Source organism: Scyliorhinus canicula, chromosome 11, assembly GCF_902713615.1.
Source record: "Scyliorhinus canicula chromosome 11, sScyCan1.1, whole genome shotgun sequence".
NCBI classification, from domain to species: Eukaryota; Metazoa; Chordata; class Chondrichthyes; order Carcharhiniformes; family Scyliorhinidae; genus Scyliorhinus; species Scyliorhinus canicula.
In genome coordinates, this window is record NC_052156.1 from 136,532,998 (window position 1) to 136,605,086 (window position 72,089).

General features: G+C 44.8%; 1 protein-coding gene across 1 annotated transcript; it reads right to left on the reverse strand.

Annotated features, from left to right (window-relative positions):
• Window positions 1–11,992: 11,992 nt before the first annotated feature.
• On the reverse strand, window positions 11,993–46,559 carry LOC119973400 (traB domain-containing protein-like). The gene is made up of 9 exons (XM_038811447.1): window positions 46,424–46,559; window positions 37,547–37,589; window positions 36,018–36,181; window positions 31,412–31,552; window positions 28,216–28,326; window positions 26,085–26,233; window positions 24,019–24,197; window positions 17,417–17,505; window positions 11,993–13,468 (listed from the first exon to the last, which is right to left on the reverse strand). The coding sequence occupies exons 1-9, from the start codon at window positions 46,424–46,426 to the stop codon at window positions 13,334–13,336; spliced, it is 1,014 nt and encodes a 337-aa protein (XP_038667375.1). The 5' UTR covers window positions 46,427–46,559; the 3' UTR covers window positions 11,993–13,333.
• Window positions 46,560–72,089: the final 25,530 nt, after the last annotated feature.

Sequence of the window (72,089 nt, forward strand, 5' to 3'; positions counted from 1 at the left end):
GTAGGGGAAGATGGCTCAAAGCGTCCGCATTCGAAATGTGGGCGCCCAGCCTATGTTGAAACGTACACTCGTAGGCTGTTAACAATAAAACCCAAGATTGGACTCTAGCTAAAGTTATGGGAGGAATGGCCTTATACTTCCTAATAACACCTTTAGGGATTTGTGGTTAGTAACGACCATGAAATGTCGTCCACAAACATATTAGTAGAACTTCTTTTTTTTAAAATAGAATTTACAGTGCAGAAGGAGGCCATTCAGCCCATCGAGTCTGCATCAGCCCCTGGAATGAGCACCCTACCCCAGCCCACACCTCCACCCCATCCCCATAACCCAGTAACCCCACCCAACACCAAGGGCAATTTTGGACACGAAGGGCAATTTAGCATGGCCAATCCACCTAACCTACACATCTATGGACTGTGGGAGGCAACCGGAGCACCCAGAGGAAAGCCACGGGGAGAACATGCAGATTCCGCACAGACAGTGACCCAAGCCGGGAATCGAACCTGGGACCCTGGAGCTGTGAAGCAATTGTGCTAACCACCGTGCTACTGTGCTGCCCTCCAAATGTTACGACCAGTCCCTCCTTTTCAGTTTGGGAATAAGCTTATTCAGCACTGGTCAAAGTTCTCGAGGCATAGGCGAAAGGCCATTTGGCCCCGCCTTCCATTTTATTGGCGAAGACCGCCTCTATTCTGTAAGGGGAACCGTCGCAGGTAAGGATCATCTCCTTTGATGGGTCAAAATGGATCAAGAGACTGGATGAGCGTAAAGCTAATTCAGCCTGCTGAAAGGTTTCTTTCTGATGCTCTTTCCATTGTCACCTGTGGTTCTTTTTGAGTAGTGTGTGTAAGGGTGTCAACAACGTGGAAAGATTAGGAATAAATCTGCCAATATAATTTACCACTTCTAAAAATTCAATTCCAACCTATTTTGGGGGGCCGGGTGCATCTTTTATCATTTTGATCTTCTCCATAAGATGCAGCCCTTTGGCGGTTATACTGAATCCTCATAGAATTATCGTAGAATCCCTATAGTGCCAATCGGCAATCGTGCTTGCACCGACCCTCCAAAAGAGTACCCCACCCAGACCCCGCCCTATTCCCAGAACCCCACCTTATCTTTTTTTTGGACACTAAAGGGCAATTTATCATGGCCAGTTCACCTGACCTGCACATCTTTGGACTGTGGGAGGAAAGAGGAACACCCGGACGAAACCCCTGCAGACACAGCCAACCCAAAGTTAGAATTGGACCTGGGTCCCTGGCACTATGAGGCAGCTGCGCTAACCACCGTGCTACCGTAATGCCCCAGTATGTCACTTATTGATCTTGGAATGTACACCTTTCTCTTTTCAGCCTTACTCCGGCCTATTTGAATCTTTTTAAGATTTCTTCAAGATTTGCTAGTTGCCCCTCTTCAGATGTTCCTGTAATCAGTACATAGTTTAGATAGATGACCACCTTGGGTAAGTCTTGTAGTAAACTTTCCATCATAGGTTGGAATATTGCACAGGCAGATGAGACTCAGAAGGGTAACCGGGTACACTGGTATAAGCCTTTTTGGTGTGTTTGGTAATAAATCCCTTGGAAGTTTCATCTAACTCTGATTGTTGGTATGCATGGCTCAGATTAATTTTGATGTAATTTAAACCTCCTGTCAATTTGGTGTATAAATCTCCAATTCTTGGTCTGGGGTACTGGTCCAATCTGGCTGCCTGATTCATAGTTTGCTTGTAGCCCTTGTATATTCTGATTGTTTCATCTATTTTCACCACGGGCACGATTGGAACCGACCGTCCCAAAAACTGCTCAGATTTGATGCTACCTAATACTTATAATCGCTTGAACTCAGTCATAACGTTTTCATTTAAGGCATAGGGATGGGTCAGGATCTGAACAACTTGGGCCTGGCCTCCAGATCCACATAAATCTTTGCTTTGTATCTTGCCAAATTTATTTCGGAAAATCTCCTGATATTTCTTTAAGACTCCATGAAGGCCTCCATCATTAATCTGAAAGATCGCCAGCCAATTTAATTTAATTGGGCGAAGCCAATCCCAACCCATCAGACTTGACCCCGGCCCCCCACTACTATTAGGGGTAGTTGAGCTGACTGGTCTCGGTAGCTTACAGACGTTGTGGTTATTCCTAGAATTCTTAAAGCTTTCCCAGTATATGTGGCTCACCTGCTTGACATCTTCTTAACTTCAGGGACTGGATCCCATCTTGCAGATAATGATACGCTTGCTCATCAACAACAGTCCCCATGTCCACCTCCATTCCAAGTGGTTGACCATTTACTATCACCACAATCGTAATTGTGGATGTCCTGCCCACTTTGATATTGTTTAAATTGTATAACTCTGATTCATTTTCAGGGTTATCCTCAACATTGTGTATTGAAGTCAGAGTTTTTTTTTACTGGCCCTCTGTAGGCTTAGTCCAGCCTTGCATTTCTTTCTAATGTGTCCCCTTCTGTCACAGGCATAACATGTAGCTTCCCTGAATTTACACCTCTCCTGGGGATGATCTCCTCCACACTGATAGCATTCTTCGTAGACCCTGAACTGCGTACCAAATTCCCTACGTCTCTGCACTCTCTTTTGCTCCGAGTCTATTTGCCCCATGGTTTCTGCGCCATCGCCTCTGGCGCCATGACTGCCGACGGCTTCCTGCCAAACCTGGTGGACTTCACCTGTTTGTACCCTCTGCAATGCGATAATTCCCCTTTTGGGGCTATTGATGGCCTGGCCGACCTCGAGTGCCGTCTTTAAGGTAATCGGTGCCTCTGTGAACACATTTTTTTATATGGCCGTGTCATTAATACCACAGGCCAGCCTATCTCCCATTGAGTATGGACCTAAACTCGCTTTGATTGATCATTTGTTTCAGGTACGCAACTAACACTGCAACAGTCCCCCTGGGGCCCTTGTCGTCAAGTTGAATTTGTAACACTGCATTATTATTGAGGGCTTTGGGTGGTAATGACTCATAACTAACTCCACCAGCTCCTCGAATGTTTTGGATTGGGGCATCTGGTGAAGTCATACTCCTGATCAGATTGTAAGTGGGAGCCCCGCAGGCTGTTAGTAGGGATATCCGTTGGAGCTTATTTGGTTTGCTAATGGACATATTAAACTGTCAGCCACCAAGTTTGGCCGCCAATGCAATTTCAAATGGTATTTCCCAATGTACACTTTCCCTGACTTAGAGAAATTCCTGGCCCCATTCAGACAAAAGGCAACACCTGCACATGTGCAAAACGTTCGCATTTGCAGATGTACAAAAATATGTCTTTAACTTCGGAGAAACTGTGCAGGATAGCATTTCCATTATGTTCTGCTGGGTGTTTCCAGCAGAATTAATTCAAAGTTGAACAAACCAATGTTCAAGGTTCGATTCCCGGCTTGGCACACTGTCTGTGCGGAGTTTGCACTTTCTCCCCGTGTCTGCGTGGGTTTCCTCCGGATGCTCCGGTTTCCTCCCACAGTCCAAAAGATGTGCAGGTTAGGTGGAATGGTCATGATAAATTGCCCCTTGGTGTCCAAAAAAAAAGTTAGATGGGGTTACTGGGTTATGGGGATACGGTGGGCTTAGGTAGGGTGTTCTTTCCAAGGGCCGGTTTAGACTCAATCATCTTAGTCGCAGGAATTTCCTCCTTCTGAATGGCCTCCTTCTGCACTCTAAATTCTATCATTCTATGATTCTATGAAAAAGTGGTGACATGTCAATCCCAGTTACATTCAGCACAAATCGAGTTTCCGTTATCCCTTGTGCTAGTTTCAAAACATTGTGCTGGAATCCAGTCCCACCCACAAAACTCAGCACCTCCCCCCCACCACCATGGAGTTTTAAAACATTCTTTCACAAGATATGGGCGTCGTTTGCTCATCCTTTGACCTGCTTTTATGGCCACAGTATTTATATGGCTGGTTAATAGTAACCCCCAGGATGTTGATAGCGGGTGATTCAACAATGGCAATGCCATTGAATATTGAAGGCAGGATATTTGGATCCTCTCTTGTTGGAGATGGTCATTGCCTGGCACTCCTGTGGCGTGAATGTTACTTGCCACTCATCAGCCCAAGAGTGAATAATGCCCAAGTCCTGCCGAATATCGGCCCGGACTTATTCAATATCTGAGAAGTCTCAAATGGTTTAGAATATGGTGTAATCATCAGTGAACATCCCCACTATTGACTTTATGATGGGTTGGTAGGTTTTCGATGAAGCAACTGAAGATGGTTGAGCCTAGGACACTACTTTGAGAAATTCCTGCGACTAAGATGATTGACCTCCAACAACAAAACCCATCTTCCCTTCTGCCAGGTATAACTCCAACCAGTGGCGTGCAGAGGTCTGGTGATGCCCGGGGCAAATTTTGATTGTATGCCCCAAAGCCCCACGTAAATATTTCATTAAATATCACCAAAAAACCTATAGAAAACGTAGTTGCACCCGTTCTAGAGCTATTCACTGACCTCTTTATCTTTAGAACATAGAACGATACAGCGCAGTACAGGCCCTTCGGCCCTCGATGTTGCACCGACATGGAAAAAAACTAAAGGCCATCTAACCTACACTATGCCCTCATCCAATAAACTTTTAAATGCCCTCAATGTTGGCGAGTTCACTACTGTTGCAGGTAGGGCATTCCACGGCCTCACCACTCTTTGCGTAAAAAACCCACCTCTGACTTCTGTCCTATATCTATTACCCCTCAATTTAAGGCTATGTCCCCTCGTGCTAGCCACCTCCATCCGCGGGAGAAGGCTCTCGCTGTCCACCCTATCTAACCCTCTGATCATTTTGTATGCCTCAATTAAGTCACCTCTTAACCTTCTTCTCTCTAACGAAAACAACCTCAAGTCCATCAGCCTTTCCTCATAAGATTTTCCCTCCATACCAGGCAACATCCTGGTAAATCTCCTCTGTACCCGTTCCAAAGCTTCCATGTCCTTCCTATAATGAGGCGACCAGAACTGTGCGCAATACTCCAAATGCGGCCGTACTAGAGTTTTGTACAACTGCAACATGACCTCATGGCTCCGGAACTCAATCCCTCTACCAATAAAGGCCAACACACCATAGGCCTTCTTCACAACCCTATCAACCTGGGTGGCAACTTTCAGGGATCTATGTACATGGACACCGAGAGCCCTTTGCTCATCCACACTACCAAGAATTTTACCATTAGCCAAATATTCTGCATTCCTGTTATTCTTTCCAAAGTGAATCACCTCACACTTCTCCACATTAAACTCCATTTGCCACCTCTCAGCCCAGCTCTGCAGCTTATCTATGTCCCTCTGTAACCTGCAACATCCTTCCGCACTGTCTACAACTCCACTGACTTTAGTGTCGTCTGCAAATTTACTCACCCATCCTTCTGCGCCCTCCTCTAGGTCACTTATAAAAATGACAAACAGCAACGGCCCCAGAACAGATCCTTGTGGTACGCCACTCGTAACTGAACTCCATTCTGAACATTTCCCATCAATTACCACTCTCTGTCTTCTTTCAACTAGCCAACTTCTGATCCACATCTCCAAATCACCCTCAATCCCCAGCCTCTGTATTTTCTGCAATAGCCGACCGTGGGGAACCTTATCAAACGCTTTACTGAAATCCAATACACCACATCAACTGCTCTACCCTCGTCGACCTGTTCAGTCACCTTCTCAAAGAACTCGATAAGGTTTGTGAGGCATGACCTACCCTTCACAAAACCATGCTGACCATCCCTAATCATATTATTCCTATCTAGATGATTGATAAATTGTATCTTTTATAATCCTCTCCAAGACTTTACCCACCACAGACGTTAAGCTCACTGGCCTATAGTTACCGGGGTTATCTCTACTCCCCTTCTTGAACAAAGGGACCACATTTGCTATCCTCCAGTCCTCTGGCACTATTCCTGTAGCCAATGATGACCTAAAAATCAAAGCCAAAGGCTCAGCAATCTCTTCCCTGGCTTCCCAGAGAATCCTAGGATAAATCCCATCAGGCCCCGGGGACTTATCTATTTTCACCTTGTCCAGAATTGCCAACACTTCTTCCCTACGCACCTCAATGCCATCTATTCTAATAGCCTGGGTCTCAGCATTCTCTTCCACAATATTATCTTTTTCCTGAGTGAATACTGACGAAAAGTATTCATTTAGTATCTCGCTTATCTCCTCAGCCTCCACACACAACTTCCCACCACTGTCCTTGACTGGCCCTACTCTTACCCTAGTCATTCTTTTATTCCTGACATACCTATAGAAAGCTTTTGGGTTTTCCTTGATCCTACCTGCCAAAGACTTCTCATGTCCCCTCCTTGCTCGTCTTAGCTCTCTCTTTAGATCCTTCCTCGCTTCCTTGTAACTATCAAGCGCCCCAACTGAAACTTCACGCCTCATCTTCACATAGGCCTCCTTCTTCCTCTTAACAAGAGATTCCACTTCTTTGGTAAACTACGGTTCCCTCGCTCGACCCCTTCCTCCCTGCCTGACTGGTACGTACTTATCAAGAACATGCAATAGCTGTTCCTTGAACAAGCTCCACATATCCAGTGTGCCCAACCCTTGCAGCCTACTTCTCCAACCTACACATCCTAAGTCATGTCTAATGGCATCATAATTGCCCTTCCCCCAGCTATAACTCTTGCCCTGCGGGGTATACTTATCCCTTTCCATCACTAACGTAAAGGTCACCGAATTGTGGTCACTGTTTCCAAAGTGCTCACCTACCTCCAGATCTAACACCTGGCCTGGTTCATTACCCAAAACCAAATCCAATGTGGCCTCGCCTCTTGTTGGCCTGTCAACATATTGTGTCAGGAAACCCTCCTGCACACATTGTACAAAGAACGACCCATCTAATGTACTCGAACGATATCATTTCCAGTCAATATTTGGAAAGTTAAAGTCTCCCATAACAACTACCCTGTTACTTTCGCTCTTTTCCAGAATCATCTTCGCCATCCTTTCCTCTACATCCCTAGAACTATTAGGTGGCCTATAGAAAACGCCCAACAGGGTGACCTCTCCTTTCCTGTTTCTAACCTCAGCCCATATTACCTCGGAAGAAGAGTCCCCATCTAGCATCCTTTCCGCCACTGTAATACTGTCCTTGACAAGCAGCGCCACACCTCCCCCTCTTTTGCCCCCTTCTCTGACCTTACTAAAACACCTAAACCCCGGAACCTGCAACAACCATTCCTGTCACTGCTCTATCCATGTCTCTGAAATGGCCACAACATCGAAGTCCCAGGTACCAACCCATGCTGCCAGTTCCCCTACCTTATTTCGTATACTCCTGGCATTGAAGTAGACACACTTCAAACCACCTACCTGAACACTGGCACCCTCCTGCGAAGTCAAATCTGTGCTCCTGACCTCTATACTCTCAATCTCCCGTACCCCAAAACTACAATCCAGGTTCCCATGCCCCTGCTGAATTAGTTTAAACCCCCCCAAAGAGCACTAACAAATCTCCCCCCAGGATATTGGTGCCCCTCAGGTTCAGATGTAGACCATCCTGTCTATAGAGGTCCCACCTTCCCCAGAAAGAGCCCCAGTTATCCAGAAATCTGAATCCCTCCCGCCTGCATCATCCCTGTAGCCACGTGTTTAATTGCTCTCTCTCCCTATTCCTCATCTCACTATCACGTGGCACGAGCAACAACCCAGAGATAACAACTCTGTTTGTTCTCGCTCTGAGCTTCCATCCTAGCTCCCTAAAGGCCTGCCTGACATGCTTGTCCCCTTTCCTACCTATGTCGTTAGTGCCAATGTGGACTACGACTTGGGGCTGCTCCCCCTCCCCCTTAAGGACCCGGAAAACACGATCCGAGACATCACGTACCCTTGCACCTGGGAGGCAACATACCAAACGTGAGTCTCTCTCGCTCCCACAAAATCTCCTATCTGTGCCCCTGACTATTGAGTCCCCAATTACTAATGTTCTACTCCTTTCCCCCCTTCCCTTCTGAGCAACAGGGACAGACTCCGTGCCAGAGGCCCGTACCCCATGGCTTAGGGTCCCTGCACAGACTGCTTCTTCCCAGTCCCTCTTACAGTTACCCATCTATCTCCAGTCTTTGGTGTAACTACTTCCCTGAAGCTCCTATCTATGACCCCCTCTGCCTCCCGAATGATCCGAAGTTCATCCAGTTCAAGCTCCAGGTCCCTAACATGGTTTTTGAGGAGCTGGAGTTGGGTGCACTTCCCACAGATGAAATCAGCAGGGACACTGACGGCGTCCCTCACCTCAAACATTCTGCAGGAGAAGCATTGTACTGCCTTCCCTGACATCACCTCTAGATTAAAAAAAAACAAGAAGAAAAAGAAACGAAGAGCTTACCTGATATTCCCTCAAACCCTGTTCCCGGTGAAAGGTAAGCAAATTTAAAGGCACTCACTCACCTTCACGACAGGCCCCAAGCTGCCTCTAGGTCATCTCTAAGGTATAGGACGGCTGCCTGAGGTTAAATTGCGCTGTAAGAGTTAGTCAATTTCCCCTTAGCGCTGGGATCCTAGGGATATTGTTCTCTTCTTCAGTCATTTTGCTTTGCAGCAATGGGTGAGATGTTATGTCTCGAAAGTTGTGCCTCCCTCCTCTGCAACCCCCATGGAGAAGGATAAGAGCAGCAACGTCATGGAAATACTGTTATGAACCTTGTGGAAACAAACTACAAACAACCCAACTAAGACCAATATACAAAACTTCACTTTTATATTAGCAATCACACCAAAATCAACGTAAATTAAACATGAATTAACAGGAAAATTGCAATAATATGACCGATAAATTACACATAGCAGATACAAAGACATATCTCACACATTTCTCAGTCAGCCCATTCAGCACGTATCACATTCATTTCAGCCACAATATCCTTCAAAACGTTGAACTTCTTCAAATCAAATTCCATCTTCATTTCTCTAAAGCTTTAGTACCAAGTCTCATCAAACAACGGCATTACTTCACCCAATTTCCACAAATATAATTTTCACAGTCGACACATTTCCAGATCCCTTCTTCTTCACAAAACCCTGGTCATGTGGGGCCTGTTTGTGCACTATGCCAGTGCATAAAGGGTCCCCAAATCCAGATATAAAGCTCTGTTCAAGATCCGAGCTCCAGCAGCTTGCAGTCAAGTAGAACATAGAACATAGACCAGTACAGCACAGAACAGGCCCTTCAGCCCTCGATGTTGTGCCGAGCAATGATCACCCTACTCAAACCCACGTATCCACCCTATACCCGTAACCCAACAGCCCCCCCCCCCCCTTAACCTTACTTTTTTAGGACACTACGGGCAATTTAGCATGGCCAATCCACCTAACCCGCACATCTTTGGACTGTGGGAGGAAACCGGAGCACCCGGAGGAAACCCACGCACACACGGGGAGGACGTGCAGACTCCGCACAGACAGTGACCCAGCCGGGAACCGAACCTGGGACCCTGGAGCTGTGAAGCATTTATGCTAACCGCCATGCTACCGTGCTGCCCCTGTCTCTGAGAATCTCCCATTTATAGGACCCTGGGCTTTAAGTATAAAGAGTAAGAGGGCAAAAGTTAAGAGGCCATGATGAATCTTCATAAAATACTGGTTCTGTCCCAAATGGGTGCCCCTGGCCCAAATGTCAAATTCTGGGCACGACAGTTTAGTAAATTGACAACTATAGAGAGGGTGCAGAGAAGAGTTTAAAAATGGATCAAAAGATAAAGATAAAGAATAAATAAAACTCACCCATGGTGGCATTGATTGCCGTTGATTCGGGAGATTTCGCGCCCTTTTTGTTCACCAGGCGCGCAGGCGCGCTCTGGCCGACCGCGGTGCGCAGGCGCGCTCCGGCCAACCGCTGTGCGCAGGTGCGCTCCGGCCGACCGCGGTGCGCAGGCGCGTTCCGGCCGCCCGCAGTGCGCAGGCGCGCTCCGGCCGACCGCGGTGCGCAGGCACGCTCCGGCCGCCCGCGGTGCGCAGGCGCGCTCCGGCCGCCCGCGGTGCGCAGGCGCGCTCTGGCCGACCGCGGTGCGTGCTCCGTTCTCTTCACGCTGCTGCCCCCATCCAATCGATGCCCGGGGCCAGAGCACCGTCGGCCCCCCCCCTCTGCACGCCACTGACTCCAACCGATGTTGAGTTTTCCCACTGAATCCCATTGACATTGTTTTCTCCGGGCTCCTTTATGCTACACACAGTCAAATGTGGCATTCACATCAAGGGCAGTCACTCTCACCTCAACTCTTGAGTTCAGTTCCTTTGCCCATGTTTGGACTAAGGCTTAATGAGGTCAGGAGCTGAGTAGCTCTGGTAGAGACAAAACTGAGCATCAGTGAGAACGTTATTGCTGAGTAAGTGCCACTTGTTAGCACTCTTGACAACTTCCATCACTTTGCTGATGATCAAAAGTAGACTGATGGGGCTGCAATTGGCTGCGTTGGATTTGTCTTGCTTTTTGTTGACAACACTGGTAATGTGGCCCATTAAGGGAGTGGTGGCGTGTTACTGGAGGGTCATGTGAAATAATAAATCTTTCATCCGTTAATCCATCTGGAGGCCGTCCGTCCATCGGGATATTAGACTGGTGACAAGGATCAAGTGAGCGCCTTCCTGCTGCTACGGACATTGGGAGAGAAGATCTTGTCTGAAAACTAGTCCTTCAAAGGAAACTCGTTCCATAGTCCGTGAGTGGCAATGCCCCTTTTTTGGCAAATTAGAACCATTCGAACCCATGCGGAGCAATGCATGCTATGTGTAAAACGCCTCTGTTACTTTGTAAAGGTAAATGAAATTGGGGGGTGAAGCAGCAACTTACTGCATTTATATAAATTTTAGTTTTGGCTTCAGATTCGTCTTTTCACTGTTTGCTGGGAAAGTCAGATTATCTACCTAATATTTCATTTGGGAGTCAATATAGTCCCACTTCGCATCAATACAATTATAATGTAACATCATCAAAGTCTAAAATTGTTTAATTACTGCTGGTTGTTATGGGCAGACCTAACTGCTAATTTGCACGCGGCAAAGTGTCAGAAACGGCAATGAAATAAATGACTGGCAAATCTGTTTTTGGTGATGTTGGCTGAGTGGGCGAATGCTAACCCGAGCACCAGGAAACTGTTTTTGACAGATAACACCTCACGTCAAACCTCCAAAAAAGTAGCATTTCCTCCACGCTCCACTGTAATGTCAGCCTAGATTGTGTCCTCAAATTCTCCGCAGGAATGATGCTTGAATCCACGAAGAGGTGAAAATGCTGAAATTCAGTAAAACTGTCATTTCACTCTTTGAACTCACAGATTTCCCTTCCATTGAAATTTGCAATATTACCGTTATATTCTGTAATCTGCAACAGTAACATAGCAATACGCTGTAACACTAAAATGCACAACTTGAATTAGCTAAAGAGCTTAAAACATATACAATTTGTGTACCAATATCTAAATACATACGATGTTAAAAATCCCATTGATGTTAAATGTGAGAGTACCACAAATCCCAGAAGAGAAACTTGGAATTCCAGTTCTGAACTGTTTATTTTGCAATTTAGTATGATGAGGAATGAAATGAAAACCAGTGAGGAAAGTGATGGAACCATCAATTCAGCAAAAACGTGTAGTTGGATCTGAACAGAGGCTTTAATACACTTACAACAGAGCCAGCCTATTCGTCATTGAACTTCAGATGAACCGCAGGCTGGCTCTAAGGCACTGATCTTTATACATCGGTCCCAGGGGGAGGAGTCCTGAGCGGAGCCAAGGGAGGAGCCCAGTACAAACTCTCGCGTACTCCCAGAGTGAGTCCCCCTGGTGGTCGGATAGTGCAACTGCACTTACAATGGTGGATAGTGAACATATATACACGGAGTTATATTGGCAACTATATACAGCATTGATCTTACAACGGGTAGATAACGAACATATATACATGGAGTGATATTGGCAACTATATATAGTGTGAATCACATTCACCACAGAAAGCTCCAGTCTTGTAATCATTCAAATAAAAAACATTTATTAAACTGTAAAACACACAAGAAAGGCAACAATACAGAAGAAAAATTACACTTAACTACAGTAATAGTTGCACACACAATATAATTATTAAAACCGATTTCCAAATCCATCTACTTTCCTAAACTCTGAGAATATATTTCCCACAATAACATCCCATAGATTTTGACAACATGATTCAAATCCAGCATTAATTGCCACACACGACTTGCAGCTTTATTTTGGAAAATTTCCTTCTGATTTAGAGTGGCCCACCTCAGATTCAAAAGAGCAGACTTCAGGTAACAACTTGTTTTGGGTGAGTTCAGCTGTGTGCAGCTGTGATCTTGGTCACCAGTCAGCTATTCTTCTCCAGTACAGGACTAATCGTGCCACTAATTTACTGTTTATTCCTTTAGATGTTGTCTTATCTAAATAATTTGACTTCGAAGTCCCTCTTTTAACATGTACGTGCCACATCCATTCTATTTCTCCCTTTTACCTTCTGCAATTCTATGCCCTTTTGTTCTCCACTTCACTTAGGTAAATAACTGTTCACCCGATTACTCAGCTAACCTGCATATCAAAAACCCTTAGAGTGCAGCAGAATCTTAATCGATTTCCCTTCATCTAAGTCTTTCGTCTTCATTTTATCCCAGCTACTTGACAATGGCAAGAGGTGAATGCAAACCACAAACTGATTGTTCATCTTTCCATCCTTTCTTGTGAGGAGCCTTAAATTGTTGCTTTGTAACTCAATTCCCCCTCCCAACAATAACATTAGGTTTAAGATTAGGAGCTAAATTCTGCATGCATACTTTCCCTTCACCATAGGTAAAGAATGATTGAAGATCATCATACCATGAATTGGTCCAAACATTCCTTAATGTTATGATAAATCCCCCTCCAAAAACTTATCAAAGATACCTACATTGAGTAAAATAATTTTTTTAAAGTATTTATTTCGATCCACTTCAAGATTGGCAACATTTTATAAAAATCTACATTAAACCATAAAGCAGAGTAAGAAGAAATATTGCACAACAGATAATCATCTAGGAATTAAAGTTACAGATAATCACTAGTTTATATCTAATATTTGGGAAAGTAACATTTTTTTCTTCAATGCATTCACATTTCCATGTATTTTCAGTTTCTACTTATTGCCCCAGTGGCATATTATATTCTGACAACAGAGGAAAGTCATATTCCAATTTAGCATTTGAAACTAGTGATCGATCAGCAATTAGCATTCATACTGAGAGTTATTGCATCAAAAAAACTCTGATCAGTCTCATGATTCATATGGTTATACATTTGCAATGAACTTTGTTGAAATAAATCAATCATCCACACTTAGTAAAATAACCAAATCAATGTTTGTGCAATTTTGTAATAGAAGAAGATCTTCAGGCCATAAGAGATAGCAATAAAGGAAATCTGGAAAACTCTTGTAGACAGAGAAGGATTTGGTAACCTGTAAATGAAAAGAGCAATTAATTAGACAACATTGAGAATGGTAGAGATGTGAGACTGGAGTTTGTATTTTTAAGTCTGAGGCAAACTGACGAAAGCTTCTGCTTTGGGTCAATTGGTGATCTGAGGAAAATTAATCTAAGAACTGTGGTAGCTTTGCAAAGTTAATTTGTTGCTCAAGTTTCCATTTCATCTAAATTGCATATCGCAAAATGTAAAATATTCTGTGAACCAATGCAATTAGGTAGTGCTTTAGGACGTAATTGAAAAAAAATATTCATTGATGTGTTGAAAAGTGATAACCTGGTGACATTTTTGGCCAACTTTTGCAGTTGTAACAATGATGAAACTGTCCATGTTCACCGTCATTACAATTTTCAAACTGCAACATCTTCCAGCATCCGGAATGTACAGTAAAACCAGAAATGCAGAGGTCAGTATCAGTGGCTTCCTGCTCCTCCACATGTATAATAAGGGACAAAGAAATGGCTGAGCAATTGAATACATACTTTGGTTCTGTCTTCACAAAAGAGGACACAAATCAGATGCCAGAAATGCCGGAGAATGAAAGGTTTAGTGAGAGGGAAGAACTGAGGGAGATCAATACTAGTAGCGAAATGATGCTGGGAAAATAGATGGGATTGAAGGCAGATAAATTCCCAGGGCCTGATAATCTGCATCCCAGAGAGTTTAAGGAGGTGGCTCTGGAAATAATGGATGCATTGGTGGTTATCTTCCGCGATTCTGTAGACTCTGGGGCAGTCCCTGCAGATTGGAGGGTAGCTAATGTCACTCCAATATTCTCCTGCAGCAAGATGGTGCCAGAGCGTGGCGGCTCTCTGCGAGCTCTCCCGAACAGATCCTCTTTTCACTTAATTTATACTAGTTATAATTCGGTTTTTATGTGTACCTTGTGTTGCCCTATTATGTATTTCTTGGCAGAGTAGGCTCAAAGGGCCAAAATGCCTCCTACTGCTCCTATCTTCTATGTATCTATGTATTACCCCACTGGTAAATTAACTTAAAGAAGAAAGCCATATTCCATTTTAGCACTTTAGAGGGATAAACCAGTATCTAGAATCATGGAATCATAAAATTTACAGTGCAGCCAATCGGCTTATCGAGTCTGCATCGGCCCTTGGAAAGAGCACACGACCTAAGCTCACACCTACACCCTATCCCCACACCTCCACCCTATCCGTAACCCCACCTAACTTTTTTTGACGCTAAGGGCAATTTAGCATAACCAATAAGGGCCTCACGGTAGCATGGTGGTTAGCATCAATGCTTCACAGCTCCAGGTTCCCAGGTTTGATTCCCGGCTGGGTCACTGTCTGTGTGGAGTCTGCACGTCCTCCCCGTGTGTGCGTGGGTTTCCTCCGGGTGCTCCGGTTTCCTCCCACAGTCCAAAGATGTGCGGGTTAGGTGGATTGGCCATGCTAAATTGCCCGTAGTGTAAGGTTAATGGGGGGATTGTTGGGTTACGGGTATACGGGTTACGTGGGTTTATGTAGGGTGATCATTGCTCGGCACAACATCGAGGGCCGAAGGGCCTGTTCTGTGCTGTACTGTTCTATTCTTCTATCTACAATCCACCTAACCTGTACATCTTTGGACTGTGGGAGGAAACCAGAGCACCCGGAGGAATCCTACACAGACACGGGAAGAACGTGCAGACTCCGCACAGACAGTGACCCAAGCTAACTACTGTGCTACCGTCCAGCCCGTAGCTTTCATATAGACAGCCATTGCATCAAAAAGCTTGCACCTGTCCCATGATACACAAGGTCCTATTTCTGTATTAAACTATGTTTCCTTTTACTCCAGTTTCTCTATGGCAGTTCAGGTGACAGAAGCAGGAACTGCTGGGAACAGTCCCCAGCAATTGGGAAGATCAGGAATTAGTTAGAGTGTGGGGGAACTTGGAGTGCAGCAGCAAGGAGGGAAGGAGGAAAGGTTTGAGGGAGTGTGAGGGAGTGAAAGAGATCATGGGGAGAAATTGTCCACAGGAGCAATCAAGCAAAGAGATATTAGATTGTAGTGGAAGATTGCATAGGAAGCAATCGCTGTGCGACAGATTGGATTGCGGTGAAGGAAAATCAGATCTCGGGAGGGAGAGATTGTTGGGAATAGAGATGGCGACAGATTTACTTGAGGACCCACAGTAAACACTCCTTCTCTTCCTTGTCCACAGGCAGTGCTGTAAAAGCACTTACCGAGTGGATATAACTGCTCCTGTCAAACTTTAACTGCCAGAGTTTCTTGGGAAAAATGGCCTGCAGTTGTTAAGTCAAAATGGCTCCCAAAATCTTAGGAACTGACTTCCATTAACATATTAATCATTGATCCACTTCTCCAGCGTAGATTACTCAGACATCCCAAAGCTCATTGTGTTTAACTGAGATGTAAACATATTCTTGACATGTCTACTAATTTTTTCACCAATCTAACAGTATATCCCGACCCTCCTTGACGTGACTCATTCCTGGCTGTTTTGTTTGGAGCGGACAACATGGGGTAGGGGAAGTGCACTTCAAATTTCCTCAAATAGCAATGAGAAATCGATTGCATAGTTTCCTACAATTATATCCTTTTTTTAAACTTATAAATGACAAAACAAAATGAAAACCAAACTTCCTGACAAGAATTCATGAACCTCATCCATTAAATATCACAGGCGTGTCAGATGGCTGAGCCATTCTGTGACCCAAGCTTCATTGACTGGTGAACTGCAGGCACCGAACTAAGGAAAGTGGCTGATTTGTAAGGTGAGCCAGTTGGCAGGTTGGGCTTGGGAAAATGCAGAGGGAAGAAATTCCAGGGTTGGGGGCCTCCAATAGTCAGTTTTGGACTTTCTGTACCGCCTGGACTAACCAAAAATAAGACTGAAAGCTTCCTGAGCTGTTACTTTGAGCATTCTTTAGTGGTCCCTTTAAGGCTATTTAATGCCTTAATGAAAACAACATGCTGGGAGGCACGGATCGCGTATTTGTACCTAAAAAATACATTTGAGGCTCCTACAACTTTTGCTTATTAAACAATCGCTCAACTGGTTGAGGTGAACCGACTGCTAGGCCTTTCGCAGATGTGGCTAAAAATTGCATCAGGCATGCCTCAGGCATTAATAAAGCAGCTGAGGTGCTTCCTCAAGCCCCCTTCGGCCTCCTCCCACCCCACCCCCAGAGCCACCTGTTCTTTTAGGTGAGACATATTTGGCCTTCTTTAAATATCGGCCTCTACAGGTTACACAACATAACATCTCAATTGTTATATTGGGGAGGTGGTGGTGTAGTGGTATTTTTTGCTGGACTAGTAATCTAGAGACCCAGAGTCACGCTCAGGGGACCCAGGTTCAAATCCCACGACGTCAGATGATGACATTTGAATTTAATAAAAATCTGGAGTTAAAAGTCTAATGATGGCCATGAAACCATTGTCGAGTGTCGTAAAAACCCATCTGGTTTACTAATGACCTTTAGGGAAGGAAATCTGTCGTCCTTACCTGGTCTGGCTGACATTTGACTCCAGACCCACAGCAATGTGGTTGACTCTTAAATGCCCTCAGGGGTTGGCAATAAATGCTGGCACAGCCAGCCACACCCACATCCCATGAACAAAAATAAGCAGTCTTATTTGTCTCAGAGTGCACAATGTCATAGGTGAACTATATTACGTATAATGTAGCTGGCCGAACATCACATATCATTATCATATTTAATTATCATTAACATATGTAAAACCAGGGGGAAATCAACTTGCAAAGTTTAGATGCTCTTCTTTACAATTGCTGCAAAGCACAAACCTGAAAGTAGATTTCCCACTGAACTTCATAACCCATGGGAAGAAGAGAAGAAGCTAATTTGCATATAAAATAAAGCAAACTTAAAGTATAAAACTTCAGTGAACGAAAATACAAAATACATTACTTCATCAATTCTTGGGTATTTACTTGCTTGTTCCAGTTCTTTGTTATCCCAGGCACATGGCCAATTCCAACCACTCCTACCACAACTGATGGGATAACTTTCTGAGGATCAGCTGTTGACATAAATGATAAGTCAGTTCTTAAATAATTGTCCCATTGGACAGCTGTATTTTAAATATATAAATTTTGGCCAAATTACTTCAAAGAACGGAAAAGTATTGTTCTCAGAACCTTATGCTAAAAATAACTATTTTGATGCGGCCATGTCAATGGTTTATCAGAGAAAAACGCAAATTTCCTGCTGTGAAAAATTAAAATAGCTGGTGCTGGATTTAGTTTACCAATAGGCCACTAAGTTGCTAAAGTAACACAGGTAGTGGCAATATTCAAAGTAAATGATGCCTAGGACTTGGAGTACTATGGTGGGAGTACTAAAGGGCAGCAATGGATTTGATTGGGAGACAGGATGTGGGAAGTGGGATGTGGAATCCCCCTCCCCGATGTCCAACCTACCCCATGATATCTGACCCCACCTCCTGATGTCCAATCCACCCACACAATGTCTGACTCCAACCTCCCTGATGTCCAATCCAACCGTGATTTACAACCCATCCCCGATGTTCAACCCAATCCCCTAATGTCTAACTCACACCCCCAGTATCCAACCCACACCCCGATGTCCAGCCCCAACCTCCTGATATCCGACACAACCCTCGATGTCTGACCACAACCCTCTGATGTCCAATCCACCCCCAATGTTCAGCCCCAATCCCCCTGATGTCCAATCCAATGCCCGATGTCCAAGCCAACCCCCCCCCCCATGTCTAACCCACCTCCCGATGTCTAACCCACCTCCCGATGTTCAACCCAGCCTGCCGATGTCCAACCCACCTCCCAATGTTCAACCCAGCCTGCCGATGTCCAACCCACCTCCTGATGTCCAACCCAACACCCCACCCCCCCGTTGTCTAACCAAGCCCCCGTTGCCTCACCCACAACCTGATGGCTGAACCGCCACACCCCACATCCCATTCACTTACCTGAGACAGTTAAACACTGGCCTGTTATTTTCAATGGAACATATATTTATTTATTTTTATAAACTTAAAGTGTTCTGTTCATTTTTGTCCAATTAAGGGGCAATTTGGCGTGGCCAATCCCACCTAACCTGCACATCTTTGGGTGGTGGGGTGAGATCTACACAGATACAGGGAGAATGTGCAAACTTCACACATGCTGTAAAAAAAAAGGTGATGTGTCCTCTTTTGCTCTGCTCCTTTAACACTTCGACGCTGGATCTAGGGACCCACTGAGCTGCTTGAATCACACCCGACCTGAGTCAGGAAGGTGAGGCAAGACATGTGCTTCAGAACATTATTGCAGGTAAGTTTGTACGGAACAGCAATCTGTTGCTGATTGCCACTCCAAGGTACTTATGGAAATTATAACTGTTGTACTGCGCAGCAGTGTTCAATCACAATGATGATTTATTTAACTATATACGCAGAACACTACAATAACTACACAGCTCTTATTCCCCTGACTCCCCTGATGATTCCCCTTGAGAAGATTTTGGTTCTAACACAACCGTCTTGGCAAGTGAGATACTGGTATCTGGGATTGGTCCTCCCGCCCATTTGCGGGGATGACAGTTTCTCCCCTTCTCAAATGATCAACACATTTTCTAGCTTCACAGCCCTGTGGGTCTACAGGATACTGACCGTGTTCATGACAACAACTCTCCCAGCTAATCATTCTGGCCCTCTGAAAAGTTCTGCACGTGCAATAAACCTTCTGTTTGAAATGTTTGTCCTTGGCTCTATCATGGTGGCCTTTCTGTGAGACTTGTTTAACCTCCACTCTTCTCGACAAATTTGGAAACATGAGGTCAACCGGATGCTGAGACGTGGTCCTTTAAAAATTCAGCCAGGGTGACGCCAGTGGCGGTCTGCGGGTTTGAACTGTATGAGACCAAGATGTCTGCCAAACAAAGCCAATGAACTTGATTTTTCATTGATGTTTTTGAACGTTTGGACCACTCTTTCAACCTACCTGTTTGATGCGGAGTGGTAAGGGGCAGTCCTTACCTGCTGGATCCCATTGGAGTTAACAAAGAGTTGAAACTCTTTGGCTATGAAGGTGGTACCGTTGTCTGAGACAATCACCTTGAGCAGCCTGTGAATGGTAAAGATTTGGCTCAGTTTGTCCACAGTGGCCACCACAGTGGTTGAACATGTAGGCTGAACATCCAGCCACTTTGACTGGGTGTCTACCACATTTAAAACCATTATACTCAAAAGGGACCCACAAAGTCAATGTGGAGCCTCATCCACGGATGCCCCGGCCACTTTCAAGAGTGCAAACTTGCTGCAGGCAGTAGGTTGTGTTGAGTCTGACACTGTTCGCAATGGTTGACCATACGATCGATCTCCTTGTCAATTGCTGGACACCAAACATAATTCCTGGCAAGCACTTTCATCTTGGATTGACCAGGATGACTGCTCTGCAGTTCTTGAAGAAGAGACTGCCACCCCGGGGGTGGCACCATCACTCTGCCAACACCTCAGGAGAACCCTGTCCTCACATGTGATTTCACTGTTGCATATAGAGCTTAATCTGTTCTCACTTCTCAAAATGCTAGCCTGTGAGAACCATCCTCTTAACCCTTGTCAACACAGGGTATCTTCGGTCCATGTCTTACTGCGGCCGGATGAAATAGGTAGAGTAGCAAGAAACGTTACAGTCAGGACGATCTCCTGCGGAGTGGAAGGCTCTGAAATTGTTTGCAGTAATGGAAGCCTTCTCAAAGCATCCACAATTGATGTCTGGGTCCCGGTCTATGCTGATAGGTTTACGCATATGTAGCCAAGAGTATTGCCCACTTTTGTAACAGGCTTAAGCTATTGGTCGGAAGGGCTTACCTTCACGAAAAATGTCAAGTAACGGTTTATGGCCCAAGACGATGATGAAGTGCTGGCCAGAAATATAATGATTAAATTTTTTCATCGCATAAATGATCATCTGGCTTTCTTTGCCAATCTGGGAATATTTCCTCTCAGCATCTGACATTGTTCTGGGTGTGAAGGTGATAGGCCTTTCCACACTATCTTCCATTTTGTGCGAGAGTACCGCACTGATGCCATACGGTGATGCATCACAAGTGACTATGATGGGTTTATCCAGGATGAAACGGACAAGCAAGGCTGACGACTGCAGGCTGTGATCTAATAGAAAGACTTCCTCTGGGAATCTTCCTACTTCAAGCATTGGTGCTTCTTCAACAGTTGATTATGAGTGCCAAAATGTGGACAGGTTGGGTAAAAAACGGCCGTAATAATTGACCACCTAACAGAGACTTCAACTTTGATCTGTTCCTTGGTTCAGGAGCCCTTTTATTGCCTTTATCTTATTCTCAAGTGGGTGCAATCCCTTTGCATCAACTCTGAAACCTAAACACATGACCTCATCAGGCTGAAACTCACTTTAGCCCGAATACCGGCTTCTTTAAATCTCTTGACGACTTCTTCCAAATTTGCTCTCAGTTCCTCTGGTGTTACTATCACTAGGACATCATCCAGTGCACAGCAACCTGCGGAATTCCCAGCAAAAGGCTCTCCATTGTGCGTTGGAATACAGCACGAGCCAATAAAATACTGACGGGCAACCTCATACATTGGAACAAACCTTTGTGGGTATTTATAGTAGCAAACTTTCTTGCCTCATCTTCCAGGTCCAGCTGCTATTAAACAAGGCTTAAATCCACCAGAATGTGGCGACTAGGGCCTTTTCACAGTAACTTCATTCCAGTATTAATTTAAGCCTACTTGTGACAATAAAGATTATTCTTATTTTTCAAAATCCAATTTGGCGTATTTGAGGCCCCTTGGCAGCTTAGCATATAAATCTTTTATCCTGGGGATAGGATATTTATCTACTTGAGCTTCCCTGTTGCCATTTTGTAACCATTGCATATTCGTGCTGTGCGGTTTGGGACGATGGCTGCTGTCAATTCTGAAAACTGTACTGAAGTAATTACCCCTCGGTCTTCCAAACACTTCAACTCCACCTCTACTTTGTGGTCTGGAGCATAAGGTGCAAAACAGTTTTGGTTTTGTTTCTGGGTGTACACATATCTTTCCTTTCACCCCTTTGATGCATCCTAACTCTCTCTGGAAGAACTCTCGCATTTCTGTACCAGCTCCTGGAAAACCCCATTGGTGATACTGAATATTTCTAACCAATTCAATGTAATTTCCTTCAGTCAATCCCACTGGATGAGGCTTGGCCTTTGTCCCTTTGTAACGATTAAAGGCAACTGGGCTGACTGCTGTTGGTATAATGCTGGGATGGATGCTGTCCCCAATATGCCCAGTGCCTCCGCAGCATAGGTGGCTAAGGTGGCTGATGTCCTGCTGAGATTCACAGACTGCAGCCCTCCCTGCAGATATCTAAATGTTTGCTCACCCACTACTGTGGCAGCCCCTACCCCCACCGCCGACCCCCCCCCTCCCCCCATATTGACCTCCATTTTAAGCAGTTGGCCATTGACAACAATGACAATCTCGGTGGGGGGTGTTTTACTTAACCTCACCATGTTAGGCTTGTATACTTCTGATTTTTCTTCAGGGTCTTCCTCACCGACGTTTGTTTTGGGAACTCGGAGTAGACTGTCTGACTTGTCTATGAAACACATGAATTCCTTACACTTGAATCTGTCTTGGGAATTCTTTCCTCTACAATGGTAACAGACCTCGGATTTTTGTGACTGCTGGTCCCTTTTCAGCTTCCCTGGCCCTGCTGCTCCCTCACTCCAAGAATTTCAAGCGGCCGCCATACAGAAAATCAACAGTATGTTATGGGCCAGGGTTTAGAAAGCTCCTAAGTATATCATGGGGTTCACCTGACCTACAACTGTTTATAGATTTTGGTTATGAGGAGCACAGGAGCCTGTCTTTCAGGTATTATTCAACAGAGGCCTTAAACACTTTTAATCAAAAACAAAGTTTATTCTATGAATTTAGTTAACATTTTTATAAACACACACAGTAAGCATTTTATCAACTACAAACATAAATAACCCACACAGCTACAGTACTCTATATATAACCCTTAATAACTTCCCTTAACTGTTTCAACAACAGCATCCAATAAACCAAAAAACATTTTACCAAAACAGTAGGTAACTGTAATGATTGGTTTTCATCCTTGGAATGATTCTTTAAAATTGAAAATAAAGAGAGAGGCCAAAATACTTCTCTTTCTGATCCTACAGCAGCCAAATGTGAAAACAAAAGTAAAACTCACAGAGCCACAGCAGCTTCCAACTCAAAAATGAAAGTAAAAACCCAGAGCCACAGCCTAGCTCCACCCACAGAGTGATATCACTGAAGACATGTGATAAGATAAATCATTTCTTAAAGGGACACTCCCATGATAAGTACAAGAGACAAATATCCAAACAGAACAAATTCCATTGCAAAAAATGGGTGTGATGGGCAAAGTGAACTCAGGGGTTCTTTGCAATGCAATATAAAGGAGAGAAAAGCTATTATTTGATGCCTGCATATGGCCCTTACTTTCACATCTGCCCTTTGAAGCAACGTTATTAAAATATAATTGTCCTCAGAATGCTGCTCTCTTTGAGGTTGTGCCATGTTTCCCAGATTTTCCACTGGAGCTGTACCCATGGTGAGGCACAGATTATCCAAGAAAGGACATGGGCTTGTATTTTCCACTCCACTTTGATTGGGTGGATTCAGTGCTTGGGCAATGCCAGGACAGTGCCCGTGCAGTGCTCAGGCAGTGCGGGGTGGGGGGGGGGGGGGGGGGGGGGGCGGGGGGGGTGCTGGGTGGTAGTTCCAGGGTTAACTGATTTTGTCACTGTACGCTGGGAGGGCCTTTAAGAATGGCACCCTGATCTTCAAGTTTCTAAGTTGCTGACGGAGCGAGCAAATCAGAGGCTATGTGTCAAAGGAAAAAGCCACCATTGGTGATTTTCCTGCTCGACATTGCTTTTGCTGATATATGGGATCATTTTCTTGTCTGATCATGATCTTGTCTGAATGGTGGTGGGGGGGGCTTGCTGAATTAATTGTCCTTCAGTTTCCAGTACCTTCTGCACAACCAGATATTCATCCCAAACCATTTTTTATAATTTATGTGGCTGTTTAATCATTTGCGAGGTGTACAATAATTAACATCATACACATGCCTTGCTTGGACAGGTTTCTGACTCTATTTAAACCCCATTGAATAATCAGCACATTTCAGTTGAGTTCCAGTGAAATTGGTCACTATCTGTGAGGAGTCTGCACGTTTTTCCCGTGTCTGCATGGGTTTCCTCCGGGTGCTCCAGTTTCCTCCCACAAGTCCCAACAGACGTGCTTGTTAGGTGAATTGGACATTTTGAATCCTCCCTCAGTGTACCCGAACAGGCGCCAGAATGTGGCGACTCGGGGATTTCCACAGTAACTTAATTGCAGTGTTAATGTTAGCCTACTTGTGACAATAATAAAGATTATTATCATTCAAAGGGGGAGGCTTTTTTGCTAGTAATCCAGTAATTTAATCTTCAATTTCACAGAGATCGAGCCTTATGGAACAACCAGAACAGTTCATATACTTACATTGGAAAATCTTAGGCAGTACTATAGGTTTTGCTGCTTGCTTCAGTGACTGAGTTAGATAGGCATCACGTTCTGATATAAAAACATGATAGAACTCAGGGTATTCCTCCAATGCCATTTTGATTATCTCCAGCCCATTCTCCTTCCCCGCCTCCTTCAACTGCTTCACAATCATTTTGCTAAAATACAAAAACACTTACAATTAAAACAGATATTTGAGTGAAAGATACTGTCAAAAAAAATCACCAAATATTCTTGAACAATCACTGAGAAAAGGTGTATCATTCATATTGTGAAGCAATGTGTCCCAGCCGGAAGATAGGCAGGGAATATATATATATATCTACATTAACCTGGCTAGTCCAATAAAATTATTATTTGATTTTTTTCAAATGGTCCAAGGCTTTATCCTGACTAATCAAGACTTATACCAAAGTAACTTCCAACCTTCAGACAAACAGCAGAGACTCATTTGGTGAGATCTTCTGGGCTGTTTACAATGGCGCAATCGTCCAGTCCCACTGATGAGACAATCCCACTGAGGGTTTCCTGGCGGTGTAGGATAGATTCAATGGGAAATTCCACTGACAGCAGTGGAACCAGAAGATCCCACTGCCAGGCAACGGTGGGCCACCTCCCGCCACCTAGAGACATGCTACGGGGAGCCCAGAGAATCTCACTTGTTAGCTCTAAAAATGCACTAATGTTGCCGTGTGGAACTGAATCCAGACTGTCCACCATTTTAGCATCTAACAGGCAGCAACAGAAAGAGCTCTGTCCAGGTCTGGCCTTCATCTACACTGCATACTACTGGGACATTGGAACTTCTGTATCTGTACCTTTAAGACCAATAAGTCTGTGTGTTCATTCTCGCATTGTGGAAGTCCTCACTTTTGGAAAGGCAGATCACTCTGCTACTCAGACCCCTTTTGCTAAATCAATTTTTGTCATGTTCCTGCTATGACAAATAATTAATGAAATTTTTTATTTTTAAACCAATTTGTCCTATAAATTTTGAATTGGTCAGGTGGCACGTTATTAAAAAGCAATTCTACGCAGATTCTGACACAGTGGGCCAAATGGTTTCCTTCTGCGCTGTAACAATTTGGTGATTGAAATAAAAACACATCCTTCCTGATCTTTTCATTCCGAATTAATTACGGGAATGAGCGACTGTGGCATTATCCTTCTCATCATGGACATTGTGTGATTCTGCTGCTGAATAATTGAAGTTTATCCATGTGGAAGGTGCTTTCTCCACAATTAAATTAATTGTTCACTCTGAGAGACAAAGTTCATACATGAATAACAGAAGCATTGGAAACTCACCAGTACCCCAAACTAACTCCAGCAAGGAGTGAACACCTTCTGCTGGATGGGAAGGGATCAGGAGGGAGGAAATTTGCAACTTTTCAAATATCTTGAAATCAATAAAAGGAGAAATCGGGTAAAGCAATTAACTGTTAAATCCAAATGCCAAGGTAGCAAAAAATAAAAGCAAATTACGGCGGATGCTGGAATCTGAAACCAAAAAGAAAATGCTGGAAAATCTCAGCAGGTCTGGCAGCATCTGGACGGAGTCTGGGACTCGAAATGTTAGCTCTTTTCTCTCCCGACAGATGCCGCCAGACCTGCTGAGATTTTCCAGCATTTTCTCTTTGGGTGGTAAGATAGTAAATTCAGTCATTTATCTTTCATCATTACTGGATCAAACGCCTGCAGTATCCTATCGAATAGCGTCACAGGAGCAGACATATCCCAGCAATTTAAGAAAGGGTCCAATGCTATTTTCTCAGGGCAATCAGGAATGGGTAATAAATGCAGTCTCTCCAGTGTTACTCAATTCCTGACTGCAAATTCAAAAACAAAAATGTGATTTTCTTTCAGGTTGATGCAGAGCACTGACATTACTACTGTGAGCTCAAAGCTATCTGTTGGGTAACAATATACTACCACTCGTGCTTTTTCAATGTGACAGCGAAGTGAAATCACTGTCCAGCAACAAGGTGTGAATAATGTCATTGAGGATACAACCAATATTTAATGAAACAGAGCTTTATTCATACCCATGTGGAAAAGGCTGGGATTTGATGTAAACAAGACCGATAAATGCCTTCATCAGGTCCCAGAAGGAAAGTGTGGCAGCACATCTTCTCAGAGTGACAAGAATAGGCTGGTCTCCAAGGTAAATATTACAAAATGGTATTTTCTGAGCCTAGAAGAGAATATTTCAAACATAAAACAGCTGCAGAGTGGTATCTATTAGTTATAATTGCGTATAAAATATTTATAAAGGACGTGATTCTCCAATACCCCAGCCACATGTTTCTCAGTGGCATGCCATTCTATCTTCCCGCTGCTTGGCAATGGGATTTCCCATTGAAACCACCCCACGCCGCCGGCAAGGGTCTGCTGCCAGCGGGAAAAGAGAATTTCAGCCTATATATATATATATAAAAAAACTAGACATAGATTGGTTACAATAAAGATTGTTTAGATTTTTGATTTTTCAAGTTTCCTAGTTATCGTCAAAGACTGTTACAGTGCATTGTTGTTAAGTGTGTAATGAATTTGTCATAAGTTTTGATTCTGTTTCAGGAACACATACAAAATAAAATATGCTGCAACACAAAAGTAAATTTTCTTACAATATGAGAACAGCTAAATTTAATAATGTCAGTGCAAGTAAACAGGGGAGAGTAGTTATTTGTAAATATTAATATTAATTTGTGCCACTGCCTAAAGCCTCACTCCTCTACTAAAATCTGTTAATGAAAATGGGCACTGAGGAGTCGGACGACATTGGTCAGCTAACATAATTAATATGGGAATCCAAGGATGAAATCCCTTGCTTGCATTTGCATGTCTTTAGATCGGTAATCAGATCATAAACAGTTTTGTGATAACACTGAGACAGGGATGTCAAAAAAGCGACAGAGGAGTTGAATTTTCAGAAGAGGCAAGAAGTTGTTTGCTGGGACCAAAGGCGGGACCCTACCATGATCATACCCCCATCGTAGACCAGCTTGAGGACTCTGAGTGGCAATTAATGTCAGGGTCAATTATGAGGCCATCACCGGGTGGCTGTCCAATTGAGGACAGTAGTCTGCCTCCTGTAGCTGCCGTCCAATCAGAGAGCCAGTAGCTTGGCAGCCACGACCTCACCACCAAGATAAGTTTGTTCAAGTACACTGGTAGACCAGGCTGACACGTTCCAGTCAACAGGAGGGGAATCCCGAACAGGTGCCGGAGTGTGGGGATTTTCACGCAACTTCATTAATGCTAATGTAAGCCTACTTGTGACACTAACAAAGATTATTTTTGGTAGTAGTAGTACGTCCTTTGGCCTTTGAATGACCATAAAGCAGGGCCCTCACAAGAACCTGCTGAGTCTCCACACAAGGTGGCAACCCGCCAGGCATTATTAGACGGCCAGCAGGTGCAGGGGCAGTCCTTAATTGACACAATTGCGCTGCTGAGGTCCCCATAGCTACCTCACAGGCAGCAGTAAGGTGAGAGCTTCCCTCGCAATGTCTTCTGTGACCATTTTATCCGCTCTCCTGCCTACCATCCAATCTCCAGAGGACTGGATGCTTGTAAATCCAGCCGAAGAATTAACCACAAGGTGATGGAGATATTTTTACACGGAAGCGGTCGCGTCTGTCAAGTTATGACCTTGTACTTGATTAATTAATAGCATGGAATGATGAAAAGGTAAATCCTCTAATTCAAAAAGACAATACGATATATATCATATATTTGAACACGGAATACATTGGTACCTTGTATCCTGTACATTAAAACAGAATTTCTGAAAAATTGGTTACATTATGTCACTAGTTTGAGAGCTCTAAGTTCGCTGAACAATATTCACACCATTCACACCATTTAAATCATTCAGTGATGGCCAATATGTCTAAATTTAGCATGACAGTGGGTTCATTTTCTATCTTAAATGAAATAATTTCACGTTGCAGGAAATGTCCTATGGGACAATTCCATGCATCTACAATAATAGGATTTATGATGCATAAAATGTAGCATACGTTGAAAAATAGTACTGCAATTTTAACAACAGCTATCAGCTTTATGATCAGACTGCAGTGAAGGTTTTGGTGGAAGCAACTTGGAAGTTATGCGCACTCAAAGGATTTTAAAAATCAGAACGGCTTAAATCAGTCAAGCTTAATTCCTTACCGTTCTGAAGGCTTCCCTGAATTCCCCACCTGGGGTAATGCCCAGCTGCTCAATCAGGTAAGCGGATGTCTTCAGAAACAGCATTAGCCATAATGTTTGCATCAATCCAAACTACAAAAGGCAAGCAGAAATGCACAACAGTTTGAGAGCTGAGAAATGCGTTATAGTTACCTTGAAAAAGGAATACTCCAGCCTCGAGTCAGGTTCCATGAAAGGAAAAGAGAAGGAGATGGAAGAGAGAGACAAATGGGCTGAACTTGAGCTTTGGGGGGCTGGAAACAGGAGCCGGGACTGCTTTGAGCTCCAGGACAGCCACCAGGGGGAAAAATTCATCCATCTGGAATCATGACCAGGGCATCCCTTACTTGGCATGGAGGCAGGTTCCCTGTCCAATTAAGGGTATTGGCAGGCTCTTGAAACTGGAGAGAAAATCAGAGGCCTTCCAGCTTCAGAAAGTCATGATCCATCAGTCATGATCTCATTGAATGGCGGAGCAGACTCAATGGGCTGAATGGCCTACTTCTCCTTTTATGTCTTATGGTCTTACAAGTGCGGGGCTTGTAAGTAATTGGGAGTGAACTTCAACCAAAAAGGTGCCCTCCAAGCCACTTAAAAAATACAGAGGGAGCCAGGCAACCACTGTGTGGAGCTGAGCCTCTCTAGAAGAGGACATTTGGCTATAATCAAACAGTGGAGGAGCGTCTGTAAGGTGCCTGGAGCACTGGCCACACTTGCAGCCTGCAGTCGGGTGCTCCTCTATCAGGAAACTGGAGGCTGACCAGAAAATCCCAACCGAGGCCTCTTTTAAATTGCTCTTTTCAAGGTTCTTAATTCTAGACTCTGAACCCGCGTCGGCCAAAATATACCACATACTCAAACATATGGCTAGAGTACTGTCCATTGCCTGGCCAATGTAATTTTCAATGACGGAATGATTGAATAGTGATTGAATGGTGAGAGAAACAAAAAGAAATGAGGTGAACTTGAAAACAGCAAAAATAAAATGGAGAGATTGAGTGAAGAGAAGATGGCAGTGAGAATAGGAAAACAGGCAGCGAGGAACAGAAAAGAGAAGCAAAGAAAATTATAGCAATAAAATAGTAACTAATAGTCATTTGATCGTACAGAACTTAAATAATACTGAGAAAAGTGGCATATCAAAGCTTTTTATTGTGCTCTCATCATGATACTTTACAAGAATACCATTATAAATGGAAAGCAACAATTTATATTGGATGAGAAGAGAATGCTGATTGCCGACCAATTTCTGTGATCTGCCCTGATGAGTGCAAGATTAAAAGATTCGATAAGTCTCTCTTTTCAGCAATAGAAATGTGTAGCTATTAAAATACACTGTTTTGACTTACAAATATCACCTTGGATCAAAATCCTGCCTATATACACTAAAGAAAGGGTAAAAAACACTTGGTTCAAGAATTTTCTTGGTGTTTCACCAGAAGTGTGATTTAAAAAAAAACAGTTTACCAGCCCCGAGTCCAGAAGTGGCGATATTTGGTGTGTTGGAAGACCCGGAAGTTTAAGCGGCGAGAAAGGCCGACATTTTGGCCTTTGCCACCCTGGTAGCCCTGAGAGGGATTTTGCTAGAGTGGAGGGACTCGGGGACACCAAAGGCGGTGGGGATAGGGGATAATAGGGTCAAAATGGGGAAGGCCGGATTGATGGAGGGAACGGCAGGGAAGTTTTCTGTTTGTTCTTACTTTTGTGTTGATTTTGTTTAATGTATATATAAATGCCATAATAAAAAAATTTTTTTACAAAGCAGTTCACCCACATAAATGTTGGCAAAGTTACAGCTACAGAACAGAAGCAAATCTGAATAAATTCCCATCCTTAGTTGGCTAATTTTTTTTATAAATTTAGGGTCACGTGCATTTGCAGGGCGGGCTGTAGCTCCAAGCTGGTATAATGCCATGTTTAAAGATGCTCTGTTAATGTTTTGAGCCTAATATGGGTGGGATTCTCCAGCCGCACCGCCCGGCGTCCTGAGATTCCTGCCCGAGGTCAATGGACCTTTACATGGTCCGTGTCCTGCCCGTGGTGATCTTGCAGTGGGCGGGGCAGAAGTATCCAGCCCTATGACTTCTTTAGAATGAAGGAATCACATTTGTTAACTCAGTTTCTCCCCGTATAGATGTTCACAGACCTTTGAGCATTTCCTGAACTTACTGTTTTATTTCAGATTTCCTGCATCGGTAGTGTTTTGCTTGAATTAAAAAATGCTGGATTAGATTTTTTTACCATTGTCCATACTTAGTACTGAAACCTAGAAATGTCACAGGGACTTTCCAGTAGCAGCTTGGTGGAAGTCCCAGAGAAATTACGTTAATAATTACAAACGTTTTCCACGTCATTTCTCCAGAGGTTCTGCCCAGTTCCCTCTGAAGCTGGGGCAGGAGCTTGGCTGAACTTCATGGAGGTTCAAGGTCTCTGTGTCCTTATTATTAGCGATCTTAATGCCCAGTCTGTCCTCTCCTAACATCAAAAACATTACTGCTGGGAGAACAGGACAATGAACATGGGGGTAAGCACGCATGCACAGAGTTCATTTCTTGTTGGGGAAGTCCGAGATCCAAATAGGCACAACCAGCAGTATAACTCAGACTTTGCCAGCTACCCTTCACACTCTATGGCCAGGATTCTCCATTGCAAGTCCACCCCGTTACTGCTGCACATTCGCTGGTCGCGGAATTCGCAGTGAAGCCACCCGACGCCGTCGGGAAACCGGTGGGGCCAGAGCATCCCACAGCCAGCGAGCACCGGAGAATTCTGGCCTATAACTATTAGTCCATGATCAGTGGTATAATATTAATGTTTTCATGCAGCCTCAGTTTCAGGATCAACAAAAAGAGTCCATGCTGGTTGACATAAGTGCACTGAAAAGAATGCAACATTTCCTGTATCACTGACTTGGACAAAACCATTTTTGAATTGTTGGTATATTATTATTCCAATTATAAGTGTTCAAACATAATTTGCATTCTCAGTTGCAAAATAAAAACGTGAACAAAAATATCAGAAAATCAATTCAGCTGCATTGCCTGAAATTTCTGCATCGCATTTTAAGTTTGCCAGGAAGGAATTAATCAATGAAAGCAAAGTAAGGAGAGTAGCTAAGAACGTCCCATGATAATGTAAAAATAAACATTAATCAACAACTTAATGAAAATAGCTGCACCTGCTTTATTGACTGTTGCGTTTTGTGTAAGTCAAATGTCCTGGCTTCATTCCGTATTGACTGTTCATCTAATATTAAAAGTGATTCTCGACTCTGACAAAGTTCTAACACGACAGCATCTGGTTGCACTTCCTGGATTAGCTACAAGAAAAAATATTCATGCATATCAATTAAACAAGTAATGGTGCATTGTGTAAAACAGAGAACTTCAAATGAGGATTCACATTTCTAATTCAATCCTGGCTATATTATTCAGTTAAGTTATTTTACTTGAGTTTTACAAAGAAATGTTGGGCGGAGCACATGTGGAACATTTCAGCAGCAATTCATAAAGACTTGTTGCTGACCTTGTCAGATAAGTTCATAATATACAGGAACAGAATTAGCCCATTCTGACTATCAAGTCTGCTCCGCCATTTGAACATGGCTGATATGTTCCTCATCTGCTTCCTACAATGTAACACACCAAGAGCTGGAATGCGAAATTAGCCAGAGCATCTCATCCCGAGAACATATGACTGAGGAGCAGGAATAGGCAATTTTGCCTTCCGAGCCTAACACCCTCAATGTGGTTATGGCTGATCCCATCCTGGCCTCGACTCCACCGTCCTGCCCGTTCTCCATAACCCTTCAACACATTACCAATTAAAAATCTGTCTAACTCATTGCTTCTCGGCCTTTTGGCTAAGATCAAGCAGAGTGCTTCTTGGCCTTTTGGCTAAGGTGAGCGTGGGATCAGGTGTAATGCCTGGATCTGGTATGTTCCTCTTGTGGAGACCAAGAATGGGATTCAATTTGGGTTGATTTTTGGAGTAGGCAAGGAGCTGGAGTGGGGGTTCGCCCCTGTCCACACTCTGAGCTCTGGCTTTGTAACTCTGATATGGTAATTTTTTTTAAAAAATCTGACTCTTCCTTAAATTTACTCACTGTCCCTGCATCCACCGCACTCTGGGGTAGGGAATTTCACAGATTCACAACCCTTTGGGAAAGTAGTTTTTTTTCAAATCTGTTTTAATTTTGTTACTTATTATTCCAAGGTTATGACCTCTGATTTCCGAATGCTCCGCAAGAGGCAGCATCAGCTCCACGTTACTTTATCCATACCTTATAGCATCTTGTGTACCTCAAGTAGATCTCCCCTCATTCTTCTAAACTCTAGAGCGTAGGCCTAAACTGTTCATGTTTAGGTTTTTGTCTCAAAAGATTCTCTCATATACAGCAGCGCTAGTTATTTCTATGAGAGAGCCTGAGACAAGTGCATCCTGTCCATACTGCCTAATATCTAACCATACAAACTACTAATATAGTGTGTAATATGGAATCTCCTGTGGGTTGAACTAATCTGGGTGTTGCTTTGCACATGAGCTCCTCCAATATTTTTGACGGTAGTCTTGAAAAATCAGTTGATAAGAAAGGGTCAGCTACAAATTGTTAAGCTCTTTTCCTTCAAAGCAAATAAATGTATCAGATCCATTTTGTTGAATCAGTACAATTCGTCTTCACGTAAAATGCAATATAATTAAATGCTACACTGCCCTCCATCAGTGAGTCACCTTATTTGAAGTGAATAAAATAATAACAATCTTCTTGAATTCTCATACTGAGTCTGATCAAAATTAAACTTCATCGATCACATTTGCTGGATCTGATTGATTGGCTTATGTCTCTGTCTCTATTATTTATCTCATTCTACACACAGCCAGCAATGTTGTGTTGTGCTACTTATTAGTTTTTTCCCTGAAATAATGGTGAATAGTCTTTCTTTTGAACCGTGGAGTTCTTTTGGTACCGATGTCCCCCAAATGATGTGAACTGTTACCATTGACAACGCAGGCTAATGAACTGCTTCTTGTTTAGAGAGTAAATTAACATTTTAAACATCTATCATCTCAGCGCTTGCTAAGATTGTACGAATATCTTTGAGACACGTACCAGTACTTGATTAATTCTGTTGATAAAAGCGTCATTTTGCCCATTTTAATTGAACAGTAAGTAATGAAATCGAATTCCGTTTTATTTCCCAACTTTAATATTTGAAAATGTTTAATCATTTATGAACGCTATGATTATTTTCTATCGTAATATATATTATCTTACACCTCTCATGACTAAAATCTATCTGCCACTCCAAGCTCCATCTGCTTAATGCTCCACTTCCGACAGAATGCTATTAATGCTATCCTTGCTCATCATCTGAAGATACAGATATATATATATATTTATATATTTTATAAAGTTAGTGTACCCAATTCATTTTTTTCAATTAAGGGGAAATTTAGCGTGGCCAATCCACCTAGCTTGCACATCTTTGAGTTGTGGGGGCGAAACCCACACAGCCACGGGGAGAATGTGCAAACTCCACACGGACAGTGACCCAGAGCCGGGATTGAACCTGGGACCTCGGCGCTGTGAGGCTGCAGGGCTAACCCACCGCGCCACCGTGCTGCCCATACAGATATATTTTGACAGGAAGTTTCATGTTAAGTCAACATGAGATTAAATGAAATCCAAAACTTTATTTTTCCATCACTTAAAAATAAATTGACTTTCTGGTGAGCCAAAAAAGATGGCTGTGGCAAGTCACACGATAACAAGATTGGTCTTTTGTTCTGGAAGCTTCCAACAGCAAATACAAGAACAATATAGTTCCTCTCCAGCCTGTGGAATCTTACACCTCATTGTACAGATGCCTTGTGACCAACAAAAACAGAGTAATCAAGACAAACTGGTTCTCTAACTTGAGAGAGATAGAAATACCAGAAGAAATGGTAATACCCATCTTGTCTCTCACCTAAGATGGAATTATGGAATTCTGGCCAGAAAGTCAGAAACTGATTTTTCAGCTGCAATTAACCATTAATGGGCCTCAGGTCTTTTGGATAGTTTTAACGTTACATATTTAATAATAATAATCTTTATTATTGTCACAAGTAGGTTTACATTAACACTGCAATGAAGTTACTGTGAAAATCCCCTAGTAGCCACACACCCCGGCACCTGTGGCGGTACACTGAGAGAGAATTCAGAATGTCCAATTCACGCAACAAGCACGTCTTTCGGGACTTGTGGGAGGAAACTGGAACAGCCGGAGAAAACTCACACAGACACTGGGAGAGCGTGCATACTCTAGACTTGAGCACCCGGAGGAAACCCACGCAGACACGGGGAGAATGTGCAGACTCCGCACAGACAGTGACCCAGCAGGGAATTGAACCTGGGACCCTTGCGCTGTGAAGCCACAGTGTTAATCACTTGTGCTACCGTGCTCCTCTTCTGGAGTCAAAATCTTCAAGATTTCATTTTCTTGTGGGTAGTTTAGAGTGGATGAGGTTTCAATTGACATGGTCTCACTGGACTGATGAGTAGTTTTATTTTGATAGTTGAGTGCTTCTGTACAGATGAGCTGAGATCTGTCAGTCTCGCTCTGATCTTTCACATTTTGAATGTCGATTGTGATCACATTGTCACTGGTCTTACATGCAGTGGGTAGACTTACATTGTCTTCTTGTTGATTATATGCCCCCACAACCCAAAGATGTGCAGGGTAGGTAAGATGGATTGGCCACGCTAAACTGCCCCTTAATTGGAAATAAATAATTGGACAATCTAAATTTTTTTTTTAAAGTTTTTAAAACCTCTTTATTAAAGTTACTCGCTGGAAATGCAAGAATATATTATTCAGTCTGCTGTTCAAGCATTTATCCAATTTGATTCTAATGTTACTCTGCAGTTCCATGTCCTAGCAATGAATATGGAATAGAACTCCAGTGCAATGTTATCTTTCAAGGGATTTAATTGCATTTAAAGTGAAAGTGGCATTGCGGGAGGAACTTAATGTCTTCCCGGCGGTGAGCTCTAAGTTCCCTTCCAAGCCACATTTCATCCTGATTTGGGAATATATTGCCGTTGTTGCTGGGTCAAAATCCTGGAATTCTGGGGACGGTTTGAAATCCTGGAATTCTGGCACGGTTTGATCCTGGCCCCGGGCCACTGTCCGTGTGGAGTTTGCACATTCTCCCCGTGTCTGCCTGGGTCTCACCTCAACAACCCAAAGATGTGCAGGCTAGGTGAATTGACCATGCTAAATTGCCCCTTAATTGGAAGAAAAGAATTGGGTACTCTAAATTTAGATTTTTGAAAATCCTAGAATTCCCTTCCTAACAGCATTTTGGTGCATCTACACCTCAGGGACTGCAGCAGTTCAAGAAGGCAGTTCACCACCACCTTTCTATGGGTAATTTTGGGTGGACAATAAATGCTGGCATCGCCAGTGACGCCCATATCCCCTGAATGAATAAATAATATAGATAGTGTTTGTCACATGAAAAAATTTATTTGCTGCCTTTATAACGTCACTAATGCAGAAAAGCTGGAGGGCAACAACATAGCTGGAAACTCCCATTCACATACCAGAGCAGAAAAACAGTTCAGTTGAACTAAAGTCAATAATGACTCAACAATAGGAACTCATCTTCCCAAAATACAGCACTATCATAGGAGCATCATTGTAAATGAACATAAATATGATTTCTGATACTTTCAGTTAATGTTAATTTTAAATTTGCTGCAGCTTTTGTCTGCGAGTCTTATGCCATATTTCTTTTACCTGTTTTACATCTTGTATGCTTTCCTTACTGAAGTGAATTGTGCCAACCAGGTATACCTTGCAGCCGTCTTCAGTGACAAGTTCACTTACAGTGCTTTTGAGGTTTGGTTTCTTCTGTCGCTTTTTGATCTTTTCACCCAGAGTATTATAGATTTCTTCATAAGCTGACGGTAAATACATTGTAAATAACTTACAATTTCCAACATTAAAGGAGCATTATACAATGTCTACACTAAGACACGGGTGAAATCAAAAGATGAACTTGATTATCTATAAATATCCCACTATTACAAAAAAAAATCATAACAAGAACAAATATCATTAAACAAATAATATTCCTGTTATCACCCTCACAAAGACCATGGGGGATCGCTGATTGATCTCTCTGTGGGCTTTGTAAACTAAGAGTTCCCTTGCTGAGCGGGAGGCCGCCCGCCCAATAGGGGTTCACCAACAGTACCTTAAATATCAACCACCAGACCTGGATCGGCAGTTACCGATAGTCCCAGGCTGGGACATCTGTTTTGTACGGCATAGTTGCGGCTTTATTTGTGTTGCAGAATAAACCTGCCTTGCCTTTTAGCCTTAGCCTCCTGAAATTATTACAATGCAAAACAGTTTACATTTTCACCAGTGTTATGGTCCTCTGTGGCACAAGTATTATTACATTGTAATGTCTGCAGTATTAATATTCCCTCTGATTCTGTTGTGAAAAAGCAACAGTGAGGACTGAGGAAGCTCTTAGTATGTCACCTGTGCAGTAGTGACTTCAAATGGCTGCCTGGATCAGCTTTAAAGAGAGTTGTAAAATTAAGCTTACAGCGGTATTATATAATAAGAATTATAAAAGTGGAATCCTCTTGATGAAAAAAAAATCAGACAAATGTTATCTTATTAATTTATGAACATAGATCGTAATAACTTGAATCACTGCACAACCAGATCAGCTCGCTTGCACGTGACATAGTCAGAATGAAAATAGGTGCATTGCTGTCTCGATGCTCTCACTCTGCCTTTCCCTTTAATGCTCTTTGCTTTTCCAAGATCGATCCTTCTCTACCTCCCACTCATTCACTCTGATAGAATGGCTCCGCCGACGTCATCAGTTTTGCCCGCGGCGAGCATCCCCAGAAAATCCCCCTTCCCCCGCCCAATGTTTTGAGTTGAATACGACCCTTCTCCAGAATTGGAATAAAATAATCAAAGTGATTATTTTGTTTTTAAATGATGCCCAGAAATGCAGCAAAGAGGAACAGTGGTAGAATTCACTAGCCATTAACTCACAATGTGAAATTATAAAACCGAAAAGTGACAAAATCAGCAGTGAATTATAAGGACTTCCCAATGAGTCCATCATGAACCTCTTCTCAGTTCAGGATACTTGCAAGTTATGTGTCACCTGCAAGTTTTGAAATTATGCCCTGTACACCTGAGTGGAAGTCATGAATGTATATCAAGAAAAGCAGTGGTCCTTGTATACTAGCCCCTGCCAATTTGGTTTGTGAACGTACAGCTTATAGAGAACTTACATATTTTCCTCCAATCATATTTCAGCATCTGTCCAACAATTACCTGTAAAAAAAATACATGTATATTTATATTAATATTAAATAACTGCATCCACACTGTTATGACACCCTGGGTTAGTGCACTGTTGATTCCAGCCCCATAGACCCCGGGGTCTCAACACAAGTGAATTAACCAATAATTTGTATACAGTTTCTGAGACCTTTGGCCCATGACTGCTTCAATGATTTACAGGCACCAGATTCGTAAGTGAAACATAATAACATTTTGTTTATAACAAAAGTAGTAATAAGGCATGCAATATTATGATAGAACAATGCCCAGCTAATCTACTACTTTCGTCCATTTACCATCCCACCCTCTACCCAAACACACACAAGACAGACATGCAGAGGGAGAGGAAAGGGTAAAATAATAAGTGGATTAATTTGAAATTGAAGATGAGTGTCCTTGCTTTGGTTGTTAAGGCCATTTTAGCTGACTATCCTCCCTGGATGTGGAGGTTGGAAACTACCAGTTGGATTGCTAACAAGGATCTTCTGGCAGCTACATTCAGTCAGAACACCCAGGCTGTAGGATTTGCTCTGGGAGTCACTTTCCCTTTTATTAACTTGGGCCTTCACTCAATAGAAAAGCCACAGACTTCTTTAATTCTTATTTGTTTCCAACTCCACCACAATGACCAACGGCTTGTCTGAGATAAGAACATATTTTGCCACACGAGAGTTTCAAACTATTGACTTTGCTTTCAGCTGGTGACGTGTCTAATGCTCCCATGAGTCTGAAACCCTCCCTTATACCATAGCTCCAGCCATACATTACCCTATCTTATCTCACCTCTCCTACATTCATGAAAAAATGTACTTGAATTACTACCGGGATTTTTACCTTTGAGGTCCTGCTCTTTAACTTCAACACTAGATCCTGAAACTCAGTCTGAAGGACTTCAACCCTTTACATATCTCTGTCATTGGTTCCAAAGTTGACCATAACTTCCCAGTTCTGCACAGGTTCAATGATGTCCTTTAGCCCAGTTCCAGGGAGGCAACATGTGAAGCAAGATTGATGTTGACAGTTACAGAAATACTTGGCCATCCCCGAACTACTGAATCCCTAATTGGGGGTAATTCTCTGGTCATGTTGCGCCCTGTAAAAATCGTGCAATGATGGATAAATAGAGGAGAGCCCCTAAACAGGATTTACTGCAGGTGCAGAACAGGGCGCGATGCTCCTGGCTTGCTACAGCTAATATAATCTCTCACGCCGCTGCTGGCCATGAACCAGGTTAACATATTTAAATCGTCATTTAAATATGCCAGGAAAATTTGAAGCTGGATGTTCGTGCCCGAAATGACACTTAGTCACATCCTGGAATATTCCTGCATAACCTGTTCCCTGCTAGATGGTACCCACCGAATATGCTTCTGAAATCTCCACAGTAGCGGGGTACCAATCTCTGGATTCTTACACTCAAAAGAATTTCCTGGTCTTCCACATGCCATTGTGGAATGCACCGAGCAGCTATTTTTCATTCATTCACGGGATGTGGGCATCGCTCGGTCAGCATTTATTATTCACCTCGAATTGCCCTTGAGAATGTGGTGGTGAGCTGCCTTCTTGAAGAACTGCAGTCCATTCTGCTGCTCGAGCTCAGAATCCCTGAGTTTGATTTGAGAGACTGGAGGCATGGTGCATCCTGCAGTTCCCAATAAGGCATTGACATTGCAGGCAGCAGCACTCCCAACAGCATGCTTATATTTATGTCTTCAGTTTATTATTGGCTTATTCTTGTTTCTTATTTATTTATTTACAAATGCCATTTTTATATGAGTTAATTCAGATCCCTTAATTTTGGTATGCTCAGGGCAGCACGGTGGCACAGTGGTTAGCACTGATGCCTCATGGTGCCGAGGCCCCAGGTTCGATCCTGCCTCTGGAGCACTGTCCGTGGGGAGTTTGCACATTCTTCCTATGTTTGCGTGGGTTGCGGCCCCACAATCCAAAGATGTGCAGGGTAGGTGGATTGGCCACGCTAAATTGCCCCAAAATTGGAAAAAAATGAATTGGGTACTCTAAATTTAAAAAAAAAACTTTGGCATCGTCAATTTAATTTTATCCCCTTGAATCTGATCATTCGGGTTAGTTTTTGAGGAAGCTCATCATATTTGTTTTAAGTCTCAGGCTCAGACTGAAAACCAATATCTAGGAGCGAAATTCTCCGACCCCCCCCCCACAGGGTCGGAGAATCGCCCGGGGCTGGTGAAAATCCCGCCCCCGCCGTGGCCGGAATTCTCCGCCACCTGGGAATTGGCGGGGGCGGGAATCGCGCCGCACCGATCGGCGAGCTCCTCGCGCCGATTGGTGTGCCCCCTGCGGCAATTCTCCGATCCGCGATGGGCCGAAGCCCCACCGCTGAAAGGCCAATCCCGCCGACATGGTTTCAACCACCTCTGGTGGCGGCGGAATTAGCGGCGCGTGCAGGCCCCCGGGGTCCTGGGGGGACGCGGGGCGATCGGACCCCAGGGGGTGCTCCCACGGTGGCCAGGCCCGCGATCGGGGCCCACCAATCGGTGGGCAGGCCAGTGCCATGGGGGCACTCTTTTTCTTCCGCCGCCGCCATGGCCTCCTCCATGGCGGAGGCGGAAGAGAACCCCCCCCCTACCGCGCATGCGCCGGTGGTGACGTCAGCGACAGCTGACGCACTGGCGCATGCGCGAACCGGCGAAGGCCTTTTGGCCAGACCTGACGCCGGCCAGCGGGTGTCAAAGGCCGTTGGCGCCGGTTTTGGCACCAGTCAGCATGGCGCCAACCACTCCGGCGTGGGCCTAGCCCCAACAGGTGCGGAGAATTACCTGCTAATGCTCGCATTCTAAGCATTGTCTGGCATCTTTGAATTTGTCTATATATATGTTTCTGGAACAAACCTCTTCATTCACCTGAGGAAGGAGCAATGCTCTGAAAGCTAGTGTTTGAAACAAACATATTGGACTTTAACCTGTACTTAAAACTCCTGCTCTTGGAATCTTGTTTTTACTCATTTTTATTGAGACGGAAGTTTTTAGTATTGTTTGTCTTTCAGTGCAGTGCAATCACGTGATGAACAGTAACTCACAATAGCCGCAGGGATGTTGGTTAACATTCAGAGTCAGTTAAAATTCTGGTTAACTCTAGGTACTTCCCCGAATGAACCAACTCAGAGCCCAAGGGCTTTATCAGTTCCGAGAAATAGGAGAACTTTAAACATTAATCTGTGGGATATTAATGCTCATGAGTATACTTAATTCAAATGAGGAAGCCACTGCTTGACACTGTGTGAGCACATCAACAAACCACAACACTTTTGTTTCAATTTGCTGCTGACTTCTCCAGAAGGCATTGATCCATATGGGCTGGCAGCTTTTTATACTTCACTCAACTGCGTACAAGCCTAGACTATTACCATGCATTCCGCTGTGAGTTCATCACCGAATTTACTCTGATTCAATGTCTAGGCGTGCACATTAGCAGAGCTCACTGCATGAACTTTAAAAAACATCCTGGCTAATTTTCCTTTTCCCAGGACAGACACGTTGCAGTCAATTGTCACATTGCAAAAATTGCTTCTATTGAAGGTAGCTAACAGGACACAAATTCAGGAGTTTTAGGGCGCAATTTGCCGGAAAGATTTCTAAGTGTTGTAGCGAGCGGGAATTGCCGCGAGCTTCCCGGCGCTCGGCCCAGCGAGGCCGGCAACGTTAGTCGATGTTAATTGGTCCACTTAACAAGGCCTCACAGGCTTCTCGCCGTAAATGAAGGCTCGCCAGCTGATTCGCTGGCAACGCGCTCGCCAGACCCCTTCTAACAAGGTTGAGCAGCACTTAAGGTGCGCTTGCTCAGTCAACCCCAACCAGCTCACAACAATGGCACTGAGGAGACCAGCCCCAAGGTTTGGGGATGCTGACCTAGGGAGGCTGAAAGACGCAGTGGAGGCCAGGAGGGATGTCCTGTTCCCACAAGGGTCCAGGGGGTTAGCCATAGGGCAGCCAGTGCCGCCTGGGACGAGGTGGTGGTGGCAGTGAGCTACGAGAGTGTGACCAGGAGGAAGGGCCTAGAGTGCAGTAAGAATGTCAATGATCTAAACCGGGCAGCACGAGTGAGTAGACACCAACATCGAGACATTTCCCCCTTCAACCTCCCCAACCCTTCCTCAACCCCTGCCCACTTCAACCCCTTCCCGCCCCTTCCTTCATACCCCCCGCCACCACCACTGTGAATCATGCGTGTGGCTAATGATGCCCTCTCTGTGCCTCCTCAGGGAAAGATCCCCCACAATTGCCGGGAGAGGGCCCAGACTGGCAGTAGCAAGCCGGATCTAAAAATCCTCACCACCTTCGAGAAGCATGCCCTGGGGGTGACTGGGGTGGCCGAGGACAGAGCGGTCACCAACGCAGAGGCTGGAGGACACCGCAGAGGTGAGGAACCACCAGGCACACCCGAAGGACCTGTTAACATGAGTTGTTATTGCCTTACTGACTGACCCATCCCTCCCACTGACCACATGTCCGTTCTCCTGTATGTCCTCCAGCCGATGGCGTTGGTCCATCCTGGGTGGCACCCTCTCTAGCCTCTCAGGAGACCATCTTGGAGGAGAGCTCCAAGGATGCCAGCATAATAGTCACGTCACAGCTGTCATCCCCCTCCACCAGCGCGGATACACACACCTCAGTGGGAAATGTTAGTGATCAGGCTTCTGGGGCACAATCTGGAGAGCACCACACAGCTGCTGATGCACATCAGATGGAGGCAGTAACCCCCAGGCGAGACAGCAGTCAGAGGTCTGCTGGATCCCAGGATCTAGCCTGATGCTGAGCCTGTGGAACAAGGTTATCCAGAATTGATGGAGATGTTGGGGAGTGGCTGGAACATTCAGAGGGAGTTGTCAGCGACATTCCAGTGGGTCCATAGCCGATTGGAGGAGTCCCAGAGGCTATGGGCGCAGGAGATGTTGCCACCATGCGTGGTACGAAGGACAACACTGCTAGCGTGGCGGTCGCAATGGAGAGCCTGGTGCATGACATCGGCATCATTAGTGAAGGTGTCCAAGACGTTGAGCATCGGTGATGGCCATGGCTGAGAGTCTCGACAGAATGTCCGCCTCACTGGGGGATGTAACCCAGTACCGGACTGACCATGATGAGGTTCTGCGGGTCATGTCCGGCTCTCAGATGGGAATGGCTGAGGAGGGCATTGACGAGATGCTGCGGAGCATGTCCCAGTCACTGAGGAGCATCGCCGAGGGCGTTGGCACGATGGTGTGGACCACGGGGAGCCGCCGGGGCTGGCGGGGCCAGCAGATGCAGGGGCAGCCGGGGCTCAAACTAGCTGCTACTCTGCTCCAAGGTGCATCTTCGGGCCCTATGGGAACCAAACTGGAGGAGGGGGCGCTGAGTGCCAACCCGGACCCGTCCCATGGAGTGGGGATGGTGGCCCGAGTTCCACGCCTCTGATGAGGCCGTGTATCGCAGCCAGTACAGGAGACAGGGTGGCATGGCTGTGCATGTGCCATCGACAAGTGCACCAGGGCCCTCCGGCCCCAGAGCCACCAGAAGGCGCCCGCCAGGGGCATCGAAGGCCACAGGATGAGGTAAGCAGCTGGTTGCCTCCACCTCAGATCTCAGATGTGCATCCAAGGGACATACCTAGACGAAGTGGCCGAGCTAGGAGGGCAAAGCACCTCACGGATCACTGAGGGCACCGGGGGAGGGGGGAAGAGGGTGAGGGTGCGAGGGTAGGTAGGGGGTGAGGGGGCAGCACGATCGGGTCTGGTCTAAGGGCAATAGCAATGGCCCCACTCCCCTTCACCTCAACAAAGTATTCGGCAAACCCAGTGGTTGTCTGCACTTTGAGGGCGGCACGGTAGCACAGTGGTTAGCATTGTTGCTTCACGGCACCAGGATCCCGGGTTTGATTCCCAGCTTGGGTCACTATCTGTCCAGCGTTTGCACGCTCGCCCAGTGTCTGGGTGCGTTTCCTCCGGGTGCTCCGGTTTCCTCCCACAAGTCCCGAAAGACGTGCTTGTTAGGTGAATTGGACATTCTGAATTCTCCCTCAGAGTATCCGAACAGGCGCCACAGTGTGGCAACTAGGGGATTTTCACAGTAACTTCATTGTAGTGTTGCTGTAAGCTATCATGTGACACTAATAAAGATTGTTATTATAAAGATATGGAGACAATTTCAACAGCATTTTATGTTGGGTTCAGTATCAAAGCTGGCTCCGATTTGTGAAAATCATCTATCTAAGTCTGTGAGATAGGATGCCATTTTGGAGGGAGGGAGGGGAAGGGGTTGGAGAGAATGAATGATCTGTTCCTGGAGAGGCAGTTTGCCAGTTTAGAGGAACTGTCGGAGAAGTTTGGACTCTCGCAATCTGACTTATTCAGATATTTACAAGTTCACAACTTTGCGAAACAAGTTTTACCGACATACCCCGTGGTGCCGCTAACCTCCCTAATAGAGGGGGTTCTTTTGCCCGCAGGGTCAGAGGAAGGGAGCACTTTCGGTATTTTTGGACGGATTACATCAGAGGATTCAATGCCGGTAGAGGGGGTTAAGGCTAGGTGGGAGGAGGAATTAAGGCCCATTTTAGATGGCGAGGTGTGGAGCGAGGCCCTGCGGAGGGTGAACTCCAAATTTGATTTAATCCAATACAAAGTAGTTTATAGAGTGCACCTTCCAGAATGAGTCATTTCTTTGCAGAGGTGGAGGATAAGTGCGAGCACTGTTCAGGGGGTCCGGCCAACCATGTGCACATGTTCTGGAGTTACCCCATGATTGTGGATTTTTGGGTGTCCTTCTTTAGCGCCATGTTGCCAATTCTGAAAATTAAACTGGAGCCCTGTCCTTTAGTGGTCATATTTGGAGTGTTAAGCTCACTGGAGCTGTAGCCGGGCGTGGGGGGGAGTGGGGGGGGGGGAGCAAAGTCCTGACCTTTGCCTCGCTGATTGCCCTGAGGCAAGTACTAGGGGGTGTTGCCTGCTTCTCCGCCCAGTGCCTCAGTGTGCCTGGGCGTTCTGACGAACTCCAAGTACACTGTGAGGGGAGCAATTGAGGGGTTTTACCGTTTATTGTGTATTTCAAGGAGCTGGTCACCTTTAGTTGGTAAGGAGGGGGGAGGGGAAGAGGGGAAGAGGAGTGAGGTTATGTTATGTCTTGGAGGTTGTATGTGTGTATTGGTGTTTTATTCTGTTTCATTGTATTGTGTATTTTGTATATGTATAAAATGGAAAAATTTGAAATATATATATTTTTTAAATGAAGACTGGCTATATCTGCACTGATATATTGCCTGCACCCAACAGCATTACTCACAATTTTCTTACTGATATAAAAGTCCTCTTCTTCTCTGCGTAGCTGTTTCCAGGTCACAGCCCTTCTGCAGCCAAGAGACTGAGTTGATTGGTTCAAGGCTCAATCAAAGAGAATTTTCAGTTATCTGCCGGAGGTATTTTGGCCGATCAACAACATTTGGTTACTCTACCCCCAGTTTACCCTCCCTTCATTTGTGAAGAAGCCTGTCCTCTGATTGAGAATGCAGATGAGAAAGGCAAAAGGACAAATACTTTTCCTCCAATCACTTCATGGCAACAAATTCCAATACTCCACGTGCACTGTTTACAGCATAAATTTTAGATTAAAAGTCCAGTCCATAAACAAGTAAACACAAAATGATTGCTCTGTGACAATAAATAGCTTCAATGATTTAATGGTTGATGTGACCATCAATTCACACGACAGGTGGTTGGAAGTGAACAGTGGTTTTAATAACCTTTCAACAGAGCCTGCCTGCAACTAGATGAACTGGCAGGCAGGCTCACGACTGCCAACTTTATACTTCCGGTTAGTGGGAAGAGCCATGGGCGGAGCCAAGGGTGGAGCCCAGTACAAACTCCTCATCTCCCCCTATGGGCAGAGCTGCGCAACTGCTCGTATACCGAGCTTACATAGACACAGTACATCATATATAATAACAGTGTGAATTACACGGACTGTGATTCACCACAATGGTGAAAAAGGCTAAGATGTGGGATCCATCCATAGACATGAGCAGAAATTAAGAAGGTGCCAACCTATAAAACAGAGAGTTGCAGGTACAAAATATCTTGAGGCCAAGACAGAGACAGAAGGAAGAATTCCAAGAAATACACAGTGTCATGACCCGCCGCATAGTCCACGGGGAAACCAGCATTGATCTCCCAGTGGGACCCGTGGAGTAAGAGCTCCCCGGGTAGAGGGCGGCGACCAACCGTCGGGGGCTCATTATGAGCAACGGTGATCAGGGCCTGGTGAGGTAAGTCCTCCCAGCTAGGATTGCACTGGGAGTGAGATTCTGCGTTGTGCAGACCATTGTCAATACTTGTAAATAAACCTTTCTTATGTTTACCGTCTGCGTCATTATACAGAGTGAGTAACATATTCAGAAAACGCGGGCAGCAAGGTGGCGCTGTGGTTGGCACGGCTGCCTCACGGCGCCAAGGTTCGATCCCGGCTCTGGGTCACTGTCCGTGTGGAGTTTGCACATTCTCCCCATGTTTGCGTGGGTTTCGCCCCCACAACCCAAAGATGTGCAGCTTAGGTGGATTGGCCACGCTGAATTGCCCCTTAATTGGAAAACATTAATTGGGTATTCTAAATTTTTTTAAAACATATTCAGAAAACACAGAGAATGATATGCAGAGAGGAGAATAATTTTGATACACCTGAGGTAAGGATCATGCAAATCTGAGTGCCTGTCATAGCACAAGGATTTCAAATTCAAGCTCTTATGCTTCTGCAATGACATGATCCCATTTGTAAAAAAGTCATTCTAAAAAATTTGTAACGAAGATTAATGTTACTCACCATTGTACGGTTATTTCTTTGCCTTGAAAAATAACACCGATACACAGAGCAGCAAGCGCCCGTTCCTGGCCAAACTGAAACTAAAAAAAGCCCCTTCCAAATATAAAGCTTTTGCAGTTCTCGTTTTATCACCTCTTTCACTTTCAGTTGTTTCTACCGTATTTCCTTTTCTATATATCTAACCAGTTATTGGCTGGTTTATTGAGAGTTTTTACTGCATGTTGTCTCATCGTCAAGTTCCAACTGTGAAACAGTTTTCTGTAAATTGCTGTTTAGTGGATTCTAGGCAACAAATTATGAAGGTTTTCTTTTCTGAGAACTGCATGGACCCATTAAGTGCATGCAATTAATTTTTCCAGGGACCTAGCTCATTAAAATGTATGGTGCTGTAGTATAGGCCTCTCTGAAAATTTAACATTTACATTAGTCTTCCACAGCATTGTTGTTATGAACTCACTGCTTCATGCCCACCATAGAAAGCTTTCTAACTATTATACTAATGGCTTTATTTTCCACTTTTGGAAGAGTTTTGTTTTCTAGTTTGGTAGTAATAAATTGAAATTAATGTGCTTCCATTTTCTGTTGAATGGGATTGTTCCATAGGATTGAATATGACTTGCAACAACAGTAATAATTTGTGTTACATTATCCTTAAGTTGCAAAATGGCCCATGGTGTGGCATGGTAGCACAGTGGTTAGCACTGCTGACTCACAGCGCCAGGGTCCCGGGTTCAATTCCAGCTTCTGCCGACTGTCCATGTGGAGTCTGCACGTTCTCCCCGTGTCTGCATGGGTTTCCTCCGGGTGCTCCGGTTTCCTCCCACAGACCAAAGATGTACAGGTTAGGTGGATTGGCCATGCTAGAATTGCCCCTTAGTGTCCAAAAGGTTAGGTGGGGTTACTGGGTCATGGGGTTATGGTGGGGGCCTGGGCCAAAGTAGGATGCTGTTTCAGAGGGTCAGTGCTGACTTGATGGGCCGAATGCCCTCCTTCTTCACTGTAGAGATTCCACAAGTCTATGATTGGAACGGTTGTTAATTCATAAAAGGAAAGATTAGGAGGGGTGTCAAATGTTTTGTCAAAGATGTGAGTAATAATGTGGTAACTTGAGAACACAAAGATGGAAGTTGAATACATTGCTTCAAAGAAGGAACTTCTTTGTATAAATAAATAACAAGTTTAACAATAACAGTAATTCAGCAGAACAGTAGTAACAGCAATAACTAGGAAAACAGGAGCTCCAGTAAAACAGGTCTTGCTTACAGGTCACCTCTTGCAGACTGCAAAAGTCCACCCAAAATCCACAAATGCTCAGAACTTTCAGCAGACGCCAGTAAAATAATTACATAGGAGAAAGACTTATCAGAACACTGTACGCAACATGACACTGCAACAGTTAATAAAGAGCTTAACAGAGGAGAAGAACGTAAAGAGGGAGAGGAACATGGACAGGAAATGCCAAAGCATTGACACTTTCACAAGTTTAAAAGCAGAGCATTTGGGGCTGCACACCCTCACTTAAATATATTTCAGTTAAATGCTTAGAGCCTCTGCAGCGGTAAAATAGGCAAAGCAAATCCAATGTTTGGAAATGAGAGATTAATTTTTGGACGGAAAACTAATAGAATTTGTTTTCTATCACTGGCATAAAAAATTGGTTGCACCAATTTTGTGTTCAAAACATAATGAAAATGGCTTGGGGGGTCACATATGTAAATAAACACACACGCAAAATATATTGACCACTGTTTTATTTTGAGTTTCCTAGACTTAACATTTTTGGATTCAGAGGAAAACATGCATACCAAGATGAGTGGAGCAGTAAGGGGTCCTCGTCAAAGAATAATTAGAACCACTATCAAGAATTTCCTCACAATTCTGATGCAACAACAACATCAGCGTTGAGGATATCTGCTGAGAAATTTGAGAAAAGTGACTCTGGATTTTCTCCAGAACCTCACTTTCCTCAATCATTTCCCCTGCTCCCAAGTTACATATGCCAACAATCCAAATTAACTCATGAACAAAACTCTGCGCCCAAAATAAATTTGCACCCTGAGATTTTAGCTGCAGCAGGACCATATGTCACCATTTTTAATGTTTTATACAGATATTTTAACTTATTCTTCCACACTGAGACCTGCATTGTATTATCCAAATCTTCAAATGACTTTTTAGTCACTTCTGAATAGGTTACATTAAAAATAGAAATGCTTCCACAGTTGGAACTTCTTAAACATTCTGTGCTGAATGTGCGTAAATGATGACCTTGATGACCTGGAAGTATGGTTCCAAAGCATCAGTAAGATTATCTGAGGACTACACCTAAAATGAATAGGCCATTTTCCTTGACAATTAACATTACGATTAAACTCTGCTAGGTATAAAATAAGCAGAACAGAAAATAGAAAATGAATGAATATTTACAATGACTGAAGTATAAACCTTGAGTAAGTCTCAGAGCTTATAGGTAAAATCACAAGATTTGATCTGAAAGACTGATGGTCATTGGTTTATCACATTTATGCGGTTAATTCACAGATGACTACTGAAGTATTGAATGGACATGGATGTTTGCACATTTTTGCCTTTTTTGCTTTCTTTTTGTTGATGTCTGTAACTGTTTACAATGCCGAAAAACTACCTCAATAAAATTGTTTGTTAAAAAAAAAATTCACAGATGACTAGTTCTGACTTTTCAAATGTAAGATTTTTCTACGGAATCTTCTGTTGCTATTGAACACCTAACCAGTTTGTAACATCCACAGCATTCCATAGTGCATTAATTGTCTCTAAACCTGGACACCAGTGTCATGATATGCACTCAGGGTGGATTGGCCATGCTAAATTGCCCCTTAATTAGAAAAAATAATTGGGTAATCTAAATTTATATTAAAAAAAAAATGATATGCACTCATACACATAATTAGATACAGACATAAGTGACCGACACCCAGTACAGCCAATCAACACACAGGACAGAATACAACCAATCACCAGGCAAAACACTAGAAGGTGGTTTCCCACTAGAAAACACACGAGGCATCAGCACTCTGCCTCTTTCCACTGGTGACAACTGTAGTGACAGTCAGGGTATATATATCAGTTAGCACCTTCTACACGTGGCTCAGAGCTAGTCTGGTCTAGTTAGTTATAGTAAGCACACTTAGATTAATAGAGTGTCAAACCACAGCTATTGGCCGGGATTCTCCCCTACCCGGCTAGGCCCGCCCTGGAGTGGTTGGCGCCCTGCCGGCCGGCAGGAACAGCCTTTGGCGCCACGCCAGCCGGGGCCGAAGGGACTTCACCGGCCGGCGGAAGTCCGCGCATGCGCCAGAGCGTCAGCGGCTGCTGATGTCATCCCCACGCATGCGCAGGGGAGGGGGTAACTTCCACGTCCGCCATCGTGAAGACTATGGCGAACGCAGAAGGAAAAGAGTGCCCCCACGGGACAGGCCCACCCGCCGATCGATGGGCCCCGATCGCGGGCCCGGCCACCGTTGGGGCACCCCCCAGGGCCAGATCGCCCCACGCCCCCCCCCCCCAGGAACCCGGAGCCCGCTCGCACTGCCTGGTCCCGCCGGTAAGGTAGGTGGTCTGGCATGACAGCGGCAGGATTTCAGCATTCCCGCCCCTGCCGAATCTCTGGTGCCGGAGACTTCGGGAGATGGTGGGGGCGGGAGACGGCGGGGGCGGTATTCACGCCACCCCCCGGTGATTCTCCAACCCAGTGGGGGGTCGGAGAATCCCGCCCATTGTGTGCACTGCTTAACAAGTCCAATAAAGCATATTGAACGAACATCAAAGTTTGGAGTCTACTTTCAAGTACAACTGCATCCAGTTGCAGTCCGTGTTAGCCCAGAGTGATTAACACGACATGGTACCAGTCGTCTGCTTTCTCTAAGTGGCTTACCTCGAGTGATTCCGTGACGACCAGCAAGTGCCTTCCAGCGGCATGGAGAAGATACAGGCCTCTACACAGCTACGGATCTCCGGCAACCTCGGCGCCAACTGGCGGGTCTTCAAGCAGAGGTTCCTTCTCTACATTGAGGCCTCAGGTTTCAAGGATGCGTCTGATGCCAGAAAAATCGCGCTCCTCCTATCAACTGCGGAGGACCAAACCATCCAGATTTTCAACTAGCTTGATTTTACCGACAGCCAGGACAAGACCAAATTCAAGACCGTTTTAGAGAAGTTCGACAGTCACTGTGAAGTTGAAACAAACGAGAGCTTTGAGCCCTATATCTTCCAGCAAAGCCTTCAGGGTAAGGATGAACCTTTCCAATCCTTTTTAACTCAGCTTCTGACTTCAACATTGCGCTGTTGGCGTACAGGGCAACCCCTCTGTCCACCAGTATGTCCCTGGCTCAACTCCTCATGAATAGAGACCTGCGGATGACTGTTCCGTCCATACGCTTACCAGACCTGGATCACCTCCCAGTGCTGCAAAAGGTGCAACATCTCAGGAATCGGCAAAAGTTGACGTACGATGCTAATGCTACCGATTTGCCTGTGCTATCTCCGGAAGATGCTGTTCGAATCAAGCTACCTGATGGAGGCTGGTCAACTCCAGCTGTTGTTGTTCGACAGGCTGCTCCCAGATCATTTGTAGTTCGTATGGCTGATGGCTCCATTGTCAGGTGCAACAGAAGGGCACTGCACAAAGTTGCTTGCCCACCACCAGATCCTACTTTTCCATATGCTGTTCTGCCTCCTCCGGACACCACGAGGCCACCAATCTAGCAGCAATCCCACCTGTCAAGGCGCCGTCGTCCTCACCTCCACCTCTCAGACAGTTGACAAGGATCAAGCCCCAAAGACTGGACTTATAGACATTTATCTTATAAATTTTGTTTATAAGATGAATAACAATAATAATAATAATAGGGTGATTAACACGACAACTAGTTTAGCAATTCCACCATATCTATGTCAACTTAATCCTCTATTCCCCATTTGGTACCAGGATATAGTTTTCCTGATGTGGCTGGCACGATTTCATTTTACCCTCTGTCGATTATCTGTGTGTTTTGACTGGCGCTCCAGACCCCAACCCATCATTTCTATTTCAATTTTTCCCTTCATTTTTTTCTTTTCTTTTTGCACCTCCTAGTAACCTCTCTCCTGTCACCGTGCCTTCATTTCTCCACCCTCTGGTACTCACCTTAAGTTCCTACCCCAACCCTTCAGCATACCTTCTTACTCACCGGCTGTCTGCCAGGCTCAACTCATTCTTAGCTAAGCTTACAGGTTCCCTCAATGCCTCGGTTGGTAGCTTCCAAAGGACCATCTGAGGCAGTTGTCACTGTCTGTTAATGAGCAGCAACCCCAACTAGCCTGACCGACTCTCTCACTGCATGCATGCAGAGGACTAATTTTCCTACTCCCTGACCATACCATTCACTCCTCACAACGTTGGCCCTGAAGACACTGATATCAATTCAGTTACCACCATTCTTCTCCAGATCTACCTCCACTGTTTGTACTGAAGCTTGTTTGGTAATTGTTGTTACTGTGCAATAAATAATACACTAGCTGTTAAAGTGTTTATTCTGTTAAGAACTTTCTGTACTTTGAATACAGTTGTAAAGTTTTACTACTGTAAAGCTTTTTTTTAAATTGGGGAGTGAGGAGAGGGGGTGAGATGACCTTGCATCCAGAAGCAGTACTGAAATAACTTCAAGAATTGGCTCCACCAGTTAACTTACAAAGCACAACGATTTATTCCAACTATAAACGACTATCTACAGAGTGATTTAAACTTTACATACTCAGTTCTAGGATAACGATAATGAATATTACACTAGTCCATCAATAACTCAGTCTGTCTGGTAACTTCTTCTTTCTCATAGAGCGACATAGCTCCAATGACTGTGGTTCCTCTATTGAGGTAGTTACTGTTGGCCTTATTGCACAAGGACTTGATACTTGTACTGATGTTTCACCTTCCTCTGTTTCTATTGTTTCCTGGGTGATAACACACTGACCTGTTACCAGCTGGTCCGACAGTTTACTTCTGGGGCAACCCATTCCTGCTGACACAATTGGATTAGGGAGTAGCACTGGCTGTTCGGACGGCGCTTGCCTATGCAAGTGGCCCACATACTTCTTTACAATCGTGTCCTGTACTTTAACCTCATCGGACACTAGCCCAATTCTGGCCACAACAATTCCTGGAACCCAATCTGGTCTGTTGCCAAAATTCTTCACAAACACTGGATCCTCTATCTCGAATGCTCTTGCACTTTTAAACAAATTGTGGTTCCTCTTCTGGTCCCTCTGGCTTGCATCTGCTCTCCCCTCTAAGTTTGAAACACCAAGCGTAACCTGGTCCTGAACTAATGGCCCAGCTGGAGAGATTCCAGTAGTTGTATGTGGGAATATTCTATATGCTAGCAGGAACCTAGTCAACTTGGTGTTTAAAGATGCGGGTGGTTGCTACTTCAAGCCTGCCTTAAAAGTTTGCACTGCTTTCTCAGCCAGTCCATTGGATGAAGGATGGTACAGTGCCTTTCTAATAGGTTTTATTCCATTAAAAGTCATACATTTCTGAAACTCGATACCAGCAAAAGGCATTCCAATGTCCAAAACGAGGACCTCTGGCTCCACATAGATTGTGAAACACTGGCACAGCTTGTCAGCTGTGGCGTAAGCAATAATGGATCTCATCTCAAACACCTACAAACACTTTCAATGGGAGTCGAATAACAACAAAAGACATTACGCCCATAAACAGTCCGACATGGTCGACATAGACTCTAACCCATGGTCGACCTGGCCATTCCCATCGATGTAATGGAGCTGTGGCAGGTAACTTCTGTTGAAATTAGCACTGATGGCAGGCTTTGCCACCCTTTCAATTGCAGCATTTATGCCAGGCCACCCAATAGCTTCATGCTAGCATCTTCACCTTCATCACGCCCAGAAAGGATTTATGTAACTCTTCCAGAAATAATTATTTTCCTGACCCAGGAATGACCACTCTTGATCCCCAGAGGATGACAGCATCTTCGCAGCTAAGCTTGTCTTTCCTGCTACGGCTTCATTTTCTCTGAAGCACCAGTGTTCTGCCAGCCACCTAATATCATGTGTTTCATCTTTGACCACAATAGGTCTCTGTTTGTCTAGTACTTACTCTACTGAGTTGACACAGGCAAAGTGGCTAGAAAATTCTTGGCCATTCTTATCTTTTCTGGTAGCACGGGAGGTTCACTCAATAAGAACAACACCAAACTCTGGATCCAGGCTGAAGCTATTGCGGAAATTGCCTTATCTTCCTTGAATAAACCCAACAAGGACTTGTGGTCTGTCACTAAAGTGAAATATCTCCCGTATATGTATTGATGGAAGTTTTTGATGCCCTCTGTCTCGATTTGTGAAGAGTTCTCCTCCACATCTGTAAGGGTTGTTGATGCATATCCCACAGATCTCTCCGACCCATCATCCATTCTGTGGGATAAAACTGCCCCATATGGGGATGCATCACATGTTAGTATTATCTTCTTGGTGGGGTCCAAGTGCAGCATTAAAATGTGATGACTGCAACTCCTGATTCACCTGGTTAAATGCCTCTTTTTGGGGTGCCTTCCAGACACATCTCTGGTGTTTCTTTAAAATTACATGTAGTGGAGGTAATATCGTTAACAGGCTTGGGAGGAACTGCCGATCCCCAAAAAGGATTTGAATTCTGAAGTATTCTTTGAGCTGGTGCCTTCTTGATTGTTCTCAAAATTTCCTCCATGGAATGTAACCACTGTGCAGGTCTCCCTGCAAGACCTGGCACCCGCTGGCTCTCCCACTGACTCTCCCACCGACCCCGACGTTTTCCCCACCGACCCCCCCCTTCTACCGACGCTCCCTGCCCCACACCGACCGTCGACTCCGACAGCGCCCCCCCCATAGCGCCCCCTGCCCCCCAGCCAGCACCGGCACCGATCACCCTAATCACCCCTGAGAACTCCCTCCCCCCTCCAAGGCGGGCAAAGGCTCAGTCAACCGTGCTCCCGGATATACCATCATCGGAACTGACCGCATCCACAGCGCCACCACCGGAGCAGCGAAAGTCAGCACGGACGATCAGACCACCACAAAGACTGAACTTATTTTCCACTTCACCCCCGACGGTCTATGTGTTTTTTTTTTAAACAGAGGGTGAATGTGATGAACAGTATTAATAACTGCTGTAAACGGGACCTGACCTTTAATACCTTGCCCCTTTAAGATGCTTGGAACCCTGGGAGACTCCGCCTCTGGCAACACCCCCAGGAAACGGTATATAGGATAAGGCTCCATGTGGAGAGCACACTTCTCTCGGATGCTGTTTAGTTCTCTGCAAATTAAAGCCTTTTGATTACCGACCTCGCTCTCGCGTCGTAATTGAGGGTGCCTCAATACTTATGTACTGGGGAGAAAACAAAAATTTGTTACCTCCAGGGTGCATAAACTGCCATGGATCTTCCCCCTGTCTACTCCATAAACGCAAACAACACCTTTGCCACCCCTAAAGTGGCCACAATTTCTGCTTCAACCAGTCAAGTTCGGATTCAAATCAAACTTCAAATGTCCCCCAGAATCAATTGATGCATGTCCAAATCCAGTATTGCGACCAACTATCTCCTCACAAATGTTGCATCAAACTAATTTGGAGCATATACATTCACCAGCACCACCAACTTACCTTCCAGCATCCCAGCGACTATCACAAACCTATCTCGCTGATCCGCCACAACCTTGCCCGCTAGAAAACAGACACTTTTGTTAATTAAAATTGCCACCTCCCCGGGCACTGCTCTCAAAGCCCAAGTGGAAAAACTGGCTCACCCAGCCCTTTCAGAGTCTAGTCTGATCAGCAGGTGGGTCTCCTGCAAAAGTACTACATTGGCCTTTAAATTTTTCAGGTGAGAGAAAACTGTCTATCATTTTACCGGGTCCCCCAGACCTCTAGTGTTCCAGGGGACTGGCCTGATCAGGGTCTCTCACCCTCACTCTCTCTCAGGTCAGCCATTTCCATCATGAGGAATTATCCCATCCTTACTCCAAATTCCTAGAGTCAAGGCCCACCCAAGATGGCCACCAATCCCACCCATAAGGTGAGAAAAAGAAAAAACCCTGGTCACCATCAGCAGTCTACCTTCCCCCTTCTCTCCCCTCAGCTGAAGAACCTGCAAACAATCTTCCAACGAAAAATGCTCCCCCTTCGCCATCCCCCTCCATTAATCACATTCACGAGGAGTTGTGTGTCCTTTTGTCCTTAAGCAGGACTAAAAGCCAAACACAGGGCTAAGCAGGGATTGTAAATTAGACAATTTTACTCTTGCTTTAGTTTTGTCAAAGCCTACCATGCAGTTAAATGGGACTTATCAAAAATTTCGGATAAAGGAGTCTCTGCTATCAAGACTGTCACAAGCTCAGTTAAGAAGGTTCGGCAGGAGTGTACCATTCAAATGTCAAATGTCTCCAGGGGCCTCTGGTGAAATATGGCTGCCAATGAACATAACTCACGGGCCAGATTTATTAGTGGGAAAGTGAGAGAACCTACACACCATTGGCTCAGTTAGAGAACTTTAGAACTGCATGTGGTGCTACATGTCTACAAGGACTGATGTGGGTGCTTGTGTGTAAGATGAAGCCAATGTAGTGCTTTTGCAGGAGACCCATCTGCGGGTGAGGGATCAGACTGGACTCTGAAAGGGCTGGGTGAGCCAGTTTTTCCACTTGGGCTTTGATAGCAGTGCCTGGGGAGCTGTCAATTTTAATTAACAAAAGTGTCTGTTTTTGTCTTAGATCATAGAATTTACAGTGCAGAAGGAGGCCATTCGACCCATCGAGTCTGCACCGGCTCCTGGAAAGAGCACCCTACCCAAGGTTAACACTCCACCCTATCCCAGTAACCCCACCCAACACTAAGGGAAATTTTGGACACTAAGGGCAATTTATCCTGTCCAATCCACCTAACTTGCACATCTTTGGACTGTGGGAGGAAACCGGAGCACCCGGAGGAAACCCACGCACACACGGGGAGGATGTGCAGACTCCGCACAGACAGTGACGCAAGCCGGAACCGAACCTGGGACCCTGGAGCTGTGAAGCGATTGTGCTATCCACAATGCTACCGTGCTGCATGCTGCATGCTGTCTTGACTATTTAAAGAAAATTTACCTTTTTGTTTGCAGTAAAATTTGAATTGCTGTTCAAGTTTATTTTGTGTTTGTTTGGATTTGTGTTGAAGTAGTAATTAGAAAACAAATTACATTTTTGGTCATTCCTTCATTTGGGGGAAATGTGGTTATTTTGTTTAATGATGACTCGATGGGGGGGATCCTGTCACAGTACATATTCAATTAATGAGCTTCCTTAAATAAAGACTGTTGTCAAACAAGCATTTGATTCTTTTTGTAAAAAAATAATGTGCAAAGCCAAACAGAAGCAGCTAAAATTGTAATGATCGAGTTTAATATCCCTATAAAAATGATAATCTGATATATCTGTATGTGGTTTCAATTGAAATATTGCACACTTGGCTATTTGCTCAATGAAAACTGCAGTAATGTAAAGAGTGATATGAATAGGTTTATCTTTGAAATGCAACTCATAAAATCACAGTTCTGACACCAGGGCGAAATACTGTGGAATAATATTTTTAATGATAATATATCCCAACCTTAGACTGCATAACTTGGAAGGCTCTTAAATTCTCAAGATTGAACATCAAAATTTCCGACACTACTGATTGCTGGCTCGCTGAGTGAATCTGTCAATTTGCTGGCAGTTTTGTACTGGAGGTCCATATCAAATAGTAACTAGGTTGTACACAAATGCATTTTGCAATGCAACTCTTCCCATCAGTCTGATCTGATCAAGCGGCACGGTAGTGCAGTGGTTGGCACTGTTGCTTCACAGCTCCAGGGTCCCAGGTTCGATTCCCGGCTTGGGTCGCTGTCTATTCGGAGTCTTTGCGTTCTCCCCATGTCTGCGTGGGTTTCCTCTGGGTGCTCTGGTTTCCTTCCACAGTGCAAAGATATGCAGGTTAGGTGGATTGGCCATGATAAATTATCTTCAATTTCCAAAAAGAAAAGGTTAGGTGGGGTTACTGGGTTAGGATGATTGTGTGGGCTTAAGTAGGATTCTCTTTCCAAAGGCTGGTACAAACTCGATGGGCTGAATAGCCTTCTTCTGTACTGTAAGTTCTATGATTCTTAGGCCCAGATACAAAAAGCATTGTGCAAAACCCATTGCACCACCTAGAACCTCACTATTTCTGTTCTACCCATTCTCCATTGTATAATGCATCTATTACAATTGTATTATAGATCTGAACTAGTTTAGTTTACCAATGTAGTGTAAATATATGTGCATTTGTTGCACATAACTTTATTGTTCTAAATGCATGCAATCCTGAAGTTATGTAGATTTTAGATCCACATTAGTCTAGATTTTGAATGTTTAACAGAAGTTATCAATTTCAAAAGGCAAAGAGAACCCAAATCACTTTTACAATTTATCTCTGTTTTTGGAAGGTATATGGGAATGCCTTGGAATACTATAGTGTGTCAGAATACATCACTTTGTCAGTTGCACCATTTTTTTTCGACACATTACACTGGACTAGTTGGTCAAAGCTATGAGCAAAAATTGATCTTGCCCAATTCAATTGTTTTTTTCCCCATGTAAATGGTAAGCAAATTGATTAAATGTGAAAATATTTACCCAGCAAACTATTACATTTAATAATGGCCTTCGGAGCAAAGTAAACAGGTCACACCAAAAGTGTGGTGAATTTGACGACTAAAAGCCAGACAGCCAGTGGCAACCCTGCTTTGGCCATTTTCTGCAGCATCAAGGATTAAATCCCATTCAGGCATTTACCTGCTTGGTATTGGGGGTTCCTCAACTTTGAGGTTAAAGATCCTGGCCACACGTCTGGGATAGCAGGAGTTCGAGAAAAAGGTACTTCCACAAAGGCCAGAGAAGAAGGCACTGCTGCAAAATGTTGGGTCAGGAGGGCAGGAGAGAATCATTCAGCTGAGTTGACAATGGGGACAACCAATGGGTACAGGGCACATACCTGCACATACCTATGGTATGCATCCTACACTCCACCCACCCCTCCCATTCTGCCACTGGTAGAATACCAGAGACATTGGAAATGAGCCTTTAAGTGGTCCATGAAATACTTCAAATGACTCAAGGACAGGAATAACCACCCTGACTTTATCGGTGGTTGAGGAGTGGAGTCAGGAAGGCACTCCACTCCACCCCTTCCCCACATTAAACTCCACAGTCAATTCCACCCATGGACTATACATTGAGGTTTTAATATTTGGACAGAACAAAAGCAAACACACACCTTAGACATGATTCTATTTATAAATCACTGAGAATTTATTCCTTCAATTAGTTTCTGTCCTTCTGTCATTTGCACCTACGGCATAGCTTCACTGATTACCAGGTCAGCATTAAGATTAGGTTCCCTGGAGGTAGGTGTCAAGATGTGGGAGATATTAGAAGCTTGGGTCCATAAATGGGTCCAAAATGCAATTTAATGGTTAAACAGGCTGAAGAAAAATACTGTTTGCCCAGACTCAAAGGGATACACCCACACCTGGCTGAGTCAAATGGTCCCATTCAGACTTAAACTCTTTAGTGAATGCATAAGGTGATTCACCCGAGATCCATTGTCTTCTGAGACATGATGGGCCAGTGTACCTGAACAGGCACCATAGTGTGGCGACTAGGGGATTTTCACAGTAACTTTATTCCAGTGTTAATGTAAGCCTACTTGTGACACGGATAAACGTTACTATTATAATAAAATTACCAAGCCCTATTTCTTTTATTCTCACTCCCACAACAAATCGATCATGCTGCACCGTCTTAAAACTTAAGTTACGCATCTGGTTCAGTACCTAAGCCATTGTTGAGGGCTGACCAGGCATCCATAACAGTAGGCCGCTGTAATAACTGTAAATATGCTGCACCAAGATTGGAGGTCGGTTAGCTCAGTTGGCTGAACAGCTGGTTTGTGATGTGGAATGTCGCCAACACCATTGGTACAATTCCCATACTGACTGAGGTTATCCATGAAGGCCCTGCCTGCTTAACCTTGCCCCTTGCCTGTGGTGTGATCACCCTGAGGTTCAATCACCACCAGTCAGCTCTCTCTCTCAAATGGGGAGACCAGCCTATGGTCTTCAGGGACTATGGCGATTTTTCATTTCATTTTCAATGTATCAATCAACAAATAAAATATTTTGAAAATAAATTTTAAATAACGGCTTGCAAATTTCCAAAGGTTTAGGTTTTCTCAGTTGAACCTTTAGAGGGTAAGACAGTAAATGATAAAAGTTAAATCCAGGCTATTACCTTAAATTAAATTGTACAGATAATAAGAATGAAAGGCCTGGAATTATTTAATTAATCAGACGGTGCAATGAGGTGCTTCTGAGTAAATGAACTACTGTGGATTGAAAGCTCTTCTTTGCCCATAATTACCTTGTGAGATGTTCAAAGAAGTAATGCCATTTACCGGGCAATATTGTAACTTTGCTTCATGGTGTCCTAGTTACAAGAATGATAAGCAGTTAATCTTTTTATTAAATCTAAAATTAACTTACATCAGAATTCAGTTCTTAATTGTTTTTATTGGCCACTTTCCTTAATAATTAATATTTTGATTAAATGCTACTTAATATAAAATACGCATACAAATGTGTAGAAAACTCATTAATATTTACAATGGCTGAAATAGAAACCTTTTAGTCAGAATTTCTAGTACAAAATCAATCGGCGGAATTCTCTGGTTGTTGCGGTTCACTTGTCCCGCCTCGGCGCACCCTCACCGGGAGCGGGGGGGGGGGAGGGGGGGGTGACAGAATCCCGCCGCCAGCGAGCAGCACGCCGCCGGGAAACACGTGGCTGGGGAACTGGAGAATCTAGCTCAATGTTTCCAACCTTTGGGGTGAGAGTGCTGTGGACCAGGGATTAGAGAACCCCAAAGTGTATCATGGAGTTCACCTGACCCACAACTTTTAATAGATTGTGATATGGGGAGCACACGGCCCACTCTACAGGTGTGGTGCAGCAGAAATGTAAAAGTATTTTTTTAAAGCAAAACAATGTTTATTCTATGAACTCAAGTTCACCTTTTTAAAACATACAGTGAACATCTTAGCAACCATCAATTCAAATACAACCCCCAAAGAATACAACATTAAGTAATCCTTTTAACATCCATACAGCTGAAAACCTTTTACCAGAAGCACACCAAGTTAAAGTCACTACTGTTATTAGGTTTAAATCACCAGGATCGATTTACAGTCTTTAGATTACAGAGAGAGATGCATACACCTTTTGGCTGTGACTGCAGCTATCCAGCTCTGAAAACAAAACTAAAACACACCCTGCAGCAAACAGCCTAAAACGAAAGTAAAAAGCTGACAGACAGCCCAGCTCCACCCACTCTCTGACATCGCTGCAGTAGTAAACACCCATTTCTTAAAGGTACTCTCACTACAGATATTTATACACACCCATTTATAAACACCCATTTCTTAAAGGTACTCTCACATGACAAAGAAACAATGATTATTGGTTTCTCAAGCCTGCGGGATTGACTCAGCTATGACTGGAGCTGATCTAACTTAAGTGAGATGTTTCTTATGAGATCTTCCATTGTTATTGACTGCTGCCTCTACATATTCACAGCATTTTACAACACGTTACTCGTCCTATCTTAAGAATTCTGGATGATGCGAATGTGTCAGTATAAATTAATAATAGAAACACTAATGCAGAGTCCTTACACTTTGACATTTTCTCAACTCTGCACTGAAGATCTGATTGTACGATTTTAAAATTACCTGTCAACGTCTAATAAAATTGTTGTATAATATTTGCTAAATCTCAGCCTATCTAATCCTATTCAGATAATGGAGCATTTTCAAAATCAATGTTTATCATTCATAGCTGGAATTAAATGTCATTGTGGCTTTTATTTACATAGCTGTAGAATACAATGTTACCAGAAAGCTAAGAGACAGAAAGAAGGATAGTATGCACGGCAATTCAGGATTTGTGCCATCTACTGGAGTTAATACAGGATCATTTTAATATGCTAGTGGATTTTGATAAAAAGGTACTTTGAACTTCAACATTTTATTCACCTTTTCAGGTAAAATAGTTTCTGTCAAATTAGCTGCAAGCAATGATTTGTTACAGGAGGAGGAGGCCACTCGGCCCTTCCAGCCTATTCCACCATTCAATAAGATCATGGCTGATCTGATTGAAACCTCAACTCCACATTCTTGCCCACCTCCGATAAGCTTCCAGCCCCTTGATGATTCAGAATCTATCTAGCTCTGCCGTAAAAATATTCAGAGACTCAGGGCGGGATTCTCCGACACCCCCGGCAGGTCGGAGAATCGCCGGGGGTGGCGGCATGAATCCCGCCCCGAATTCTCCGGTGCCAGTTTTCGGGCAGGGGCGGGTATCGCGCTGCGCCGGTCGGGAGCCGTTGGCAGCGGCTCCCCCGCCAATTCTCCGGGCGCCCGATGGGCCGGGCGCCCGATGGGCCGGGCGGCCTCCCGTTTTCGGCCAGTCCCGCCGGCGTGAAATGGACATGGTCCATCACGGCGGGACTTGACTTGTCAGCCATCTAGCGGGGTCCTCAGGGGGGCCGCAGGGCGATTCGGCCCTTGGGGGACCCCCACGATGGCCTGGCCCGTGATCGGGGCCCACTGAACTGCGGGCGGGCCTGTGCCGTGGGGGCACTCTTTCCCTCCGCGCCGGCCTCTGTAGGGCTCCTGCCATGGCCGGCGCGGGGAAGAAACCCCCTGCGCATGTTCAGAAAACACGTTGGCGGTTCTGCGCATGCGCCAGAACACTCTGGCGGTTCTGCGCATGCGCTAACTTGTGCCAGCCCACGGCGCCGGTTGGTGCGGCGCAAATCCCTCCACTGCTGGCCTAGCTCCCGGAAGTGCAGAGGATTCCGCAACTTCCGGGTGGCCCGACGCCGGAGTGGTTCGCGCCGCTCTTGGTGCTGCCGTCGGGCCATCGTGCCAAGTGCAGGAGAATCCCGCCCTCTGTTTCTACTGCCTTTGAATGAAGAGAGTTCCAAAGTCTCACAACCCTCTGAGAGAAAACATTTCCTCTCATATCCATCTTAAATGAGCCACCCCTTATTTTTAAACAGTGATCTCAGTTCTAGATTCTCCAACAAGAGGAAACATCCACTCCTTATCTACCCTGTCTATACCCTTCAGGATCTTAAAGGTTTTAATCAAGTCGACTCTTACTCTTCTACAACAATCTCAACGACAGCAATCTCTCCCTCAATGTCAACAAAACTAAAGAGCTGATCATTGACTTAAGGAAGCAAGGTATCGTACATACCCCTGTCTGCATAAATGGTGCTGAGGTGGAGATGGTCGACAGCTTAAAATTCCTAGGTGTGCGCATCACCAACAATCTGTACTGGTCCACCCTCGTCAACGCCATGACCAAGAAAACACAACAGCGCCGATACTTTCTCAGGAAACTAAGGAAATTTGGCATGTCCACAGTGACTCTTAACAACTTTTACAGATGCACCATAGAAAGCATCCTATCTGGCGGCATCACAGCCTGGTATGGCAACTGCTCGGCCCAAGACCATAAAAAACTACGGCGTCATGAACACAGCCCAGTCCACCACGCAAACCCGTCTTTCATCCACTGATTCTGTCTGCACCTGCATTGCTTTGGGAAAATGGGCAGCATAATCTTTTTTTTAATTTAGAGTAGACAATGATTTTTCTTTTTCCAATTAAGGGGCAATTTAGCATGGCCAATCCACCTAACCTGAACATCTTTAGGTTGTGGGGTGGAACCCACACAGACATGGGCAGAATGTGCAAACTCCACATGGACAGTGGCCCAGGGCCGGGATTCGAACCCGGGTCCTCAGCGCCGCAGTCCCAGTGCTAACCACTGCACCACATGCCGCCCCTTGTGGGCAGCATAATCAAAGACTCCTCCCACGCACGCGGCTTATTAACTCTTCCAACTTCTTTCATTGGGCAGGAGATACAACACTCTGAGGACACGCACTAACAGATTCAAAAACAGCTTCTTCCCCACTGTTACCAGACGCCTAAACGACCCTCTTATGGATTGATCTGATCTCTTCACACATCTTCTCTACTGAGCAGTACTACACTCCTGTATGCTTCATCTGATGCCTGTGTCTATGTATTTACATTGTGCATTTATGTTTGCCCTATGTTTGTTTTCCATGTATGGAATGATCTGTCTGGATTGTACGCAGAACAATACTTTTCACTGTACCTCAGTACACGTGATAATAAGCAAATTCAAATCCAACTCTAAACTTCTAATGGATACAAACTTAACCTCTCCAACCTTGTCTCATAAGACAAACCTTCTCTGAACTGTTTATAATGCAGTTCTATACTTCCTTTGGTAAGGAGACCAATACTGTACACAATACTCCACATATGAGTTGGGGCGCTTGATAGTTACAAGGAAGCGAGGAAGGATCTAAAGAGAGAGCTAAGACGAGCAAGGAGGGGACATGAGAAGTCTTTGTCAGGTAGGATCAAGGAATACCCAAAAGCTTTCTATAGGTATGTCAGGAATAAAAGAATGACTAGGGTAAGAGTAGGGCCAGTCAAGGACAGTGGTGGGAAGTTGTGTGCGGAGGCTGAGGAGATAAGCGAGATACTAAATGAATACTTTTCGTCAGTATTCACTCAGGAAAAAGATAATGTTGTGGAGGAGAATGCTGAGACCCAGGCTATTAGAATAGATGGCATTGAGGTGCGTAGGGAAGAAGTGTTGGCAATTCTGGACAAGGTGAAAATAGATAAGTCCCCGGGGCCTGATGGGATTTATCCTAGGATTCTCTGGGAAGCCAGGGAGGAGATTGCTGAGCCTTTGGCTTTGATTTTTATGTCATCATTGGCGACAGGAATAGTGCCAGAGGACTGGAGGATAGCAAATGTGATCACTTTGTTCAAGAAGGGGAGTAGAAATAACCCCGGTAACTATAGGCCGGTGAGCCTCACGTCTGTTGAGGGTAAAGTCTTGGAGAGGATTATAAGAGATACGATTTATAATCATCTAGACAGGAATAATATGATTAGGGATAGTCAGCATGGTTTTGTGAAGGGTAGGTCATGCCTCACAAACCTTAGCGAGTTCCTTGAGAAGGTGACTGAACAGGTAGACGAGGGTAGAGCAGTTGATGTGGTGTATATGGATTTCAGTAAAGCGTTTGATAAGGTTCCCCATGGTCGTCTATTGCAGAAAATACGGAGGCTGGGGATTGAGGGTGATTTAGAGATGTGGATCAGAAATTGGCTAGTTGAAAGAAGACAGAGGGTGGTGGTTGATGGCAAATGTTCAGAATGGAGTTCAGTTACGAGTGGCGTACCACAAGGATCTGTTCTGGGGCCGTTGCTGTTTGTCATTTTTATAAATGACCTAGAGGAGGGCACAGAAGGTTGGGTGAGTAAATTTGCAGACGACACTAAAGTCGGTGGAGTTGTAGACAGTGTGGAAGGATGTTGCAGGTTACAGAGGGACATAGATAAACTGCAGAGCTGGGCTGAGAGATGGCAAATGGAGTTTAATGTAGAGAAGTGTGAGGTGATTCACTTTGGAAAGAATAACAGGAATGCGGAATATTTGGCTAATGGTAAAATTCTTAGCAGTGTGGATGAGCAGAGGGATCCCGGTGTCCATGTACATAGATCCCTGAAAGTTGCCACCCAGGTTGATAGGGTTGTGAAGAAGGCCTATGGTGTGTTGGCCTTTATTGGTAGAGGGATTGAGTTCCGGAGCCATGAGGTCATGTTGCAGCTGTACAAAACGCTGGTACGGCCGCATTTGGAGTATTGCGTACAGTTCTGGTCGCCTCATTATAGGAAGGACGTGGAAGCTTTGGAACGGGTGCAGAGGAGATTTGCCAGGATGTTGCCTGGTATGGAGGGAAAATCTTATGAGGAAAGGCTGATGGACTTGAGGTTGTTTTCGTTAGAGAGAAGAAGGTTAAGAGGTGACTTAATAGAGGCATACAAAATGATCAGAGGGTTAGATAGGGTGGACAGTGAGAGCCTTCTCCCACGGATGGAGGTGGCTAGCACGAGGGGACATAGCCTTAAATTGAGGGGTAATAGATATAGGACAGACGTCAGAGGTAGGTTTTTTACGCAAAGAGTGGTGAGGCCGTGGAATGCCCTACCTGCAACAGTAGTGAACTCGCCAACATTGAGGGCATTTAAAAGTTTGTTGGATAAGCATATGGATGATAATGGCATAGTGTAGGTTAGATGGCCTTTAGTTTTTGACTTCCCATGTCGGTGCAACATCGTGGGCCGAAGGGCCTGTACTGCGCTGTATCATTCTATATTCTATATTCTATATGGTCTCACCAAATCCCTGTACAATTGGAGCATAACCTCCCCGCTTTTGTTATCAACTCCCCTCGCTACAAGCAATAACATTGTATTAGATTTCCTAATTACTCGCTGTGCCTGCACACTAGCCTTTTGTGATTCATGCACTAGGACACCCAGATCCATCTGCACCTCGGAGCTCTGTAATCTCTCACCATTTAAATATTAAGCTTCTTTTTTATTCTTCTTGCCAAAATGGACAATTTCGCATTTGTCCACATTGTACTCAATTTTCAGATTTTTAGCCTCCTTATGCCCTCTTCACAATTTACTTTTCTACCTATCTTTCTGTCATCAGCAAATTTAGCAGCTGTACTGAGAGTCCCTTCATCCAAGTCATTTATATAAATTGCAGAAGGTTGAGATTCCCTGCGGCAAACCACTCGTCAAATTTTGCCAACCAGAACAAAGGCCCAATTATGCCAACTGTGTTTCATTTTAGCTAGCCAATCTTCAATCTATGCCACTTTATGTTATCCCTTTTTATTTTCTGCTATCTTCCAATCTCATGGAACCTTCCCTTAATCTAGGAAATTTTGGAAAATTAAAACCAATGCATCAACTATCTCATTCGCCACTTCTTTCAGGACCATAGGTGAAGTCCATCCAGACCCAAAGGATTGTCAACACGCAGACAAACAATTCGCTCAACACCACTTCCCTGATGATTATCATTTTCCTGAGTTCCTCCCCCCGCAAATCTAAACTGACAGCTATTTCTGAGAAGTTACTTGTGTCCTCTATGTGAAGAAAAATGCAAATTACCCGATTAATTCATCTGCCATAGTCCTACTTTCCATTTTAAATTTCCCAGTCGCACTTTCTATGAGACCAATGCTCATGTTGTTAACTCTTTTCTTATTTAAATATCGATAGAAACTCTTACTATCCGTCCTTATATTACAAGCTGTTTTATTTTACTCTAGTTTTTTCCTCTCAATCAATGTTTTTGTCAATCTTTGATGTTCTTTATATTCTTTCCAATCTTCCAATCTTTGAGCAAATATATGGGCAGGGATTCTCCAACAATGGGCGGCGGCCGCCTGCAGCACCGGCCCCGCGAAACATGGCGGACCCACAGAGCGGGCCGACGGGGAAGTAGGTAGCCCCCCCCCCCCCCAGATCGTGTGTGCCTGCTGATCGGTGGTCCCCGATCGTGGACCTAGCTGCTGTGGAGATTCCCCTGGTGATGGATCCCCCCGCCCCCCACCAGGACGGCAACCACAGCTGCGACGCCGCACTCCTGCCGGGTGGAACCATACTAGAACCATGCCGGCGGGAACTCGGCCAGTCGACCACGGAAAATCACTGTGGGGGCATCTTTCAACGGCCCCCGACCTGTGCAGCGTCGACCGCTCATGCGTGGCTGGCGGCGATTCTCCGGTCACCGGAGAATCGCGCAAAGGTGTCGCGGGTCCGACGCCCCATTCTCCGCTCCCGCGCTGGGCGCGATTGTGGCACTGGGGCTCGGAGAATCCTGACCATGCTTTTGCTTTAAGTTTAATGTTGTATTTAACTTTATAGTTCACCACAGATGATGAACCCTTCACTTGGAATTTTACTTTCTCATTGGAATGTGTCTATTCTGTGTATTCGGAAATATCCCTTTCAACGTCTGCCACTGAACATCTATTGATTTATCCCTTAACATATTTACAAGTTCACTCTAGCCCCCTCCCGGGACCCGATTCTCCCCCCCGGTCGGGGCTAGCAGCGCGGCGCCGCGAAGCACGGCATCGCAGGCTTAGCGACCGTCGCTAAGCCCGCGCGCCAAGGGTCACGCCGGCTGACGCGCACGATGACGTCAGCCGCGCATGCGCGGATTGGACGGCTCCAACCCGCGCATGCGCAGATGACGTCATCACACATATGCGTCAAACCCGCGCATGCAAGGGCCGTCATGCCCCTCAGCCGCCCCGCGGACTGATCCTGTGGTGCGGCGGAGGAACAAAGAGTGCGCGGGTTTTGGACCCGCTGCCCGCGATCGGTGCCCACCGATCACGGGCCCATGCCACCCTTGGCACGGCCGTGGTGCGGCCGTGCCAATCGGTGCCATGGTTGTCGGGAACGGAACTTTGTGGCCGTTTTCACGAACAGTGAGAGCAGGTGTGTTTGCGTTCGTGAAAACGGCCGTAAAGGCCTGGGAACTCAGCCCATCGGCTAGAGGAGAATCGCTGTTCGCCGTAAAAAAACGGCGAGCAGCGATTCGTGTCGTGGGCCGGCCGTGGGGGGGGGGGGGGCGGAGAATAGCGGGAGATCGGGAAAAATATCGGGAAGGCCCTCCCGCTATTCTCCGACCCGTTGTGGGCAGCGGAGAATCGCGACCAGAGAATCCGGTCCAAGGTGTTTTGCTTTCTCTTTAATAGTCTCTTACCAGATTGTAACATTATGTTCAAAAATCTCTTTCCCTATCAATATAATCTCCTCCAACCCTACAATTCCCACAGAGCCTTCTATTCCACTGACTCCAACCTTTAAAGCCTTCCCTTCATCCCTATAGCAGGCATCAATGTTGCAATCTCAGAATAAAATCTTAAACCCCTCTGGCTCTCTCACTTTCATTTCATGTTTTTAAAACCTGCGTCTTTGATCAATCTTTTAATCAGCCCCTTTAGTATCTCCTTTGGCCGGATATCTGTTTAACCCAGGCCTCCATGAAGCATCTTGAGACATTCATCTGTGTTAATGGCATATAAATGCAGGTTGTTGCTGTTGTGAAAATTTATAGGCCTGGTAAATAAAACGTTTAATTGAATTAAACCCTACTTTCTCCTTCATCTTTTTGCAAGTTTTGCATCTCTGAAAAGTGGGAGGTTTTTAATCAGTCTCTGTTGTGCTGTCACTGCATCTGTATATCCACTCACACAAATACAATACAAAGCATTTCAAAGTCCAGTGGAATATTGTTGGGGATTTACAGATCCGTGAACTGTGCCATAAAAAAGAAGAATTGGTCATGAATCCTCATGACTGTGCCATTCTGTTCAGAAGGACAAAGAGCAGAAATATGGGGCAGGGTTTTTGTCACCAGGTCCTGGGCCCACAATGGGATGAAGTGAGAGTTGGGAGCCCGCAAGTTCCCACAGCAGGGTCCCAGAAGGCAATTTGGAAGAGGCAGGGAGTAAAGGGGTCACCTCCGGAAGCACCAAACAGTTAAAGAAGGCTGGCAGGAGAGCTTCAGTGTATGTTAACCATTTTTCTCTGTCCTTCCCTGTAATTCTGACCACTGGAGGGTTGAGAAAACAGGGCTTGTTAGGGGGTTTCTGCCACCCAAACACAGTGTCACATCCCTCAAAGTTGATTTTGCAGGAGTTTCACCTTAATGCTGGCTGTGGAGCTGGCTTCAAGAAGGGTAGTAGGCATTTATTTGATTGCCCTACCATTGAATCTGGGAGGGTGCGGCAGAGGCTGATGGAATTTTGCAAATGCTCTAATGTGTCACTGATACATGGTCTAAGTCTGACTGTAGTACAGGAGTTGTGTAACAACTGTTCTATACACCAGGACATCCGTTGACTGGCAGAGGTCTTTGTTGTCAAGCACATGCTACCATAGTTGATAGAAGCCTATACTGGTGCAGCTGAGTCGATGCAGGATCTACTCATTAATGGGGATCTTTTGAGAGAGGTGGTTGCCATGGTAGGGGAAACGCTCAACAGATTCCAGAGTCTCTCCTTCCACACTTTTTAAAAATTTGTTAATGGGATCTGGGACTCTGGAGTCACAAGTAGACCGGACCAGGTAACGATGGCAGATTTCCTTCCCTAAAGGACATTAACAAGCCAGGTGGGTTTACCCAGATGGGTTCTTACAACAAGCTGCAACGGTTTCATGGTCATCATGAGACTTTTAATTCCAGGTTTGTAATGAATTCAAATTTCACCATTTGCCATGATAGCATTTAGTCCCAGGTCCCCAGAGCATTACCCTGGATTATTAGCCCAGTGACAATTCCACTGCCTGCCTGTGGAAGGTGGAATATTTAGCTGACCAGATTTGGTTTGAAATGAGTTATATTTCGGCAGTATTCAAGGACAGGTCATTTTTCTTGTATTCAGACTCAAAGAGGTGGAGAATGGTTTGCAAGTCTGGTACAGAATGGACAACAACACTTCAGTCATCTAAAAACTATGGATCATTTAAATGGTGATCAGTTTAGTTTTGACATGGAGGCAACTGAGGTTGGAGTTTTCTGTCCAGAAGGTATTTACTACTGACACCAGCATGAGATAAATAGCCACTTTGTCTTGACCTCAGTCCAGATTTTGAAGGCATTTGTTTCAGGCCTCCTATTCAATGACATGAAATGAAAATGAAAATCGCTTATTGTCACGAGTAGGCTTCAATGAAGTTACTGTGAAAAGCCACTAGTCGCCACATTCCGGTGCCTGTCCAGGGAGGCTGGTACGGGAATCGAACTGTGCTGCTGGCTTGCTGTAGTCTGCTTTAAAAGCCAGCGATTTAGCCCAGTGAGCTAAACCAGCAGTTGCAGTCATGAAGTAATGCTCTGGATGGCCAATAGGCAACTGTCCAGTAGTTAATCAGCAGCTCCATCATAAAAGGGCAGCACGGTAGCATGGTGGTTAGCATAAATGCTTCACAGCTCCAGGGTCCCAGGTTCAGTTCCCGGCTGGGTCACTGTCTGTGCGGAGTCTGCACGTCCTCCCCGTGTGTGCGTGGGTTTCCTCCGGGTGCTCCGTTTTCCTCCCACAGTCCAAAGATGTGCGGGTTAGGTAGATTGGCCATGCTAAATTGCCTGTAGTGTCCTAAAAAAGTACGGTTAAGGGGGGTTGGGTTACGGGTATAGGGTGGATACGTGGGTTTGAGTAGGGTGATCATTGCTCGGCACAACATCGAGGGCCGAAGGGCCTGTTCTGTGCTGTACTGTTCTATGTTCTATGTTCTAAAAGGTAATTGCTCCTGAAGTATGTCGGGTGGCTTGAGCGTACCATCATTCCGGCCTGCAAACCACAAATGGGGCAAATAAGAGGGACAGAATGATTAGGGCTGTCAGACAAGGGAGGGAAGTCCCCCCACTAGCTATGGTTGTGGCTACCTTTTGGAGCACTGCCTTCTACATTGAATCTCTGGCTTCGGTGTCCATCCAGATGCTACTAGGGAGCTGCCACCAATCCACAATTAGCCACCTGATGCGACACGTTTCCCTTGCGCTGGCTGTAAAATCAAAGGGCTTAATTCATTAACCACCACAGCTATATAGGTAACCATTCCACCCAATTCCTGCGTAATTTTGCACAGGTGGGAAGGTGCCCTGGAGTCGGCCTGACAGGAATTCCCCCTCATTTTTTGGCACCAGCCCCCGCCCCCAGACCCACCTCCATTGACCATTGAGAATTCAGTCTTTGGTTTTCACAGAATGTGGAGGATTGTAATGAGGGCGAGGCCAGCAACAAAATAATGTAAACTTTTTTTTTGTTTGTTTTGCGTTTGATTATTTACCAGAGTGGGAATTTCCAGACAGAATTTCTTGTAAGTCATCATTTAATAAGGAAATCCCCTTCCTAACAATGGTACCCTTTTGCCACATTTTAAGTCCTCACATTTTAAGGGAAATTTTATAAACCTAACATGAATTACTCAATGAGCATAATTGGCCAAGTGATAATCATGATGCTCAGTAGAATAAATGCATTTTGGAAGGGCTGCTGTTTAAGGTTATTAACTCACACATAGCAGCCAAATTTTGCTTTTTAGAAAGTAATCTTAAAATAGCAAAGAGGTCAAGACAGAAAATCTCTCAAAATTCAACCAGGATGAATGTCATCGACGAGATTCTCCGATACGGAGAAGTGTTGACGCCGGGACTTCCACGGTAGCAAAATTGGTGCCGCATTTGGACCGATTCAGCGATTGTTAAGGGGCTAACACTAACACCGGCGCCATGTGGTCTCCTCCGCCCCTAGCCACAGCCAGTGCCACAAACAGAAACTCCCATGTGCCGAGTAGTGATGATGACACCAACACGGAGTTGACTCATCTGTCTGAAACCCAGGACACCCAGGAGATTGATTCCGATGTTGACACAGATTTCCCGTCACAGCTGTCTCCAACACATCGGTTGGACACTTTAGTGAAGAGGCTCTGGAGGCACCCTCTGGTGCGCACCACACAGATGATCTGGTACATCAGGTGCAGGTAGGAATAGCCAAGGTGGCGGACGTTCGGGTGGGCGGGCCGACCCCAGGGACTAG

Bases quoted from the DNA above. Each gene is read 5' to 3' on its own strand.
- LOC119973400 (XM_038811447.1), bottom strand. The intron at 31,553-36,017 runs GTAAAAGAAATA...TTTTTCTTGTAG, and splicing joins GCATACAAGATGTAAAACAG to CTAATCCAGGAAGTGCAACC. The intron at 24,198-26,084 runs GTATGAATAAAG...TTTGTATTTTAG, and splicing joins TCCCAGCCTTTTCCACATGG to CAAAATGATTGTGAAGCAGT.